The following is a 72,089-nucleotide window of genomic DNA, read 5'->3' as shown; positions in this document are numbered from 1 at the left end:
AATTCCCTGAAATCTCTAGTATGTCAAGCTAGAGCTAGAGATATGATAGAGATTACCAGCTCCTCTATCTGTCTATAATTACTCAGAATTTTTCTCTTCCTTTGGGAACCAGAAGAAACATTAGAATAGCATGTTTTACTTCTTAAACCTGAAAGTTAGAAGTCAAAAAAATTTTTCTTCTCTTTTGCTCTCAGCAGTTGCATCCCTTACACAGGCATGGGGCTTTGAGTAATCAATGTGAAATCAATTCTTCAAATGAGGAGAGAATCCCATATAATTAGTCCTTTGAATCAAAAATTACATTCCTCCCCTGGGCAAAAACTCTTTGTACTCCCTTGTAAAAATTAGCAAGAGCAAGCTTGATTCCTGAAACTATACAGTATAAATACAAAGACTTAAAACACTTAAAAAATAAGATTGATTTTAATTAAATCTCAGGTAACTAACTCATGGTGCCACTGAAAAATAAAATAAATGCTCATTAATAGTATATAAGATAAACATGATTTTACACAGAGTTTCATCTGGAAGGATACTATGGTGACAACATGGTTAACTATATATAGGACATAACACTTGCATATTTCAAGAGTACATGTATATTCATAGTTCACAGCAATCCATTAAAAGTGACAGGTATGACTAACAAAGCAAAAATAGTTGACTACAATAATAACACTATTAATGGGCCTATATATAGAATATACCTTATCTTTAAAAATGAGCACATAAACAAAAATGAATATACCTTGCTATAATGTGAACATAACACAAAACATAGTCAAATATGTAGAACAGAAAAAAAAAGAAACAAGTGAATTGAAGTGTAAATGTATAGCTATAAACACATGAAATTACCTCCAAGAAAATTTCATATGGACAATCTCTAGTGTTGTCACTTTAGATTACCTGTATCATCATAACTCAAGCTAATGGCTAGTTAGATAGAACTAGTTCTCATGTCACTAAATAATATCTCTTTTCTATAGCACATCTAGGAATGGATATAGGCTGACTATCAAGATGATTAAAGACTTGTTTGTCTGCACCTGGTTGCCTATCAGTATATTGCTGTTCTGTGGATTGAATCTGGACCCTCGGAGTCTCTATAGCAGTTGGGATAGGATAAAAATGACCTCTGAGTTCGATTCTCTTTCCCTGTAATAATATACATAAATGTTCTTTAGTGCATTACTCTCAGATCCCAGGTCTGAATCAGAAATTCTTACTTTATTGTTTTTTTTTCCTCTTTCATCACTCCCAGTTCCTCCAAGCAGATATAGTTAAGCACAGATAAATTTAATACATAAATACACACACACAAACATATACATTCAGATCATCTATAGACTTACACACATACATATATCTGTATACACATATACATAGAGTGACATGCAGACATATCTACATATACTCAGACACACATGCACACATACACACATATATACGTGCTTGTTGTACATTTCTTGATTGAATCATTTAAGTTTGACTTTGTTGTAGATCAATGATTATCAGCTATATTTTTTCTAATAAATTCTACTCCTTGTCCTTGTTGTAGTGTTTGTGAATATATTTTCTTTTCTATTCTTGCTAATTCTTTTCCATTAATTCTGCTCTTTAACTTTCCTTACTGTTATTTAACCTCCCTTCACCCATGGATCCTTCCTTTGTCTTCTTCCCTCCCCTTTGCTTATCCTTCCACCCATCCCTCCCCCTTCATTTCTTTATAGATTTTGGAGGGTGCTATACTTTTCATGGCCATGAAGAATATAGCACCCTCCAAAATCTATCTATCTATCCATCTATCTGTCTATCTATCTATCTATCTATCTTTCTATCTATCTAGTGTTGCCTATTTATATATATACATGTAAATATATATGTGTGTATACATATATACATTATATATAAATTATATATATATATATAAAATACACACACACATACATATATATAGTGTTGCCTATTTAATTCATTCCTGATGTGAGTAGATTTTCAGAACTACAAGCCTTCCTCCCCTCTCTAATGCCTCTGTCTATTCTTCCTCTGCATTTAATTTGAATAATATAATTATTATTTTTATCTTTTCCTAGGTGGTTTTGCTTTTTGTAGTCATATCATATTCAACTCTGTCCCAATCTTTCTTTTGAACTATCCAACTGCTGATGTCAATGTTAAACATATAATATACATTTCCCCCATAAAAGACAAGCAGTTTAAGCTTATTTTAATAAAAAAAGAAAAATATGAATATTTTGTACTAGACAATAATAATCTAGTGATTCTAAATTTCTCATAGAAAATTTAATGCCAGTATTTATATAGGACTCTATGATATAGACCATAACAGTATGATAATTTTATATGTTGAATTCAATAATAAAAGAACTATCAACACTTAAATAGTCAAACAATCAACAAATGTAAAGTTTGCAAAATTACGCCAGTGGCACTGGTACTGACTTTAAGGAAAACTCACTGGAGTAAAAAAAATATATATATATATATTAAAAAATTGTATTTTTAATCCATTGAACAAAACAAGCATTTCTGTAACAGAGTAAAATAAAAAAAATATATTGCGCCAAAAATTGCAAATCTACTATGTAGAACTTGTTTTTCCCTCCAAAATATAAAGTTAGGTAAATTTCATTTTTTCTTCATTTCCTGTTTCCCTGCCCAACAAAAGACTACTATTAGATACAAATAGGTGTGGTGTGTGTGTGTGTGTGTGTGTGTGTGTGTGTGTATACACCAGCATATAGTATCTATCTATATCTATATCTACATGTGTGTTTGAATTCTATACAAACTTCCATTTATCTTTCTCTGATAGCATCTTTCTTCATATGTTCTTTATTTTTAGTTTGTGTATTTATAATAATCAAAAGAGTCTTATCCTACCAAGTTACTCTTAAAACAAAATTGCTGTATTAAAACAAGAGGTGCAGCCAGATGGCGCAGTGGATAAAGTGCCAGTCCTGAAGTCAGGAGGACCTGAGTTCAAATCTGACTTTTCAGACACTTAATATTTCTTACCCATGTGACCCTGGACAAATCACTTAACCCCAATTGCCTCAGCCAAAACAAAACAAAACAAAACAATACAAAACAATATTGCTATTATTTATAAAACATTCTCTTTATTCTGTTCACTTCACTTTTCTTCATTTTGTTTGAATCTTTCCATGTCCTGCTACAATCATTTAGTTCATAATTTCTTTTTTTTTTTGAGAATGATGATTTTATTTATTTGTTTTTAGTAACAGTTTTGAGAATACTTCTTACTATTGTAATCTCAGAGCAGCTATATCTGAAATGTGGGAGAGAGTACATATCTTTAAATGAAATTATAAGTCACTTAGGTATTCAAACATTCTCTCTCTTTTTTTAACTTTTTAATATTTATAAACAATAAAAATGTGTACACAAATAAAGGAATGAGGTTTGGATCCAAAGATAAACACAAGTTCAAGAATTAGGAATAATGGTTTCACCAGGGTTAAGACCATATATAAGTTGGTCAACAGTTGCTTCTCTTACATTTAGATACTGAAAGCGCATGCATTTCTTTGGTAGTTTGTAAGGAAGAATTACTTCAACTATACTATGTTTTTGTGATTGATTACTGAGTATTACGGATAAATATATATTTAAAAGGTTAATGTTAATTGTCCTACTGTCATTAGATTAGGCATCTCATCAGAGTAGTATCCTGACAATTGATATTTGGTATAATGCCATATCTACTGAATATATTATTAATGTTCATTTGTTTTATTTTAGTGTTTTTAATTATACCTTTTTATTTTCAAAACATATACATGGATAATTTTTGACATTCATCGTTGAAAAACCCTATGTTTTTATTTTTTCCTTCCCTTCTCCACACTTCCACCAAGTAGCAAATGATCCAATACAGGTTTTACATGTGCAATTCCTCTATCTGTATTTCCACAAATATCATGAGCACAAGAAAAATCAGATCTAAAAGGAAAAAAAAAGAATGAAAATAAAATGCAAGGAAACTACAACAAAAAGAGAGAAAATACTATGTTTCTATCCACCTTCAATTCTCACTATCTTTTCTCTGGGTGCAGATGGATTTTTTTTTTTTTTTTTTTTAAGATTCAGAATTTTTTATTTATTTATTTATTTATTTATTTATTTTAATTTAATAGCCTTTTATTTACAGGATATATACATGGGTAACTTTACAGCATTAACAATTGCCAAACCTCTTGTTCCAATTTTTCACCTCTTACCCCCCCACCCCTCCCTAAATGGCAGGATGACCAGTAGATGTTAAATATATTAAAATATAACTTAGATACATAATAAGTATACATGACAAAAATTATTTTGCTGTACAAAAGAATCAGACTCTGAATTATTGTACAATTAGCTTGTGAAGGAAATCAAAAATGCAGGTGTCATAAATATAGGGATTGGGAATTCAATGTAATGGTTTTTAGTCATCTCCCAGAGTTCTTTTTTCTGGGTATAGCTGGTTCAGTTCATTACTGCTCCATTAGAAATGATTTGGTTGATCTTGTTGCTGAGTATGGCCTGATCCATCAGAACTGGTCATCATCTAGTATTGTTGTTGAAGTATAAATGATCTCCTGGTCCTGCCTATTTCACTCAGCATCAGTTCGTGTAAGTCTCCAGGCCTTTCTAAACATCCTGTTGGTCATTTCTACAGAACAGTAATATTCCATAATTTTCATATACACAATTTATTCAGCCATTCTCAACTGATGGACATCCATTCAGTTTCCAGTTTCTAGCCACTACAAAAGGGCTGCACAAATTCGTGCACCTGGGTCCCTTTCCCTTCTTTATAACTCTTTGGGATATAATCCCAGTAGTAACACTGCTGGATCAAAGGGGTATGACAGTTTGATAACTTTTTGAGGCATAGTTCCAAACTACTCCCAAAATGGTTGGATTGTTCACAACTCCACCAACAATGAATCAATGTCCCAGTTTTCCCACATCCCCCAACAATCATCATTATTTTTCCTGTCATTTAGCCAATCTGACAGGTGTGTAGTGGTATCTTAGAGTTGTCTTAATTTGCATTTCTCTGATTAATAATGACTTGGAGCATCTTTTCATATGACTAGAAATAGTTTCAATTTCTTCATCTGAGAATTGTCTGTTCATATCCTTTGACCATTTTCAATTGGAGAATGGCTTGATTTTTATAAATTAGAGTTAATTCCTATATATTTTGGAAATAGGCCTTTATCAGAAACCTTTGACTATAAAAATATTTTCCCAGTTTATTGCTTCCCTTCTAATCTTGTCTGCATTAGTTTTGTTTGTACAAAAACTTTTCAGTTTGGTATAATCGAAATTTTCTATTTTGTGATCAGTAATGATCTCTAGTTCTGCTTTGGTCATAAACACCTTCCCCTTCCACAGGTCTGAGAGGTAAACCATCCTATGTTCCTCTAATTTATTAATGATTTCATTTTTATGCCTAGGTCTTGAACCCATTTTGACCTTATTCTTGGTGTAGGCGTTAAGTATGGATCAATGCTAGTTTTGATTGTTTTTTCCAGCAATTTTTATCAAACAGTAAGTTCTTATCCAAAAGCTGGGATTTTGGGTTTGTCAAAGACTAGGTTGCTATATTTGTTGACTGTTTTATCCCTTGAACTATATTCCACTATCAACTAATCTATTCTTAGCCAATACCAAATGTTTTGGTAACTGCTGCTCTATAATATAATTTTAGATCTTGGTACAGCTAAGCCACCATCATTTGATTTTTTTTTTTTTAATTCCTTGAAATTTCCTTTTGTTTTTCATATGAACTTTGTTGTTATTTTTTCTAGGTCATTAAAATAGTTTTTGGGAAGTCTGATTGGTATGGCGCTAAGTAATGATTAGTTTGGTAATTTTTCATCTTATTATTTTGCCGCCCTTAAGAGCTTTTTTTTTCAATTGGTTAGATGCTTAATGTGGTGGTGGTCTGTAATTTTGCTCTAAAGTTTTGATTTTCCTTGGGAGATAGGGAAATTCTAATATTTTTTTTTAATCGAGTACTTTAATGATTTCTTTTTAACTCTGTTTTGGTTTTTTAGTATTAAGAATGGTGATTGCTTTTGCTGGGTTTTGTTTTTAACCGCTTTGCTAAAGTTGTGGTTTTCTAATACTTGGGTAGAATTTAGGGGTTCTTTGGTATAATTTCTGGGGCGGTGTTTTTTCTCATTTGCCTATTCTTATTCTTTTCTTTTTCAGCTCTAATAGCTGGGTTCTAATAATTTAAATATAGCGGTGATGGTGGGCAGTTGGTCCCAGATTATGGGAATGGTTGAGTTTTGTCTAATTAAATGATGCTTTTGGTTTTAATTGATGCTGTGTTATTTTTTGAAAAGTTTTTCCTATTCCGGGTTTTTTTAGGTGGTGTTGGTTTTTTTTTTCAATGGCTTCTATTTTGGTGTATATGGTTTTTGTTTTTGGTTTTGCTGGGCCATTATTATTGGGATGTTTTTTTAAATGTTTCTTTAAATCCTATTATCTTGGTTTTATTTGGAGTGTTTTCTTGTTTTTTTTTTTTTTTTTTTAAAGCTGTTTCAAGAGCTAAATTTTCTTTCTGTTTTAGGATCTGGTTTGTTTCAGTCCATGCTGGTATAGAAAGTTGGAGTAGTGACTTTTTTATTTTATTTTCTTGGTTGGAAGTTTTGTTTTCTTTTAAATGTTTGTAATTCAATGGTAAATTTGGTTGGGTTTTTTTAGGAATTGTTTTGCTGTTTATTTTTTTTTGGAAATGGATTTAACTTTTACTTTCTTGTTACTAGTTATTTTTTGGGGTTTTTACTTGGTTTAATTTTTATTGCATTTAAGTTGGCTAATTTTTTTTCTTTTTTTTTTTTTGGTGGAAATTCTCCTTTTCATTTTAAGTTAATTGTTTTCCTCCTTTCTTTTTTTCTAATCGATTTCCAAGCACTATTTTATTGGCTTTTTCATAGCCAACTCTTGTTTTTAATTAGTGTTCAATAGATTTTTTTCTTTCAATATTTTAATTTTCTTTTAATTTTGTTTTTTAGTATTTGATTGGGGTTTTTTAATTTGGTCTTTTTTATTTTTTTGTTTTTCAAGCCCAATTATTAATCTTTTTTTTTTCTGTTTATTTTTGCCTTAAGGATTAAATTTTTATTAATTTTTTGGTGATTCCCACAAATTTTTGGTTGGATGTTATCATTGTCATTACTCTTGTGGAAATTGTAATTGTCTATTTTGCTGCTTTTTAATATTTTTAGAGAGTTATTTGTTTTCAATTACTTTTGGTCTTTTTTTTTTGGTTTGAATGTAGTTTTTATTGCTTAATTAAAAGGGCTTTACTTTTTGCTTTTTGATTTTTTAAGAAGTTTTTGTTAAATATGGTTAATTTTTAATTGGTTATTTTGCTTTGTTTAGAGAGAAGGTTATTTTTTTATTAATTTTTTAAGATAAGTTTCTAATTTTCTTTTGGTGTTTTTTTTTCTTTAATTTTTCTTTCTTATTTGGTTTTTGTGTTTGGTTTTGTCTTTCTGAGAGTTTCTTGGTCTCCTCTATTACATTTTTTTTGTCTTTTCTTTCTTGATTTTAATTTCTTAGGAAGCTATGCCATATTGTTTGCTTTTTTAATATTGATATGCTTCTTGTTTTTTCTGCCTTTAGAATGTAGTTTCCTTTTATTCTTTTTTAATTCAATTTTACTTTTTGCTTGATCTTGGATTCTACCTACTTTTGATTATGAAGCATAATAGATTTTGTAGCCTTTTATTTACTCTTTGTTTCCCTGCTTTAATTGTTTTTAAACTATTGTAGTTCTGATTTGATCAAATTGTATCTGTTCTTTTAGGGGCTTCATTTCAATTTACTTTAAATTCTAAATCTGTATTTCCTGGATCTAAAACCCTATTGCTTTTTCTTGCCTCCCCAAGTCTTTCCTTTAAACCTTATTTGCCCCTTTTTGTAGTCACGATCTTATCCTTTATATTCCCTCCCCTTTGGTCTTTTCTTCTTTTATTTTCTTTTCCTTTCCTCTGTTTAATGAGGCAGAGAAATTTTCTCTAAACAAATGTCAATTATTTTTTTTTGAGTCTAGAGTGTTTACTAATTTTTTCAAATGATTGTTTTCACCTTTTGGGATTTTTTCTTTATTTTATTATTTCCCCCTATTTTCTTTTTGATGATTTTCTGTATTTTTTTTATATAAGTAAATTCTAAGGTTATTTTTTCTACTTGGTTCTATCTGGAGTTTTTTTGTTAGTTGGTTTTCTTAAAAATAATTCATTTGTTATTAATTCATCTTCTTCCGAAGAAACTTTTTAGTTTTCTTGTGCCAAGTTTTGTGCTTTGGAACATTTTAGGCCCTTTCTTTAATGTAAGGGATTTGATTATTGGGCCTGGTATTTTGGTTTGGCTGTTTTTTTTTCTGTAGTTAATTTTGCCCAATTTTTTTTTTTTTTGTTCTTTAGAAGTTTCGGTGATTCTTAGTTTACCGTTCTTTACATGGGTTCTTTATTCTTGTAAAATAGTATTGACTCTTTTGTTTCAAAGGTTTCTAATTTTCTAACATTTAAGTTGATTTTAGCAAAATTCTTTCAGTTTGTATTTTTGGTTTGTTACTGATTCTTGTGCTATGTATAGTTTCAATTTGCAGCTTTTTTTAATTGTTTTTATTTTTGGTCATGGTTTGAATGTTTATTTTTCGTGAATTTTTCCATTCATTTTTTTTTTTAGTAATTATTTTCTTTTAATTCCACAGATCCTACTTTCTAGTGAATTCTTTATTTTTTCCAATTCACAATTCTTACTTTCGGTTTTTTATTTTTTCCAATTCCATTTGACTTCCTGGGAATTTTTAACTTTTCCATTCGTATTTCAGGAAGTTGTTCTTTTGTGGCTTTCTTTCCTTTCCCATTTATCTTTCTAACTTTTTGAGACTTTTTAATGGTCTTTTGAAAATTATGTAAAAGAGGAAGTGATGATTTTGCTGTTGAGGTCTCTTCAGGTTTGCTGACCTGCTCTTTTCTGCATAGAACTGTCAATCGTTCTTTCTATTTTTATTCATGTTTTAAAGCCTTTAGGGTAGGTCTCCTAGGCAAGGGGTTACCACTTCCTTTCTGCAGACAGGGATTTAAAGCATTTGCTCCGAGGGTATGGGAGTGTTGAGTGAGAGTTTTCCTTCCCCAACGGAAGTGGATTCACCTGTGAGTTATCAAACGCTTGAGTAGGCTGAGTGGATTATGTTGCCCTAGGCTAGAAGCTAAGTGGTAAGTGTCACTGCCCCAGGCGAGCCTCTTGTGGGACTGTGGTATTAAGCTGAGCTCAGACCCAGACCGCCTGGAACCTCTGCCCCAGTGTTCTGCCTAATGCAAATCGGCCTGGAAAAGTTTATGGCCCAAGGAAGGCTTCCCACTGTGCAGATTGATCTGGGCTTGTCCTCTGCCGTGCAGGATCACAACTCCCAAGGAAAAACCACGGGGTTGGGGCTGCGCGCCTTTGCTGGATTGTGCTTTCACCCTCGGTTTAGCTCTCCTCGGAACCTAATTTCTTCCCCATGCTTACCTGGCCCTGGAACAACCATTTTGGCGGGACGCAGATTTCTTCGGCCTGTGAGTTGTTCTACTCTTATCTTTACAATTGTAGCAGTCAAGACTATTTTTGAGGCTCGATATAATATTGATAAAGAGGGTAAGAAAGAGCTTTAAATGTACGTTTTCTCTGCCATCTTTCCCGCCCCTGGATTTCTTTATCACAAGACCATTGGAACTGTTCTGAATCACGTCATTGTTGATGAGAGCCAAGTCCATCAGAATTATCACATAATCTTGTTGTGGCCCTGTATAATGATCTCCTGGTTCTGCTCATTTCACTTATCATCAGTTCATGTAAGTCTCTCCAGGACCCTCTCTCTCTGTTTGTTTTTAAAGACATATCTAAGCTCTTAATAAATGTTTGTCAATTGGCTGAGATAAAAAAGTAAAAGACTGAGTTCAGCCATTTGTTTAATTGGTTTTGTTATGTGTCTCATTCTTTCCTTACTTATCGCTCCATGATGGTCAGAGGATAGGAACTGTATTTTGCTTTCTTTGTTTTTTTTAAATATACCTTTTTATTTACAAGATATATGCATGGGTAATTTTTCAGCATTGACACTTGCAAAACCTTTTGTTCCTACTTTTTCGCTCCTTCCCACCACCACCTCCCCCAGATGGCAAGTAGACCAATATATGTTAAATATGTTAAAGTATATGTTAAATGCAATATATGTGTACCTATCTATACAGTTATTTTGCTGCACTTTAAAATAATGTAAAATTAACCTGAGAATGAAATAAAAAATGCAAGTGAACAAAAACAGGATTGGAAATGCTATGTAGTGGTTAACACTCATTTCCCAGACTTCATTTGCTGTGTGTAGCTGGTTCTGTTCATTACTGAACAAATGGAACTGATTTGGTTCATCTCATGGTTGAAGAGGGCCATGTCCATCAGAATTGATCATCATATGGTATTGTTGTTGAAGTATATAATGATCTCCTGGTCCTGCTCATTTCACTCAGCATCAGTTAATGTAAGTCACTGCAGGCCTTTTTGAAATCCTCTTGCTGGTCATTTCTTACAGAACAATAATATTCCATAACATTCATATACCACAATTTATTCAGCCATTCTCCAATTGATGGGCTTCCATTCATTTTCCAGTTTCTAGCCACTACCAAAAGGGCTACCACAAACATTTTGGCACATACAGGTCCCTTTCCCTTCTTTGAAATATTTTTTGGGATATAAGCCCAGTAGTAACACTGCTGGATCAAAAGGTATGCAGTTTGATAACTTTTTGAACGTATTCCAAATTGCTCTCTAGAATGACTGTATGTATTGACAATTCCATCAACAATGCACCAGTGTCCCAGTTTTCCCCCATCCCCTCCAACATTCAGCATTATCTTTTCCTGTCATCTAGCCCCAGATTTCCCTACTCATGATTAGAATGATTGAGAGTAGGGCACATTTAACAGGAATTGTGTCTCCAGAAATGTTTTTAATTAGAGAACTGAGGAGGAATGAGAAAACAGTTGAAAAGTTTTTTATACTTTGTGAAGGTTTTCTGGAGCCAGCCTTAGTTTCAGTTACAATCAATAATTACTCCAAAATGCAGCCAGCTGGTAAAAATACAAACATTTATTTCTCCTTCCAAATTATCCCAGATAGTTCAGAGACCTATCTTTCTGCTTGGCTCCAAGAGATCTTGCAGCTTTGTCCTTGGCTTCTGTCTCTGCTTTCTTCAGCCTCCAGCCAGCACCAAGTTGGAAGATGCAATGAATCTCTTGCCTCGAAGATAGGGCTTGTGGGTTTTCTTCCAGAGTCTCCTGTGGCCCTGAGAGCTTCTTGCTTATATGCTGTGCACTGAGTACACACCCATCATTATATCACTGGGAAACCATTATTTGTTGTAGGATTAAATCAATGCTAAACTAGATTTAACCATTGTTTCTATCAGTTCCACTTAGTACCTTGTTTCAAGTTCTGGCCCAAAATATCTCTTTCTAAGATCAAATCAACTCCAATGTCTTAACACTTTGTAAAGATTCCAACAATACTTCATAGGGAATCATTTGAGGAATTTGTCATCAATTTCAGGTGGATTTGGGGCCAGTTTATGATATAAAATAAATTAAACTTATGACTACTGGCAAAGTCTTTTTATCCTTATGGTTTCTTTATGATTTTCTCTATATGGTAATTTTTATGGTTTCTTTCCTTCTCCCTTAATGGTATAATTGCAACAGATAATATCATAATCTAGTGATTGTGGAGGGAGATTTGATGATTAACAAGGAAAAATGAAGAATGGTGAGAAGTTTAAGGCAGTTGGCCACTGAACATCTGAGAGAAGGAGTAATGATCCTTATGTGCTCTCTTAAATTTGGCACTGGATTATGAAAATGTTAAGTCTTGAGTTTAAGGGAAGATTAGTGATAAAAAGAAGAAAGGAAAAAAACATATCTTTTACCCCTTATAATGTATTTTAAGCCCTATTCTTCCCACCAAGACCAATTAAATATTGATACAAAATAAAACTTTAATATAGTATTATAATAATGCAATTAAATAGTATTTAAAGCTTCACAAAGCACTTTCTTCACAATAGTTCTATTAATTAGATAATGTGGACATGATTCCCCTCTTTTAAATGTGTGCAGAATGAGATACATAGAGAAGAAGAGATTCAACTTAGCCCTGGGAGTTCAGAAGTGATATCCTTTCAAATTGCTCTGATGTTTCCTAAGTCTTATTTTTCTAATTTGTGAACTATCACTGACATTTAGTTGACCATCCCTTCCCTAGTCCAGGTATTCAAAACCTCATTCTTAAACTATTGCAATATCCTTATAACTGTTAAATTTCTCATTGATTGACTACAACTACGACTTATAACTTTAACAACAAAACATAATTTTCTTTCAGTGTTTTTGTGAGAGATAGTCCAAGTATTATGCCCATCTTACAAATAAAGAAACCGAAGCAATGAAAAAGCTGTAATTCACTCATTTTTCAATTCTATATAATTCTTTATGATCCCATTTTTTTTTGGCAAAGATACTGGAGTGGTTTGCCATTTCCTTTTTTTAGCTCATTTTATTTATAGGTGAGGAAATGGAAATAAATAGGATTAACTGACTTGCTCAGTATCACAAGCTACTAAGTGTCTGAGGCCATATTTGAACTCAGGAAGATGAGGCTTCTTAATTTCAAGCCTGCATTTCTATCTACTGTACCACCTAATTGCCTTAAGAAAAGTGAAGCCCAAGGGACGAAGATGAGATGGTGGAAAAGACAGATGCTTCATTCTAAGCTCCTCTTTTACCCTCACTATTAATTACCAAATGCACCCTCAGAAATAGTGCTTGACTGATAAAATCCACACATACTGGGAGTACATCAAATTACCAGCTAAAGATAATCTGGAAGGTCATCAGAAAAGGTTTGTTCTGATTGGTGGGAGGAGGCCGTACAGGCAGGGAGGCAGATCTAGAGGCTAGCACAATAAGTGGACCAGGATGTGGGCAGTCTCCAAGGGTGGAGATTTTTCAGGGAGGACTCCACCACAGGTTGACTGCTCTGCTTTGGTTGCAAAGCAGTAGATCAGCAGAGAAGTTACAAAAAGGTTGAAGTAGTGTGTACTCCAAAACCCGCTATAAAGATCTGACTACACTTACCAACATTGGAAGTGACTCAGCAGAGACCACAGAGCAGCTGTGCAGCTGCATTCTGCAATACGGGATTTTTGCTCAGGGCAGTCACAATTCTGATCACCAGGGGGGCTCTGTCCAGAGAAGACACAAATCTGCACAGCAGGGGGCTCCGCTCAAGGCAATAGAACTTCCCACAATCACTTCCACTGCAGGGCTCTTCCCAAAGAACTTCCTCAGCTCCACAACTCTTATCAGCCCATTTGCAGGAGAGCTACTATATCTATACTGCTCTGCAGAGGCAGCTGGTAACCCCCTTGCCCTAAAGGCAGACCATAAGGGCTTTAAAAAAATGAGTAAGAAGGCCAAGTGAAGCTAACCATTGATAGTTTCTATACAGAAAGAGAGCAGGTTTTCAACCCCAAGGAGAATAATAGCAGACAGTCTACAGAAAAAAAAAAACCCAAAGGGGGATGTAACTTGGCCCCCATCACACAAGGCTCTCCTAGAAGAAATTATAAAAAAAAATTAAAGAGAGAGCTAGATGAAAAATGGGGAAAGGAAAAAGAAGGTATGCAAGAGAATACAGAATAGATATATAACTCACTTAAAGAAAAAATTGATAAAGTGGAAAAAAGAAAACAATTTCATGAAATATGAATTGGAAAAGGTAAAGAACTCCCAGGGAAATAAAATTTGTGAATTGGAAAAGATAATTCCCAGAAAATCAGGATTTGTGAACTGGAAAAGATAAAGAACTCCCAGGAGAGTAGGATTTATGAATTGGAAAAAGAAAATAACTCAGTAAAAAAAATTAGTGAAATGGAAAAAATTCCATAGAGCAAAACAACTCATTTAAAAACTCAATTGGACGTATACCAAAAAAGGTAAAAAAAAAAGCTAATGAAGAAAATAACTCATTAAAATTCAGAACTGAACAAATAGAAATGAATGATTCGTTGAGACATCAAGAATCAGTCAAGCAAAACCAAAAAATGAAAAAAAAATAGAAAAAAATGTCAAATATCTACTTGGAAAAGCAACAGATCTGGAAAATAGATCTAGGAGAGATAATCTGAGGATAATTGGGCTTCCTGAAAACTATGATGAAAAAAAGATCCTAGACACTATTTTATAGGAAATCATCAAAGAGAATTACGCAGATATAATATAATCAGAAGGTAAAATGGAATTAAAAGAATTCATCAAACACCTTCTAAAAGAGACCCTAAAATAAAAACTCCAAGGAATATTATGGCTAAATTTGAGAACTATCAGACTAAGGAAAAAATATTACAAGCATTCAGAAAAAAAAAAAAAAAAAAAAAACAATTCAAATATCGAGGAGCCACAATAAAGATCACTTAGGATCTAGCTGCTTCCACATTAAAGGACTGAAGAGCTTGTAATTTAATATTCTGAAAGGCAAAAGAACTTGGAATACAGCCAAGAATAAACTACCCAACTAAGTTGAGCATTTTCTTCCAGAGAAGAAAATGGACATTTAATGAAACAGGTGAATTCCATTTGTTTCTAATGAATAAACCAGAGCTAAACAAAAAAGTTGACCTCCAATTATAAGACTCAAGAGAAGCAGAAAAAGGTAAAAAGAACTCTTGAGAACTATATTTCTGTTATGGACAGATATAAAGAATGCATGTATAATTTGATTTTACTGATATAATACTAAAAAAAGGAAGTAGAAGTGGAAAGGGGACAGTATCAGAAAAAGAGAAAAGGGGAGATAAAAAAAGGGAAATTACATCCCATGAAAAGGCAAAAGAAACTGATTAAATCTGAGGGAATTTAGGGAGGGGAAGGAATATTGTGTGAGTCTTACTCTCATCAGATTTGCTCAAAGAGAAAAGAATTGACATATTTGGTTTACAGAGAAAGTTCTCTCACTTCATTAAAAAGTGGGAGAGGAAAAAGAGTAATAAAGGAAAGGTATAAGAAAGGGGAAGAGATTCAAAGTAGGTGGGAGGAATTCTAAAGAGGGAGAGCTGTGTAAGGCAATACTGGGCACAGGGGGGGGGCTGTGTAAGGCAATACTGGGCACGGGGGGGGAAGAGAAAGAAAAGCATAATCTGGGGATAATAAGATGGCAGGAAATGGAGAATTAGTCATTTTAACTGTAAATTTCTGCAATTTGGGAGATGAACTCTCCCATACAATGGAGGCGAATAGCAGACTGGAACAAAAGTCAGAACCTATAATATATTGTTTGCAGGAAACACATTTAATGCAGGGAGATACATACAGAGTAAAAGTAAAGGGCTGGAGCAGAATTTATTATGCTTCAGGTGAAGTAAAAAAAAGCAGAGTAGCCATCCTTATCTCAGATCAAGAAAAAACAAAAATTGATCTAATAAAAAGAGATAAGGAAGATACTATATCTTGCTAAAGAGTAGCATAGATAATGAAGCAATATCAATCTAACTTTTATAAAGGAGAAGTTAAGAGAGTTGCAAGAAGAAATAGATAGCAAAACTATAATAGTGGGAGATCTCAACTTTGCACTCTCAGAATTTGACAAATCAACCCACAAAACAATAAGAAAGAAGATAAAGAGGTAAATAGAATATTAGAAAAGTTATATATGATAGATCTTTGGAGAAAACTAAATGGAGACAGAAAGGAGTACACTTTCTTCTCAACAATTCATGGAACCTATACAAAAATTGACCATATATTAGGATATAAAGACCTCAAAATTAAATGCAGAAAGGCAGAAATAGTAAATACATTCTTTTCAGATCACAATGCAATAAAAACTACATTCAACAAAAAGGTAGGGGTAAATAGACCAAAAAGTAATTGGAAACTAAATAATCTCATCCTAAAAAATGAATGGGTGAAACAGCAAATCATAGACACAATTAATACTTTCACCCAAGAAAATGATAACAATGAGACATCATACCAAAATTTGTGGGATGCAGCCAAAGCAGTAAGAAGGGGAAAATTTATATTTTTAGAGGCTTACTTGACTAGCGAAAGAGAGGATCAATGAATTGGGCTTGCAATTTAAAAAGCTAGTAAAAGACCAAATTTAAAAATGCCAATCAAATACTAAACTGGAAATTCTAAAATTAAAAGGAGAAATTGATAGAATTGAAGTAAAAAGCTATTGAATTAATAAACAAAACTAAGAGTTGGTTTTATGAAAAAAAACCATAAAATAGATAAACCTTTTGTAAATCTGATTAGAAAAAGGAAAGAGAAAAATCAAATTGTTAGCCTTAAAAATTAAAAGGGAGAACTTGCCACCAATGAACAGGAAATTAGGGCAATAATTAGGAGCTATTTTACCCAACTTTATGCCAACAAATTTGATAATCTAAGTGAAATGGATGAGTACCTTCAAAATATAGGCTTCCCAGATTAACAGAGGAGGAAGGAAATTGCTTAAATAGTCCCATTTTAGAAAAAGTAATAGAACAAGCTACTAATCAACTCCCTAAGAAAAAATCCCTAGAACCAGATGGATTTACATGTGAATTCTACCAAACATTTAAAGAACAATCAACTCTAATGTTATATAAACTATTTGAAAAAATAGGGAATGGAGCACTCCTACCAAATTCTTTTATGACACCGATATGGTACTGATACCTAAACCAGATAGGTTGAAAACAGAGAAAGAAAATTATAGACCAATCTCCCTAATGAATATTGATGCTAAAATCTTAAATAAAATATTAGCAAAAAGATTACAGAAAATATTCCACAGGATAATACATCATGATCAGTAGGATTTATACCAGGAATGCAGTTCTGGTTCAACATTAGGAAAACTATTAGCATAATTGATTATATCAATAACCATATTAACAAAAAACATATAATCATCTCAATAGATGCAGAAAAAGCATTTGACAAAATCCAACATCCATTCCTGTTAAAACACTTGAGAATATAGGAATAAATGGACTTTTCCTGAAAATAATCAGTAGCATCTATTTAAAACCATCATTAAGCATCATATGTAATGGGGATATACTCAAACCATTCCCAATAAAATCAGCAGTGAAACAAAGTTGCCCACTATCACCATTACTATTCAATATTATATTAGAAATGCTAGCTTTGGCAATAAATGCTGAGAAAGAGATTAAAGGAATAAGAATAGGCAACAAGGAAACCAAATTATCACTCTTTGCTGATGATATGATGGTATACTTAGAGAACCCCAGAGATTCTACTAAAAAGTTATTAGAAATAATCCACAACTTTAGCAAAGTTGCAGGATACAAAATAAACCCACATAAATCATCAGCATTCTAATATATCACTGACATAACCCAACAGTTAGAATTACAAAGAGAAATTCCATTTAAAGTAACTACTAATAATATAAAATATTTGGAAATCTATCTATTAAGGGAAAGCCAGGAACTATATGAACAAAACTACAAAATGCTTTCCACACAAATAAAGTCAGTTCTAACAAATTGGAAAAATATTAAGTGCTTTTGGATAGGTAGAGCAAATATGATAAAGATGACAATACTGCCTAAACTAATCTATTTATTTAGTGCTATTGCAATCAGATTCCCAAAAAACTATTTTAATGACCTAGAAAAAATAACAACAAAATTCATCTCAAAGAACAAAAGGTCAAGAATTTCCAGGGAACTAATGAAAAAAAAGTCAAATGAAAGCCAGATCTAAAATCATATTATAAAGCAACAGTTACCAAAACCATTTGGTATTAGCTAAGAAATAAACTAGTTGATCAGTGGAATAGCTTAGGTTCAAAAGACAAAATATAACTTCAATAATGTAGTGTTTGACAAACCCAGAGATGCTAGCTTTTGAGATAAGAATCCACTGTTTGACAAAAACTGCTGGTAAAATTGGAAATTAGTATGGCAGAAACTATGCATTAACCCACACTTAGCACCATACACCAAGATAAGGCCAAAATGGATTCATGATCTAGGTATAAAGAATGAGATTATAAATCATTTAGAAGAACATAGGGTAGTTTACCTCTCAGATCTGTAGAGGAGGAAGGAGTTTGTGACCAAAGAAGAGCTAGAGATCATTATTGATCACACAATAGAAAATTTTGATTATATCAAATTTGTTGGAGGATGTGGGAAAACTGGGACACTGATACATTGTTGGTGGGATTGTGAATATATCCAGCCATTCTGGAGAGTAATTTGGAACTATGCTCAAAAAGTTATCAAAGTTTGATCCAGCAGTGATGTCATTAGGCTTATATCCCAAAGATATCTTAAAGAAGGGAAAGGGACCTGTATATGCAATAATATTTGTGGCAGTCCTCTTTGTAGGGCCAGAAACTGGAAACTGAGTGGATACCCATCAATTGGAGAATGGCTCAATAAATTGTGGTATATGAATGTTATGGAATGTTATTTTTCTGCAAGAAATGACCAGCAGCATGATTTTAGAAAGGTCTGGAGAGACTTACATGAACTGATGCTGAGTGAAATGAGCAGGACCAGGAGATCATTATATACTTTAATAACAGCACTATATGATGATCAATTCTGATGGGCATGGCTCTCTTCAACAATCAGATGAACCAAATCACCTCCAGTTGTTCAACATTGAGTAGAACCAGTTACACCCAGTGAAAGAATTCTGGGAAATGAGTGTGAACCTCTACATAGCATTCCCAATCCATCTATTTTTGTCAGCCTGCATTTTTGATTTCCTTCACAGGTTAATTGTACATTATTTTAAAGTCTGATTCTTATTGTGGAGAAAAATAACTATATGTCTGTATATATGTATATATATATACATACATATATTCTATTTAACATATACTGTAACATATTTCACACATATTGGTCTTCCTGCTATCTGGAGGATGGGTGTGGCGAAGAAGGGGAAAAATTGCAACAAAAGGTTTTGTAATTGTCAGTGCTCAACACATGCATGTATCTTGTAAATAAAAATCTATAATCAAAAAAAAAAAGAAAAGTGAAGCCCAGTAAAGAGGCAAACCAGGCTATGAAACCAGGATAATGAGCTTTCCATTATATCATGTTCCCTCTGACTTATTATGCATTTTGTCCCTAGATATCATCCTACAGAAGATTTCTGATTATTTCACTTCTGTTGACCATTCTTCTATAGTTTTATTTGCCTATAGGATCAAATTTAAACTTCTAATTAATCCTCATCCTGTCCTTTAAGGCTTTCCACAACCTGGAGTAACATCTGTTTAAAATCCCCTTCCCTATATTCTTTGATTTCACAAGTGTAGGTAGAAAAGGAAGTCAGGGCTAGATAACAATTATGTGAAAACATTTAGACATTTTAACCTGATTCAAAAGTGTAGGAGACAAAAGCAAATCCTCTCCTGGAAGTAACAAAGGTAGTATCCAAAATGTGAAAGGTAGTAATTACATTATATTCTGTCCAAATCAAACTTTATCTGGAAAACTGTAGTTCATTTTTGGAATAACCTAGATAATTTGTAGCACAGGTAAAAGAGAATAATCATGATAAAGATAGAAAATGTCATATAAGAATTAACTTAGGAAATTAAGGAAGTTTAGCTTGGGAAAGAAAAAGCATAATAATTGTCCTATTGTCCAAAAGATGTCACTTGGAAGAGAAATTGGAACTGTTTTGTTTAGACTCAAAGGGCATAACAAGGAGTAATGACTAGAAGTTTCTAAGAGACAGATTAAGGTTTGATGAAAGAAAAGAATGAGAGAATTGGCTCCCTTGGAAGGTACCAGTTTTCAAGTGGAGCCTAGTTCACCATTTATTTGGGATAGAATAGAAAGAATTCTTGTTAAAGTGGGAATTAAACAAAAATTCCTTCCAATCCTGAGATTCTTTGATTGCACAGTGATTATTTCTGTCTCTGTGACTTTCATTTGTTCATGATGTTTCATAGATAGTATCATTATCCTTACTGTGGCATCTTATCCTGATAAAGATTATCCATTAGATATCCATATTTAATGGAACTTCTTAGATTTTGGCTGGACATTATCATTCTGCCTTTTGCTCCTTGTTGGCCAATACTAAACCCTTGTTATTATTTCATCTAATTTTTTGATTTTCTTTTTTTTGTGGATAGGTAGAGAGAAATGAGGGGAATTCAACAACATTTTGTACCATCATAATAAATCCCTTACCTTGAAGGAAAAGAGACATGTGGCATATGGGAAAAAGAGTTGGATTTGGGAGCTAGAAAACCTGGGCTAAAGCCCTACTTCTGCTAAATATTATTTGTGTAACCTAGTCCCTGAACCTCAGTTTCCTAACCTGTAAAATGAGGGAGTGAAATTGAATGGTATCTAAATTCTTTTTGGATTCTAAATCCTATGATCTTGTAAAAATAATCTTATACTGAGGTGGTGTGTTTTACTAACGCATTAATTAATACTCACACAATCTTCAAATTATTTATATCCTGTACTCCATCATATCAGAGTCTAGTGATAGACTTTAATTCATGAATTATTGACAGCAAAGCCAGTGTTGACTCCTTTCAGACTATCACAGTCTATCTTATGAAGATAGTGGAGTTTTTTAATATGTGGTTTGACAATTCTATGATCTACTAGAACTATTCAGTATTGGGGTATTTGGGGAAGCAGCAAAACCTCATTTGACTAAAGAAAATTAGAGGGAAAATTCAATGTGAATTAGTAAAGCATTTGATTTTTGGACTGTTTAGAAATAAATGCACTTTTGTTATTTTCAAATCCAGGTAAAATTGCATTTTCACTAACCATATAAGGCAGAGCTTCTTAAACTTTTTCCAGTTGTGACCCCTTTTCTACCAAGAAAGTTTTACATGATCCTATCTTGAATCTGTACCAAGGTATTTCTAGTAGTGTTTGTGCATGTGCAGTGCAAAGTACTCATTTTGTGTATTCAGAGCCAAGGGTTCAGTGAAGTGCCATGATGCAACACAAGCAAGCATTGTCAGAAATATTTCCAATTTATAATGCATTTAATTTCGAATCAATTTTTTGGTCATTGTATTCACAAAGCTTTTACTGCTGCCAAATTTTTAATGACTTTTCCCTACATTTAGTTATATGGCCCCATAATAGGGTATCAGTTTTATATCAGAGTAGAAATTTGGTTATTTTTAAATGAAAAAAGTTTGGCTATAATAGAGGAACTAGGGCTGGACTTTTTTAAATAAATAAAGCAAATGGCTTGGTCTGTATTATATTTGTAAACATTAACATTCTTGTAGGATTTTATTTTCTGCATGGGAGAATTTTTGAGGGTTCCCTTTGTTTGTGGAACTAATGATTGTTCAGTTGCTGTGAGTAAGGGTCAGCTAAAAGTAGTGTCATAGTTCTGGAAAATTCTTTAAATTTTATTCATATATATATATATATATATATATATATATATACATATATATAATTTTTCATATTATAGGTGTATATTACTATATATGCATATATGTATACACACAAACACACATACACACACACACACACACACACACACACCTCTGTACAAATATCATAATCACCAGGACTAGAGAAGAAAGAGAAATCCTCTCTCATTTAAGAGGTAAGGAATGATTTCCTGTTAAAAGCTGGATGTATCTTCTAATGGTTGTTTTGTCTTCTACCAGGAGACACATTCTGTAGAGTTATATCTTGTCTCAAAACATCCTGTGAGCACAGATTCTTAATTTAGGGTAAACAAACTGGTTATAAAATTATTTGATAACTATTTCAACCAAATTAGTTTTCTCTACAATCTGATGTTATTTTATTTTAAATATTATATAAGTTATTCCAATAAGACGTCCATAAGCTTAATCAGACAAAGGAATACACTATATAGGAAAGATTAAGAACCTCTTTTGGACCTAAAGAATATTTCCTGCTTTTTAAATGTTCACTAGTAGTACAGTTGATGTTTTTCTCTAGCCAGTAGATAGCCATCTTCTAATTTCATCAAATTTGACTGAAAAATTTTTTCATATCCTATAAAAGAATAAGTGAATATAGAGAATTCTTTGCATTTTATGTAGGTGTATCCTAGTAGCATCCTTGTCTCTGTGACCTGCTGTTTACCTTCTGATAATATTATCAACTGGACTAGGGAAGAATCAGTTGATCAAGGATGTCCTAATAAAATTCTCCTCACAGTTAAGCATTTACTGTCATTGGTAAATTGCTTGAGATCCTTTTGGCACACTTTCCCTCCAATCATTTCAATTTTGGATAACTTCCTAATGGCTCACTGATATTTAGCACTATCCATTTAAGAATCTTTCCCCTATGCCTTGTACTAAAAAATAAAAAAATCCAGACCAGAAAAGTTATAGTCATCCATGACAGTCTACTTACCTTAGCTGATGACCCTGGTGAGTATATTCATTCTCAAATAGTTATAAAGTTAAAAAAATTACAATTTATAAAATTCTCAGAAGTTACTGTTAATTTGGTGATCACAAAGACCTGCCTTAACCAAAACATATTAAAGAATAAAATGGAAATCAAATTCCTCTCTTCAGAAGGAACCTCTGGTCTTAATACAGCTCCCAGAGAAAAGAGAGTAGCTAGTGTTAATCTGATGTCTTTATTAACACTTGAAAATCAAAATGTCCTGCATGAAAATTCCTTTTGGCTGCTATAATCCTTAATGTATGTGAAAAATGTCTGCAATGGATGCAGGAACACATAGAGAATTCAAACAGGCAACATGACAAAAAAAAAATCAATGGATCTTTGTAACATAGGACAAATGAAATTTCTCCAATGGATTTCTGTATTCACAAAACCTTTCAAATGCTTTCTTATACCTCACTAGGATAAATATCTTAACTAAAAAGAAATAAAACAACCCAGAAAAACCCCAGATAGATGTGAGGTTCTCAGAAGAAGTGTAATCACTTGGTATTGATTATTCATGTTTTTTAAGACATTGGGTAAACTTTCTCCTATGAACTTAAAAGTTTATAAGGAGTTGAGCCAACCTGTTCAGATTCCTGCTGCAATAAGAAAAATAATTTAGGTAGTCTCAAAAGAAAAAAATTTTAAAAGTGACATAGAAGTGTCCCTGAGGTGTGTTCTGAGTACACTGCTAAGACACCAGTATTCTAAGGTTATTATGTGTATATGAATATTAAGCCATAATACTCATATCAGCCTCCATACTCACACTGAATAATATGCAGTAACAATAATACTATAGATACCCCCAAAAAAGTATTCAGTCACAAAAATGCCACAAAATTACTGCAAAGAAATTGGTCTTATATTCAACATATATAGGACTGCTTGCCATCTGGGGGGGGAGGGTGGGAGGGAAAAATCGGAACAGAAGTGAGTGCAAGGGATAATGTTGTAAAAAATTACCCTGGCATGGGTTCTGTCAATAAAAAGTTATTTAAAAAAAGAAATTGGTCTTAGAAATGAAACATTCTGGAAAGTTAACTAATTATAATACAAAACAAAAGAAAATACTAACTTTCCTCCATTGGGTCACTGAAATTGTATCTGTCACATACATTTATCCTAGATAAAGCCTCCATAGCACAAACCTTCAGTGATACTACCCACTGATTCAAGGTACTCTTTGCATCCAAATGATTACAAACATATCATCAGAGCCATGACTTATATATTTACCTTTAATAGCCAGAGGACATAGTTCAAATTAAAAGTGTTTATTGAGATGATATTTTAAGAATATCCCCTGTTCAAATACACATATTATCAGCAGGAAGAATGACATTCATACAGTACCCCAGCAGAAAGGCACATACTTATGGTGAGTCAATAAGAATTTATTTAGTACTTATTATTTTCCACGAAGTATGCTAAGTGCTGGGATAACAACAGGATTCAGAATCTCTGGCTTCCCAGATCTCATATTTTAATAGAAGAAGAAGAAATAATAGAAGAAGAGTAAATAGCCAGATATATATAAGATATATGCAGAATAGGCTTACAGTAAAGTCATGGGTAAGTACTAGAGTATTCCCAGGAAACTCAAATTTCAGGCACTACAGGGCTCACTGTCCTTTACTTTCATATATGATTGCCTTAGAACTCCATTGTCTCTGTTAAGTGCCCTTCAAATTCTAAAATTTTATCAATTTTCTTTGTTTTCATCAATTGATCAGAAGTGGTTTGATAAATGCATCCTCATGAGCTCATGAGTCTCTTCATGCTTCTCTTTTTTTCATTCATTAATTTTGAAGAACCATGACATCATAACTTTTGAATTGGAAGAGATCTTAGAAGTCCTTAAGTTCAATTCTCTTATTTAACAGAATTGGAAATTGAAGCTCTGGAAGGTACTGGGTCACATGAATAGTAAACAGAGGCATTCATGTACTACAATTTGTTTATCCATTTTTCAATTAATGTGCATCTACTTTGTCTCCAATTCTTTATTACATCAAATTATTTGTTACTATAAATCTTTTGATATATATGAGACTTTTCTTTTATCATTGACCTCCTTGAAGGAGGATCTATGGATCTAATGGATATGAATATTTTAGTTATTTTTCTTAGTATAATTTTAAAATGATATCCAGAATAGTTAGATCAATTCACAACTTTAACAGTGTATGAGTGTGATTCTTGCTATGACTGTATTTATACCTTTGATTGTAGTAACATGTCGAGCCCTGACCTTGTGTTTTTCTATGTACATCTCTGCATCTTCTGCTGGACCTGCTGTCATACACCCCCATCCATTTTCTCTGTTTTTCATCTCATTGGTCCCCATTTGACAAATACAGAATCAGCAAAATATCAATATACTTAATGAAAACATCAAGATTTTTGGTAAATGCATCGATAAGTAAGGACATCATGAATACTTATGTCCCAGAGAACATTTTGTGTAATCTAATTCATTAACTTCCTAATGGTGCTGTGATAGCTAGTACATTAAGGGAAATATAGACAATTTCCCAAGACACAGAAATCTCTCTTACATAGTTCTCACCCTGCTACATTTGCTCATGTCACTGACACAAAAGCATTAACTTCAATTGTGGACTTTAAGATGGATTTTACTTGTACATACAGTGACACAAGCTAAAAATTAACAAGGTGTTACCAAGTAAAGGCTCTATCAGAATTTGTTGTAATTTATTGTATAACAGACAAGCATTATTTATAGTTAGCCCATTAATTATTTCTATAGAGTTGAGGGGAAAGAGGAAGCTTGTGATATTGTTATTAAAAAATAAACTTGAAAACACTATTCTTATTTGGCTAAAGATTAACTCTGAAATGTTTTTATTAGGTGTGAAGGGACAATTAGCAAATAACCTTTCCATTGCATTCTAATATACCACAGTAGTGGTATATTAGCTCCATACATCTGGTCCCCAGATTACTATTTTAGACTTTTTGCATGTTTCTCCCACTCTCCATTCAAACTGGCTTCCTCAGTCAGAATACTTCATCTTCTGTCTCTGCCCTTTCACAGTTGCTGTCCCCTATGCCTGCATTGCATTTCCTCCTTATTTTCATCTTATAAGGTCCCTCTCTTTAAGATTTAGTTCAAGTACTACCTTCTCTACATAGAACCTTATTCTACCAACTGTTGTGCTTTCTCCCAACTCCCTCCCAAACTTACTTGTATTTAATTACTTCATATATATGCATATATATGCATTTATTCAAAACATGTTTATTAACTTTATTTTTATTTTTTTATATATATATATATATATATTATAAGCTCATTGCAAGTGGAAATTATTTGATTCTTTGAACTTACTTGCCTAGTGTGTAACACAGTACCTGGAAAATAGTAGGGACTCAATAAATACTAATCAATTCATCTGAAAAATCTATATTCCTCAAACATTTCAGCAACACTTGGATTTAAGATTTTCAGGAGGCCCTTGTGGTACTATGATAACTATAGCAGAAATTTCTATAATGCTTTATTATTACAACATCTCCCATGATATTCCTATGAAAAAGCACACTTAAGTGGGCATTAATATACCTACTTTACATATAGAGAAACTGAGGCACAAAGCTACTTAGTGATATGCCCAAAGTCATATTGCTAATAAGTGGCAGGGTAAGGATTCAAATTTAAATTTTCAGATTCTGTTCCTTCTCTGTCCAAGACTGTGATGGATTTACATGGGGTAAAAGAAAGCAATGTTTTCTTTATCAAGGCTATGAAATTTATGAGTAGGCTAATGTCATACACATAGGAGATTGAATGAACAAATTGTGTTGTCTTTCAGCTTATACCATCTTTGGAATAGGCTCTTCCCTTATCTTCAGCCTGGGATTTATGTCTTTCTTTCTCATAGACTTTTAGAGCTAGACCTTTAAAGATCATTTAGTACACAAATGCCTAAGAACCTGAAGGGTCTGTGATTGTGTCAGTGTAGGGAATTAGTGGTGTGTGAATTCTCTCCCTACAGGATACTTCTGCAAAATGGCATAGGTAAGATGATTATTCATCTATGGGTTCTTAAAAAAATTTTTAGGGAGTCACCTAAGGCAAAAAGAACTTGAATTACTTATCCAAAGTCAGAAAAAGGATTTGAATGGAAGTTTCACTGTGTACATCCAGAACCCATTTAGAATAATCTCATTTTATAAAAATGGAAATTGTGTTCCACTGAAGTAATCGTCTTCAGCCATCATAGAGTGTTTAAGTTTAGTGTGGGGCAAACATACTTGTATTACTATTGAGAGAAACCACAGATAATAAATCATGGAGGTAGAAATTGGCCTGAGACCCTCATAACTTGAAGACAAGAGCTATTTTCAACATGCCAACTTAAGATACTGTGGAAGAGTGGTGTCAGAATCAAATAGAAAAGAGGGCATTAAACTGCAGATAAGAATCCTTGCAGACAGCATATTAAGTTGGAAAACCACATATTATGTTCTAACCATGTCTATATACTAAGGTATTTTTATTTATTTTGTTATATTTTTTCTAGTTTGTGTCTGTTTCCCACTAGAGTCAGGAATCTGTGACACTGCTTTTTCTTGTTTTTTCTCCCTTTTCAATTCTTGTTTACCATACTAATTTTTGGAATTTTCTTGTTTTAATACAAAAAAAAACCTTTTAAAAATGAATGAATGGTACAGAGCCAAGATGGCAGAGAGGATACACTTTTTTTCCTGACCTTTTCCCACTACTCTCTGACTAACTAGCAAATCCAGCCTCTGAATTAGCTCTGGACTGGCAGAACCCACAAATATTGGGAGTGTAAAAATTGCCAGCAGAAGATAATTTTGAAGACCTCTTTTTCAAGTGGGCATGGAGGGAGGTGGACTAAATGCAAGCAGGCTGAACACAGATGTCAGTGCAGGCAGCATAGAGTTCTGGATGGTGCATGCTGGAGAATCTAGGGGAAGGAATCGACAACAGTGTTGGCCACTCTGTCCTGGATGCAATCCAATGCAGATCAGCAGAGAAGTTACAAAACACCCAACACAAACACCAAAGGTAAAGAGTGAACCCCGCAATGCGAGAATCTCATGGGACATAGCCATACCCATCCAGCACTGGAACTCAATAAACTCTGACCCAGCACAGCCAGACCACTTGTAGAGAAAGCTGGGACAATCTCTCTTGCCCTAAAAGCAGATCTCAACTTTAAAAAAAATAGTAAAAATGCAAAAAGAAGTCTGACCATAGATAGTTTTTATAGTGAAAGAGAAGAACAGATTTCAAACCCTGAGGAGACTAAAAGCAGATTGTCTCCAGATGAAACCCCAAAGGGGGATATAAATTGGTTCCCATCACATAAGGCTCTCCTAGAAGAAATTAAAAAGGATCTTAAAAGAGAGCTGGAAGAAAAATGGGGAATGGAAATGAGAACAAAGAAATTATCTGAAGAAAATTAATTATAAAATAGACTTAGTGATAAATTTGACAATATGGAAAAAGAAGGGGCAGCTAGGTAGTGCAGTGAATAGAGCATCAGCCCTGAAGTCAGGAGGACCTGAGTTCAAATCTGACCTCAGATACTTAACACTTCCTAGCTGTGTGATGCTGGGCAAGTCACTTAATTCCAATTGCCTCAGGAAAAGAAAAATGTAAAAAGAAAACAACTCCCTAAAAAATAGAGTTTCTGAAATGGAAAAACAAAACAATCCACTGAAAATCAGAATTTGTGAAATGAAAAAAGAAAATAACTCTTGAAAAACAGAATTCGTGAAATGGAAAAAAAATCCATAGAACTAAAAAATTCATTTAAAAATTCAATTGGGCAAATACAAAAAGAACTTAAAAAGTAAATGACAAAAAATTCACTAAAAATCAGAACTGAACAAATGGAAATGAATGACTCAATGAGACATCAATAATTGGTCAAGCAAAACCAAAAAAAGAAAAAGAAAAAAATAGAAGAAAATAACCTACTTGGGAAAACAAGTGAGTTGGAAAACAGATAGAGGAGAGACAATTTAAGGATTATTGGACTTCCTGAAAACTATGTTGAAAAAAAGATCTAGACATTTTTTTCAGGAAATCATCAAAGAGAGCTGCCCTGATATTCAAAAATCAGAAGGTAAAAGAGCCATTGAATGAATTCACCAAACACCTCCTGAAAGAAACCCCAAAATGAAAACTCCAAGAAATAGTGGCTAAAATTCAGAACTGTTGGACCAAAAAAAAATATTGCAAGCACCCATAAAGAAACAATTCAAATACTGAGGAGCCACAATAAGGATTACCCAGGATCTAGCAGCTTCAACTTTAAAGGATCAAAGGGACTGGAATCTGCTATTCCAAAAGACAAAGCAACTTGGAATGCAGCAAAAAATAAACTATCCACTAAACTGAACATTTTCCTTCATGGAAGAAGATGAACATTCAATGAAACAGGTGAATTATTTCTGATGAAAAAAAAAAAAAAAACAGAGCTAAACAAAACATTTGACCTCTAAATGTAGAATACAAGAGAAGCAAAAAAAAGGTAAAAAGAAAAGAACTCTTAAGAACTGTATATCTATTATGAATATATAGAGAGAGTGCATGTATAATTTGATTTTACTGTTATAATATAAAAAAAAAACTAGAGGTGGAAAGGGGATTGTACCAGAAAGGGGAAAATGGAGGCCTCATGAAGAGGCAAAGAAAACCTATTATAATCAAGGGAAAGAAGGGAGGTGGATGAACATTGTGTGAATCTTATTCTCATCAGATTTAGCTCAAAAAGAAAATATTAGACATATTTGGTTTCACAGAGAAACTTTTCTTACCTTATAGGAAAGTAAAAGGGGAAAGGAAAAGGGAAAGGATAGGCTAATAGAAGGAAAAGTAGAAATAGTAGGGAAAAGTTATGATAAGGTCAAAATGGATTCATGACCTAGAATCTATAAAGAATGATATTATAAACAAATTAGAACATAGGATAGTTACCTTTCGGATCTTTTGAGGAAGAAGGGATTTGTGACCAAAGAAGAAATGGAAATCATTATTGATAACAAAATAGGTAATGTTGATTATATTAAGTTAAAAATTTGTGTACAAACAAAACTAATTCAGAAAAGATTAGAAAGAAAAATAAACTGGAAAAATATTTTTATATTCAAAGGCTGTGATAAAGGCCTCATTTCTAAAATATATAGAGAATTAACTCAAATTTATAAGAATTCAAGCTATACTCCATTTGATGATTGGTCAAAGGGTATGAACAGACAATTTATAGATGATTAGAAACTAAAACTATTTCTAGTCATATGAAATGATGCTCTAAATTACTATTGATCAGAGAAATGCAAATTAAGACAACTCTGAGATGCTACTACACACCTCTCAGATTGGCTAAGATAACAGGAAAAAGATAATGACAAATGTTGGGGGGGATATGGGAAAACTGGGACACTGATACATTGTTGGTGGAACTGTGAAAGGGTCCAACCATTCTGGAGAGCAATTTAGAACTATGCCCAAAAAGTTATCAAACTGTGCATTATCTTTTGATGCAGCAGTGCTACTACTGGGCTTATATCCCAAAGATATCTTAAAGAAGGGAAAGGGACCTATATGGGCAAAAATGTTTGTGGCAGCCCTGTTTGTAGTGGCAAGAAACTGGAAACTGAGTGGATGCCCATCAGTTGGAGAATGGCTGAGTAAACTGTGGTATATGAATGATATAGAATATTATTTTTCTGTAAGAAACGATCAGCAGGATGATTTCAGAGAGGCCTGGAGAGACTTATGTGAACTGATGCTAAGTGAAATGAACAGAACCAAGAGATCATTATAGTCAACAAGACTATATGATAATCAGTTCTGATGGATGTGGCTCTCTTAACAATGAGATGATTCAGGACAGTTCCAATGATCTTGTGATAAAGAGAGTCATCTACATCCAGAGAGAGGATTGTGGGAACTGTGTGGTTCACAACAGGTTTTTTTTTTTTCACTCTTTTTGTTGTAATGCCTCTTTCTCTCTCTTTTTTCTTTTACTGGTTTGATTTTATTTTTCTTGTGTGGCACGATAATTGTATAAATATGTATGCATGTATTGGATATAACATATATTTCTATCATGCTACTACATGGCAGTAGATGACTACTTGCCATCTAGGGGAGGGGTTTTCTAGAGCAGGAAAATTGGAACAAAAGCAAGGGCTAATGTTGAAGAATTGTCCATGCATATGTTTTGAAAAATAAAAACCTTTAATAAAAAAATGAAAGAATCAAGAAACAAATCCCCAGACTAGCACATCCTACTACAGCATTGGCATTTCTTCTTTTACTCTTTGAGCAATAATAGGGACAGTCAGTGTGTACTCCTGGTTTCCAGAAGAGACTCAGAACCTATCCATATTTGCACTAATCTTACTCTATGACCTCCTTTTATAGTTTGGCTACTTGCACGTATATTGGCAATGGCATTATGGATTCTCCAGTATATGCCCCAATACACAAAATTCCATCTTTAATGGATACGTTATTGCATACTCTAATAATATATGTGATGGAATTCATGGTGAAGAGGATAAGGTATGCTAGATTTAGTCAGCCAGTATCGTTTAAATTCTAGCTTTTCTGTCAGCATCTGATATCTTGTACTGGTCTCTTAATCTCTTTGCGTCTCAGTTTCCTCATGTTTAAAAAGAGGATGTTAGATTAAGATCTCTGCCAGATTTAAATCTACAATGCTCTGATTACATCTAGATGAGCACTATTCTCATCAGTGACATTCAGACATATGTTTTGTTCTCCCTATTTCTATTTTAGAACCTTCAGGTTTAAGAGATTTTTTTTTTGTTTTTATCTTTTTAATTTTTAGCTGTGATCAAATGTCAAGCCATAAAATGGCACACTTCTGAGTGACTTTTACAACCTTCACTATCATGCCAAAGACTATTAGGAACTTTATAAATGTTGTATGATGATGATGATGATGGTTTCCCAAGAGAGCAATTGACTCTCAAAGGCAAATGTATTCCAGCATCTGAGGGGCACCAAGTCTATTTTTTTCCTCAATAGTATCCAAGTAAAGGACAAACATAAAATTAGATGTGCTTTTAGGCCCATATGTCTTGTAATTACCTATAGGCAATAGATCTTTTCCTTTCACTATATGTTATACTATCACATTGATTCTTAATTATGTCCTGCTTTTATTCTGGTAAAAATTAACAGTGATATACATTATCTGGGTCATCTAGCTTCTGTGGCTGGCATATTTAGTACCATTATAAAAGTAATAGATACCTTGTTGGTAGATATCCAAACAATTACTTGTTCAAAACATTGTTTTCCATCAGAAGAATTTTGCCTCACAATTAAGTATTGTTTGGGATAGAACTCTAGAAATTCATCTAATTGTGGACACCTAAAGATTTCTCAAATTGTGGAAATGTAGCTCATGGAAAAATATTTGACCTGATTGTTAAGGTCTACAGTTGTTAGAAAGATAAAAAGGATACATAAGTGACTAAGGAAAATTCTGGTGGTAGTGGTGGTAGTTGTACACAAGCATGGCAATTACTTCAGCTTTCTCAAGTCTTATTTTATCCTTGGGCTGTGATTTATTTCATTCATATTACCTGTCCCAACTACAGCAAGTCAAAATGGTTCAGAAGAGGGAAGGTTTGGGGGTGAAAATGAAGCTACCATTCAGTCTCAAGATCCTAAAGGCAAATGATTTGGGAAAATATATTTCTACTGATAGTCACTGTGATTCTTGAGTTTCTACTGATGTGCTTCCCATTTACACAATTTAATTAGGAATCCATTGATTATTAGATATGAAATATTTATTAAATGAGAAAATTAAAGCAAGAATAAACATAACATTTACTACATAAAAGACAAAAATAAGAACAATAATTAAAAAAATATGTTGCCCATAAACCTGGATCAATCTCTCCCTCCAGTGCACAGTACCTCTGCACAGAAACCTCAGAAGTCAATTTATAGGCAAATATCGTTACATGGGAAACTCATGATTCTGAATCACAGGCCTGGACATGTGTGGTTTCTTTTAAGATTCCTTAACAAGTGCTCTTCATTTGAGCTTCTTCACCATCTTCCTAGTTCAAACTGCTTTCATTCTGCTAAAGCAGGAAGAGAACTGAAACACTCCTCAGATAATGTTCTTTAAACAATATAGACAAACCCAGGCAGCTCTTCAAATAGTAGGAATCTGCTTTCTCCAAGCCCCTAGCAGTTGCAAAACTACTCCAATCAAAACAGCTTGCAAAGTCAACTTAGTTTTCTTCAGATATTTCTACAACTACTAAATTCAGTTATTTTCAGTCATGTTCAACTCTTCATGATCCCATTTGGAGTTTTCTTGGCAAAGATACTGCAGTGGTTAGCCATTTCCTTCTCAAGAACACTTTATGGAGGTGGGGGGACTGAGTCAGGTAGGTTTAAATGACTTATCCAGAGTCACAAAGCTAATAAGTGTCTGAGGATGTCGACTAGGTGAGGTCACATAACCCTTCTTTGCCTCAGTTTCCTCATCTGTACAATGAACTGGAGTAGAAAATGACAAACTGCTCCAGTATCTTTGCCAAGAATACTCCCAAATAGGGTCACAAAAACCAGAGACAAGTGGAACTTCTGAGAGACAACAAGTTGTTATATTTGGGTGCCCAGTGTCTTGCACAATTCCTTTCCTGTAACAGGAGCTTTAAAAATATGTGTTAATGTTTTGGTTGATTGATTGCTAGCATTACATTATTGAGTGTATTATTCCTGTATTGGACTGACTTGGCTTTCTTTCCTTTGATTGCTTTCCTTTCCAGATGGCCTGGATTTGTACCTAGAATTTCTGTAAGTCCTTTTAATTGAATAAGTATATTCAGTTATGTTCTCCTGCTTAGTTTCCTGAAGCCATGCATGTTAAAATATCTTTGAACAGCATTGCTGTTGTGAATTGTGATTACAAAAAATGGTGATTAGAGTACTGAGGAAAAAACACCCTTTTCATTACTAGTCAAATAAATATTTGTTCAGTCCATGATAGGACTTGACATGGGATTTCTCTTCTTCACTATGCTTTTCTCCCCTAAAACTCAATCAGCACCTCTTCTGCCATTTGACAAGGGGCACTGAATAACATGAATTTATATATGCATTCTAAGCATGTAAGTTCAAAAATGTGTTTCCTTATACCTGACAGGTGTTCAGAGGCAGGATATTTGAGACTTTCCATCGAGCACTGCATTTTGTCATTTTTCAGTAATTCATCAGTTCTTTGACTTCCTTTAAGTCCCAACAATTCTATCTCCTATAGCTAACTTTCCCCAGCTCCTCTTAATTCTGAACCTTCTCTCTCTTAATCTTTTCCTTCTTGTCCTTTATAAAATGTGTTTGCACATATTTGTTTGCTTGTGCTGTCTCCCCCCCTGATTTGTGAGTTCCTTGAGGACAAGGACTGTCTTTTGTATCCTTAGCTCTTAGCATAGGGCCTGGCACATTATCGATGCATAATAAATACTTATTGACTGATTGAGTAATTGAAAACAGCCCCAGAGAGGAAAAGGGTATGAAGGTAAATATACACAAAAATATGTGCAATAGCACATATATTTGCATGCATATTTGTGAATACTTAAATACATCTATATAAAGATGTATAGGCACACATACACAATAAAATACCACAATGCCCACATATAAGTGATATGTTTGTATGTGCTTTATATCCCAAATAAGATTGTCATTTTATAACCCCTGTTGGCAGCATTGTGAAATGTACTTTCTCCTTCCTTCCCAGAAGGTATAATGTTGAATCTCTCCTGGGTTCTGCTTGTTTTTTTTTTTTTTTCCTCTCCTCATATCACTTTCCTTCATGCTTCCCTTTACTCTGGTGATTTAATGAGCCTCATTATGTTACAACAATTACATTGTCTTCTAAATTAGATGTAATGTAATAATCCTCAAGTCCACATGTTTTCTTCTGCTATTCTGTTATTTCTGAGTTTGTAACAGATAAAAGGTTATAGAATATAATCAAAATAGCTCAGAGCTCCCAGTTAAAAAAATTCTTAAATTGTCTAACCTTACCTGGCCATCCTCAGCAATGAGATCAACTAAATCATTTCCAATGGAGCAATAATGAACTGAACCAACTACGCCCAGAGAAAGAACTCTGAGTGATGACTAAAAACCATTACATTGAATTCCCAATCCCTATATTTATGCACACCTGCATTTTTGATTTCCTTCACAAGCTAATTGTACAATATTTCAGAGTCTGATTATTTTTGTACAGCAAAATAACGGTTTGGTCATGTATATTTATTGTGTATATAATTTATATTTTAATATATTTAACATCTACTGGTCATCCTGCCATCTAGGGGAGGGGGTGGGGGGGTAAGAGGTGAAAAATTGGAACAAGAGGTTGGGCAATTGTTAATGCTGTAAAGTTACCCATACATATAATCTGTAAATGCTGTATACTTATTGTGTATCTAATTTATATTTTAATATATTTAACATCTACTGGTCATCCTGCCATCTGGGGGAGTGAGTGGGGGGTAAGAGGTGAAAAATTGGAACAAGAGGTTTGGCAATTGTTAATGCTGTAAAGTTACCCATGCATATAAACTGTAAATAAAAGTCTATTAAATTAAAAAAAAAATAAAAAAATTTTCTAACCTTAACTCTTGGCCTTAATTTGTATGACTTAATGGATGTATATATTTTATAGCTTGCCATTGTGCATGCACACGCACACACACACACACACACACACGCACATGAGCATATATAGACAAAATCAGAGAATGGTAAACTTTTAGGGAAAAGAAGTGAGCATAGTGTTTATAGTACATATTACCCCTCTGGCTCAAGGAGAAGAATAGGAGAAAGAATAAATCTTTTTAAGACTTCTCAGAGCTCTTAAACAGGTGATAATAACTGTTAACTTCAATCTTCAGTCTGTTTCAAGATGCCCACCAGGGAGCTGATGACTTACTTGCATTTCTCTTTTCTCTGCTACAATACAGTTTTTTTTTTTTTTTTCCCAATTTCAACTTTAGCCTGTTGTCCCTATGTTGTCAGTTTTTTCCAATTCGGCTCATTAAGTATCAGACCAGGCAGGAGATGCATGTTTCCTTGCTGCATTTGTTAATACTCACCTCACATAATCTCTGCTTCTACTTATTCTACTTATTCAGGGACTGTTTGTCTTTAAAATTTTCTAGGTGTGAACTTAAAATTTACCTTTCAGTTTAAAGATTTCAGTAGTCCAAAATCAATCACAAGATTCAGAGAAAATGGTTATTCCATTGAACTATAAATCCCAAAATGATTGATACTTCTCAAACCCTTTTTACCTTTGCTTAAGGGTTTTTTTCCCCATAAATTAAATCTAGAAGAGCCTTCAAGTAACTTTCTTAATAATATTTTTAGAGGACTATTTTTCAACATATGAGATGTATTTCAATGAAGCTATTATTTCATCAGTGTAGATATTCACTCCTGGGATAGAGATTGTAATCTATCTACTCTTACTATCTGTCCTCCTGTAAATCTTCTACAAAGAATCATGTAGGTCTCTTGTCATTATGCATATATTAGTAAAGATCATAGATCATCTATCTTTTAGCTTTCTCTTTTATTATATGACTGACCCAATTCTTTTTTTGATTAAGAATGACACCTGTTTTGTTGCAGTTTTAGTACAATTTAGAATTGTTTCTCTGAAATACAAGTGAGTGACTTCTTTTCTCAAAATAATTTTAAACAAAATATGAACTTTCATAGTCAAAAATAGGGATCTAATTTATACCATCAAAATTATCCTCTAGTTTTCTCTATTTATAACTCCTTACTCCTTCCTGATAGCCTTCATTTGTGATACTCCATTAAAGCTAACCCTGCTTTTAAAAAATCACCTGCTGACTGGGATGTTGGTGGAAGTTATTTTTTAAAAAATTATTTCTTTTTTATTTTGAACTGAATAAGCATTAATTAGGCTTGGTACAGTGGATAGAAAGATGGGCCTGGAGTAAAGAAGTCAAACCTGGTCTCAGATGCTTATTATCTGTGTGATCAGTAAGCAAGTCATTAAATCTGTATCTCAATTTCCTTAAGGGTAAAATTGAGATAATAATAGCACTTACCTCAGAGGGATATTATATGAATCAACTGAGCCAATATTTATAAAGCTCCTAAGCACAGTTTGTGGTACATAATTAATAATAATAATGTTAAATATTTAACAAATGCTTGTTTCCTTCCCTTCTTTAGGAACAAATATGAACATTCCAGTAGTTAAAGATCAATGAAATTAGGAAGATGAATATTCATGAATTTAAATCTGACTTTTAAGACATTTATGAGCTGTGTAATCCTGAGCAAGTGACATAACCATTTGCTTCAGTTTCCACATTTGTAAAATGAACTGGAAAAGGAAATGGCAAATCACTTTGGTATCTTTACCAAAAAAACCACAAATGGGATCAAGAAGAATAGAACATGATTGAAAAACAACTGAATTTCTGTTATGTATGAAAGTAAGTTTAAAGGTAATACAGTAAACCACTAAAAGTTTTAAGATTCCATAGGAATTGTGTATCAAAATGTGAACTTGTTACACTGAAATTATTTTTAAGGCATAATTTAGATTTAATGATAGAAACTTCCCTATTGAACTTTTAATTGTATTTTATACTTTATTATTATTTTCTTTCTTTCTTTTTACATTTATTACTACATATTAATTTACCTTCACTGAGGCCATATTTTTAAAAAGTCAATACATTAACTATAAATATATATGTGTATGTATACACACAGTTTCTATATATACATTTGTGCACATATATTTATAATATATTCATAAAATGTAACATATGATGTCTATGTAAATATATGAGCATATATGATTATATGATATATGCTATATATGATTACATGTAACATATTTACATATTTTTAGTTAACTGAAAAGACTTAATAAAGTCCTTGATAAAATCATACAACCTAATAAATATCATTCTATATTTCTAGTCCAGGGCAGGTGAAAAGTACAGGGAATAGAGTGCCCAGAAGACTCATATTCTGACCCCAGATACTTAGTAGCTAGGCAAGTCATTTTACCTTGTTTGCCTCAGTTTCCTAATTTGTAAAAATGAGCTGAAGAAGGAAATGGCAAAGACCTTTAGAATCTTTACCAAGAAAACCCCCAAAATGAGTCACAAAGATTTGAAATATCTAAACAACAGCAAAAGTTCTATTGCATCACATTGAGATAATTATTGCTAGTTCTATGACTTTTGCAAATCATTTCATTTATTTAATGAGAAGGTTGGATTGGATGATTTCTAATATTTTTGGAGACCTGAGATTAAGTCTATGATGCTAATCAGGTAAATTCCTATCCTACCCTACTCCTGAGCCTAATCCTAATGTTGACAGATTTTGAATGAATAATAAAAAATAAGGATTTGTTCCTTTGGACAAAAGAAAGCCCTTATACAGAGAAAAACAGAAGCATAATCAAAGTAATAGGTTGGGAAGACAAATTCAGTAAGTAGAAGTTCAATGGGAAAAAAGGCATCAAAAAGGCAGTAATTCAAAAGGAAAACAAAAATCTATCAAAGACAGATTGCCACTCTAACTGCATAGTAGCTACAGCATTTTTTAGACATTATTCCTTGGTTTCATAAAAGCAGAGGAGGTGATAAACTTCAACTATTCTCCACTACAACACTATACACACATACACACACACACACACACATCCATATATATACACATACACACACATCATTTGGGGACTGAAGGTGACATCAAGACTTTTCTCTAGCTGTCTCCTTCAAAGTAACTTAAATAGCACACAAAAAGGTTCTAACTGAAAAGACACTGAAACATACTTGGCCCCTTCAACTTTGCTGGACATTCTGGAGAGTTCTCAAAGAACAAGAATTTTAAAAAGAGTATTGAATTCTGATAACTATGAGGAAGAAAATTCTGAGTTCAAGAACATAAGCTTTACAAACTACCTCGAGGGAATCCCAGCTGTATTATTTGGGGATTTTTCACCTCTTTCTTTAGCCCCAGTGCCCCTCACTGAACTATCAATCTATTTCTTACATTTTACTCAGTTATGAACTTCTTAGAATTACAAGAAGGTAATTCATGATATATAGTAAGGCTTCCAGGAAGCTTTTTCACTTGAAGCCACAGGGTAAGTGAATCAGCCTTTTGCCTTCTCAAAGGAACTACTTATCTTCAATCTTTCAATTAAAGGTCAAAAAAATGAAAGACAGTCTGGTTGTCTATTATAGGTTTTGTTTCCATTGTAGAAGAATCTGTACTTTACCTAGTTGTCTCCCAAACTAGTTTAAGATTCTCTGGCTATTTTTCCCCTTTCTGATTAAAAAAGGTGAGATATCTTCCCAGGAAGTCTTTAAATCTTTGTAAAATAAAAGGAACATGGTGAATAATTCTAGTTTTAAAGTTATTTTTAAAGGCCTCTTCCTTTGTTGGAGTGGCATTCAAACCTTAATAGAAAGGTGATTAAATTATACAAAAAAGGTATTTAATAAGTGCTTATTGAAAGATCAGTGTTAAACATCATTGAATCTTGAATGAATTAAAGTCAAACCAAACTTACTTTTAAAGGGTAAACTATATCTGTGGGCAAAGTAGAGTTCTAAAAGATAATGGAAAAAAAATAGTGTAGACAGTTAAGTCAAAAAACGTTTACTAAGCACCTTTATATATCAGACATTGGTATAAATTAACACTCAGATACTAAAAGCTTAATGGTAAAATTTGTGATCTTTGCTCTTTTAGTAATTTTCTAAAAGTTCGAGTTTTTATTTTTCTATAAATATTATATGAAGAAAGAGGAATTTTAAAACTATCTCCTAAGTGACCTATCACAAGTCAAAAACCCTTAGCCCTCTTAAGGAATCTTTTCCAGTGTCCGAAACTCCTTGAACTCAAAATGTTTGTACTGCCAATCTGCACTATTCACATCATAACTAGGGCATAATGGGAGAAATATGATTTTCTATTTTTAAATCAGAAAGGATAAAGTGTAAACTTTAGCAAAGATTATTTGGGATTTCCTATCAACATACCTGAGAATCTACCTTGGTTCAAAGAATATAAAGTTTGGTCACCCTATTTTCTATTTTTTAACATTTAGGGTTTTGTTCCTCTCAATTATATATAAGTAAAATTTTAACAATTTTTTCTTTTTTTTTTTTTTAATTTAATAGCCTTTTATTTACAGGATATATACATGGGTAACTTTACAGCATTAACAATTGCCAAACCTCTTGTTCCAATTTTTCACCTCTTACCCCCCCCACCCCCTCCCCTAAATGGCAGGATGACCAGTAGATGTTAAATATATTAAAATATAACTTAGATACATAATAAGTATACATGACCAAAACATTATTTTGCTGTACAAAAAGAATCAGACTCTGAATTATTGTACAATTAGCTTGTGAAGGAAATCAAAAATGCAGGTGTGCATAAATATAGGGATTGGGAATTCAATGTAATGGTTTTTAGTCATCTCCCAGAGTTCTTTTTCTGGGTATAGCTAGTTCAGTTCATTACTGCAACATTAGAAATGATTTGGTTGATCTCGTTGCTGAGGATGGCCTGATCCATCAGAACTGGTCATCATCTAGTATTGTTGTTGAAGTATATAATGATCTCCTGGTCCTGCTCATTTCACTCAGCATCAGTTCCTGTAAGTCTCTCCAGGCCTTTCTGAAATCATCCTGTTGGTCATTTCTTACAGAACAGTAATATTCCATAATTTTCATATACCACAATTTATTCAGCCATTCTCCAACTGATGGACATCCATTCAGTTTCCAGTTTCTAGCCACTACAAAAAGGGCTGCCACAAACATTCGTGCACATACAGGTCCCTTTCCCTTCTTTATAATCTCTTTGGGATATAATCCCAGTAGTAACACTGCTGGATCAAAGGGTATGCACAGTTTGATAACTTTTTGAGCATAGTTCCAAACTACTCTCCAAAATGGTTGGATTCGTTCACAACTCCACCAACAATGCATCAATGTCCCAGTTTTCCCGCATCCCCTCCAACAATCATCATTATTTTTCCTGTCATCTTAGCCAATCTGACAGGTGTGTAGTGGTATCTCAGAGTTGTCTTAATTTGCATTTCTCTGATTAATAATGACTTGGAGCATCTTTTCATATGACTAGAAATAGTTTCAATTTCTTCATCTGAGAATTGTCTGTTCATATCCTTTGACCATTTTTCAATTGGAGAATGGCTTGATTTTTATAAATTAGAGTTAATTCTCTATATATTTTGGAAATGAGGCCTTTATCAGAACCTTTGACTGTAAAAATATTTTCCCAGTTTATTGCTTCCCTTCTAATCTTGTCTGCATTAGTTTTGTTTGTACAAAAACTTTTCAGTTTGGTATAATCGAAATTTTCTATTTTGTGATCAGTAATGATCTCTAGTTCTGCTTTGGTCATAAAGACCTTCCCCTTCCACAGGTCTGAGAGGTAAACTATCCTATGTTCCTCTAATTTATTAATAATTTCATTCTTTATGCCTAGGTCATGAACCCATTTTGACCTTATCTTGGTGTACGGCGTTAAGTATGGATCAATGCCTAGTTTCTGCCATATTAGTTTCCAATTTTCCCAGCAATTTTTATCAAACAGTAAGTTCTTATCCCAAAAGCTGGGATCTTTGGGTTTGTCAAAGACTAGGTTGCTATATTTGTTGACTGTTTTATCCCTTGAACCTAATCTATTCCACTGATCAACTAATCTATTCCTTAGCCAATACCAAATAGTTTTGGTAACTGCTGCTGTATAATATAATTTTAGATCTGGTACAGCTAAGCCACCATCATTTGATTTTTTTTTCATTAATTCCCTTGAAATTCTTGACCTTTTGTTTTTCCATATGAACTTTGTTGTTATTTTTTCTAGGTCATTAAAATAGTTTTTTGGGAGTCTGATTGGTATAGCGCTAAATAAATAGATTAGTTTAGGTAATATTGTCATCTTTATTATATTTGCTCGCCCTATCCAAGAGCATTTAATATTTTTCCAATTGGTTAGATCAGACTTAATTTGTGTGAAAAGTGGTCTGTAATTTTGCTCATAAAGTTTCTGATTTTCCCTTGGCAGATAGATTCCTAAATATTTTATATTATCAGTAGTTACTTTAAATGGAATTTCTCTTTGTAACTCTGACTGTTGGATTTTGTTAGTGATATATAAGAATGCTGATGACTTATGTGGGTTTATTTTATAACCAGCAACTTTGCTAAAGTTGTGGATTATTTCTAATAACTTTTTAGCAGAATCTCTGGGGTTCTCTAAGTATACCATCATGTCATCGGCAAAGAGTGATAATTTGGCTTCCTCATTGCCTATTCTTATTCCTTTAATCTCTTTCTCAGCTCTTATTGCTATAGCTAGCGTTTCTAATACAATATTAAATAGTAACGGTGATAGTGGGCAACCTTGTTTCACTCCAGATCTTATTGGGAATGGTTGCAGTTTGTCTCCATTACATATGATGCTTACTGATGGTTTTAAATAGATGCTGCTGATTATTTTAAGGAAAAGTCCATTTATTCCTATACTCTCAAGTGTTTTTAATAGGAATGGATGTTGGATTTTATCAAATGCTTTTTCTGCATCTATTGAGATGATCATATGGTTTTTGTTAATTTGGTTATTAACATGGCCAATTATATTGATAGTTTTCCTAATATTGAACCAGCCCTGAATTCCTGGTATAAATCCTACTTGATCATAGTGTATTATCTTGGAGATGATTTTCTGTAGTCTTTTTGCTAATATCTTATTTAAGATTTTAGCATCAATATTCATTAGGGAGATTGGTCTATAATTTTCTTTCTCTGTTTTCAGCCTACCTGGTTTAGGTATCAGTACCATGTCTGTGTCATAGAAGGAATTTGGTAGGACTCCTTCATTCCCTATTTAATTTTTTCTTAAAAATTTTAGTTCCATATTATTTCTATAACTCCTTTCTCCTTTCCTATATTTTAAAAGGTAAGAAATTTGAAAAAAAGTATACACATGAAAAGAAAACATTTTCATGTTATTATCCATAATGCAATAAAAATCAGGCAAAATAAAAAAGAATAATATAATACAGTATAACAAAATAAAATATAAATACATAATAATGAATAATTCAAGAATTAATATAGTTATTTTTTAAAAAGTATGTTTCAATCTTCATTCAGACTGTATCACTTCTTTTTCTTGAGATTTGTTTTTATCATGAGGCCTTGTCTTAAATTACTGTACTTTTTTTTTTTCTTGAGGCAATTGGGGTTAGGTGACTTGCCCAGGATCACACAGCTAGGAAGTGTTAAGTATCTGAGAACAGATTTGAACTCAGGTCCTCCTGACTTCAGAGCTGATGCTCTATCCACTATGCCACCTAGCTACCCAGATCACTGAATTTTTGAGAATAAGTGAGTTATTCACAGTTGATCCTCATGTAACATTGCTGTTATTCTGTACAATGTTCTCTTGGTCCTTGTCATTTCACTTTGCATTGGTTCATGTAAATCTTTCATGAAAACATTCTGATCATCATTTCTTACAGTACAATAGTAAGGTATAGAGTGTATTCAGAGAAGAGGAATAAAGGCTTTTGAGCCCTTTCTAGGGCTGCCTTATAGCTTTGGTGTGTACCTGATTTACCTAAATCTGCCTGTAGTTTCAAGAAGCTAGAATATGCACAGTGACCTCCCCTAGAAAACAGTTTCTGCAGACAGACTAAACCAGGTTTAGAATAACCAAGGAGCCTCAAAGCACTCAGTGAGTTAGGGGGGTTTAATCCCAAGCTGTGAAGATTTCTCTGGTATAAAGATGAGAACAACTTGATTCAGTGGTCATGAAGGTAGCTGAAGCAGGTGCAGTGGTGGAGAGCTGACAGCTTGGTGGGACATCCAAGACATTAAGCTTATTTATTCATTGCATCTTGACCATCTTGACTCTGTCCTGCCCCTGGGCAGTGATGGCTCTGGAAGAAAAAGTGAGATTTATGACCTCATGCAACTCTGTCTCACTCAAATCCAATTTATGTATGAATCAAAGGACATCACCTATGCCATTTTCTCACTTACCTACCTCAAAGTTCTTGGATGATGGACAAGTGATGAAACACTTAGCAGTGGGACCTGTAGTCACAAACCTGAAAGGAGGTGGCTCAGGCGAGTAGTTCATCTTCTCCCTGGAAGCAGCAGGGGTAATGGCAGTGTTGGAGTAGCCTTTTAAGGAATACATAGCTTATCTTCTGGTGTGAGAAAGGGACTAGAAAAGGTGCCCTAAAATTTTTAGCTAAGCCTAACCCTGATGTCAGATTTTGAATGAATAATAAAAAACAAAGATTTGTTTCTTTGGACAAAGGAAAGCCCTTATAAAACTGAGAAAGACAGAACCACACAAAGTATGACTTGATTACTGTGAGAAGTTCTTCTCTGCTGTCGGAACACAAAAAATGTACAAAACTTCTGCAAAGGCAAGAAAACTCTGGGAAGATAGGGAAGTAGCTCAGAAAATTCCAAGCTCTCCAGATCTTCTCCACAAGCAAGACAAAATACCCCCTCAGGTCCAGCATAGATTGATAAAAATATACAAGACTTGGGGGAGAATAGGGGTTATCCTGGAACAACTGGAGAAGATCTGAACAAGAGATCAGGACAGAGGTTTGACACATGTGTAAAATACCTCTAGGTGAGTTTCACTGAAACAACAAGCAGAGAACCCTGGAGGTATCTGAGCTAGGAGGTAACTTTGGTCCCCACAACACAAATATTTACCTTCTACAGTGTGAGGAGTTGGTGTCTGAGTGGGGAAAGATTGAAGGAACCTCTCCTGATAAGAGATTCCAGGCTCAACTGTGCTGTTAAGATGTGACCCTCTTTAACACTTTTTTTCTAATCTTGTCTGCATTGGTTTTGTTTGTATAAAAATTTTTAACTTAATATAATCAAAATTATCCATTTTGCATTCCATAATGTATTCTAGTTCTTCTTTTGCCACAAATTCCTTCCTTCTTCAAAGATCTGACAGGTAGACTATCCTTTGTTCTTCTAATTTGCTTATAATATGTGTAAATCATGGATCCATTTTAATCTTATTTTAGTATAGGGGATTAGGTATGGGTCAACGCTAATTTCTGTCATAGTAATTTTCAATTTTCCCAACATTTTTTTTGTCAAATAGTGAATTTTTAGTCCAGAAGCTGTGGTCTTTGGGTTTATCAATCACTAGATTATTATAGTCATTGACTATTGTCCTTATAAACCTAACCTGTCCCATTGATTAACTCCTCTATTTCTTAGCCAGTACTAAATGGTTTTGATGACCACTTTTTTATAATATAGTTTTAGGTCTATAACTAAATAGTTAGGCCACTTTCATTTGCATTTTTTCATTAATTCCCTTGTAATTCTTTACCTTTTGTTCTTCCAGATGAATTGCATTGTTATTTTTTCTATATCTGTAAAATAGTTTCTTGGGAATTTGATTGGTATAGCACTGAATAAGTAGATTCATTTAGGTAGCATTATCATTTTTATTTTTTTATCTCAGCTTACCCATGAGCACTTGATATTTTTCCCAAATGATTAGATCTGATTTTATTGTGTGGAAAGTGTTTCATATAGTTCCAAATATTTTATATTGCCTACTATTATTTTAAATGGAATTTTATAAATCACATGATTATGTTATGAAGGAAATATGTGGTACAGAATGCTGGACTGATCATAGACTTATCCTCTCCAAGCTAAATATTGACATTCAACAAAAGTAGTACATCCCAGGCAAAAAGTGTACCAGAAGAATGAATGTCCACAAATTAGAATGATTCTCTGAGTGGGAACAATTTGTTGTTAACTTGGAGGGAAAACTGACCAGACATATAGTTGATTGCAGTAGAGCAGGCATTGCATTTGCTCATCTGGGTCAGAGCACTTATAAAAATTAAGACTGGTTTGATTAAAATGAAGGAACCCTCACAAGCTGCTAGATATAAAAACAACAACCAAAAAAACTAGAACTGCACAGAGTGTACAAACAGGATAGGTAATCAAGCTCTAAAAAGGCTGCATTAAATTCCAAATTTTTAATTTGGAATTAAATTAAATTACTTAAATATATATTTAAATTTAAATATTAAATAAAATTAAAATAAATTTTTATTAAATTAAAATAAAATAAAATTATTATTTAAATTAAATTAATTTTTTATTAAATTAAAATAAAAATAAAGCTTAGAGAGATTCTTAGCTCAGTAAGAAGGCAGTTGACATTGAATTTTATACTCATAGTAAGAATCCAAAATTCCTTATAATACTCTCAGGGCTATTTAGGAGCCAAAAACTTATAATGTATCAACTACTCAGTGCTGACAGAATCACATTGATTAGGGATGAGCATATGATCCAAAAAAGATGAGCTGAACACATATACTGTTCTCATGGACTATTATGTCTTGTAAACATAACCTGTTCCATAGACTTACTATTCTATGTCTTAGTCAGTACCCAATGGTTTTGATAACTCCTGCTGTATAATACAGTTTTAATTTTGGTACAGCTACGCCACTTTCATTTGCATTTTTTCATTAATTCCCTTTTATATTGCTATCTTCATAACATAATAGATTCTGATCCAGCCTTTTACCTTTACTCTGTATATATCACTCTGACTTAAATGTGTTTCTTGTAAACAACATATTGTAGGGTCTGGCTTTTATTCCAGTCTGCTATTCAATTCTGTTTTATGGGAAAGTTCATCCCATTCACATTCACAGATAAAATGAGTAATTCTGTAATTTTATTTTCCCCAAGTAATATTTTTCTCTTTCCTCCTTTCCATTCTCACCAATGTTTCCTTTCTGAGCAACACTCCCTCAATCTGCCCTCCCCTTTTGTAGCCCATCCCACTTTCTCATCCCTCTCCTCTTCTACTTTTGTTCTCCATCTATTACGTCCCCCTTTCCTTTCCCCTTTCTCCTCCTATTTTCCCATAAGGTGAAAGAAGTTTCTATATTAAACTAAGTAAGTCTGATATTTTCTCTTTTATTAAAACAAGATGACATTAAGGTTCACACAATGCTCATTCCCCTCCCTTCTTTCCCATAATTGTAATAGTTTTTTTTTGGCACATCATGTGATATAATTTGCTTCATTTTATGTCTCCTTTCTCTTCTTCCAGTGCAATATCTTTTACACCTCTAGTTTCTATTTTATCACAGCAAAGTCAAAATATACCCCTAACAAAGATACATTTCTCAAGACTTAAACACGACATCTTCCCATATTGGACATAAACATTGTAATCTTTAAAATACAGAATTTTTCTTCCCTTTTTACCTTTTTATGCTTCTTTTGAGTTCCAGATTTAAAGATCAAACTTTGGGAGCAGAGCCAAGATGGAGGAGAGGAAACATATCTTTATTTGAGCTCTGCCTGATATCCCTCAGATCAATACCAAATCAAGCCTCTGAACTGGTTTTGGAATTACTGAACCCACAAATATTTGGAGTGTAACAAGTTTCCAGCAGAAGATATTTTGGAAGAACTTCTGAAAAGGTCTGTTTCAATTGGACATGGAGAGAGAGGCCAAGTGCAGGTGAGATCAGGTACCCAGGGTAGTGTGGTGTCCTGTGAGTTGGGGAATATAACCTAACCAGAGGAATCTATAGCAGTGTTGGCTATTCTGTCCTGGTTGCAAGCCATTAGATCAGCAGAGTAGGTATAATAAATCCAACACAAATACAAAAGGCAAATAGTGAACCCCTAAATCCCAGAATAACTTAGGACTTGGCCATACCCACCCAGTGCTGGAAAATAGTCATCACCAACCCAGTGCAGCCACTTTTACCTGGAGAAGAAGTTTGGACAATCTCCCCTTTTTTACTAAAAGCAGACCTTGACCTTTAAAAGCAAGCAGCATATTTGGGGGCAGCTAGTTGGTATAATGGACAGAGCACTGGCCCTGAAGTCAGGAGGACCTGAGTTCAAATCTGATCTCAGACACTTAACACTTCCTACCTGTTTGACCCTGGGGAAGGCACTTAAGTCAAATTGCAACAACATCAAAAAAAAAAGAGCAAAAAAGCAAAAGAACTCTGACCATAGATAATTCTTATGGAGAAAGAGAATAACAGGTTTCAAACCCTGAGGACATTAAATGCAGATCATCTTCATATGAAGCCCCAAAATGTGATAGGAATTGGCCCCTATCACATAAGGCTCTCTTGGAAGAATTCAAAAATGTCATTAAAAGAGAGTTAGAAGAAAAATGGGGAAAAGAAATGAGAACTTTGCAAGAGGGTTTAGAAAAGGAAACACAGAAATTATCTAAAGAAAACTCCTTAAAAATAGACTTAGTGAGGGTGGAGTCAAGATGGTGGAAAGGGGACATGTTTTTCCCTGAGCTCTCCCCACAACCCTCACACTAAAAACAAATCTAGCCTCTAAACTAGTTTTGAAATGACAGAACCCACAAATATTGGGAGTGTAACAAATTACCAGCAGAAGATAATTTTTAAGATTTCCAGAAAAAGTCTGTTTCATTTGGGCATGAAGGGAGGCAGGTCAAGTGCAAGCAGGCAGAGCACAGATTGAAACTATTTCTAGTCATATGCCAAGGTACTCTAAATCACTATTGATCAGAGAAATGCAAATTAAGACAACTTTGAGATACTACTATGCACTTTTCATATTGACTAAGAAAACAGGAAAAGATGATGACAAATGTTGTAGGGGATGTGGGAAAACTGGGACACACACATACATTGTTGGTGCAGTTGTGAAGTGACTTAACCATTGTGGAGAGCAATTTGGAACTATACCCAAAGGGCTATCAAACTGATGCATATTCTGCAATCCAGCCGTGTTTCTATTGGGCTTATATCCCAAAGAGATCATAAAGGAGGGAAAAGGACCCACATGTGCAAAAATGTTTGTGACAGCCCTTTTTGTGGTGGCAAGATCTTGGAAACCGAGTGGATGCCCATAGATGGAGAATGGCTGATTAAGTTATGGTATATGAATGTTTTAGAATATTATTATTGTATAAAAATGATCAGCAGGATGATTTCAGAGAAGCCTTGAGAGAATTACAAGAACTGACACTAAGTGAAATGAGCAGAACCAGGAGATCATTGTACATGGCAACAAGAAGATTATATGATGATCAATTCTGATCGACATGGCTTTTTTCCAACAATGAGATGATTGAGGCTTGTTCAAATGATCTTGTGATAAAGAGAGCCATCTACCCAGAATGAGGACTGTGGGAATTGAATGGACCACAACATAGTATTTTTATTCTTTTTGTTGTTGTTTGTTTGCATTTTATTTTCTTTCTCATTTTTCCTTTTTTGATCTGATTTTTTTATGCAACAAGACAATTATATAAATATGTATGCATATGTTAGAGTTAACATATATTTTACCATGTTTAACATATTTGATTACTTGTCATCTATGAGAGTAGATGGGGGAATGGAGGAAAAGTTGGAACACGAGATTTTGCAAGGGTAATTGCTGAAAAATTATCCATGCCTATGTTTTGACAACAAAAAGCTTTAATAAAAAATAATTTGGGGGATGGGGAATGTTGTATAAATTTATTGTTCTGTAAATTTTCACATTTCTGCTTGTTCAACTTTAATTTCCTCCATAAAATCAATTTAACATTTCTAAAAAAAAAAAAAAAAAAAAAGATCAAACTTTCTGTTTAGCTCTGGTCTTTTCAACAAAAATAAATAAAAATTTCTTATTTTATTGAATATCCATCATTTCCCCTAAAAGGTAGTTGATTCATGAATGTAATCAATATTTCTTTGCATATCATATTTGGGGGCCTTCAATTCTTTAAAGTAGATTCTGTGTAATCCTGATTGTGACTCCTCAATATTTGCATTGCTTCTTTCTAATTGATTGCAGTATTTTCTTCTTGATCTGATAATTCTGGAAATTAAGTATAATATTCCTTGGAGTTTTCATGTGTTTTCTTTTAGGAGGTGAGCGGTGGTTTCTTTCAATGTTTATTTTATCCTCTGGTTCTAGAACATCAGGGGAGTTTTCCATGATGATTTCTTGAAAAATGTTGTCTGGACTCTTTTTTCTTGTAATTTTCAAGTAGTCAATTATTTTCAGATATTCTCTCCTAGAAATATTTTCCATGTCAGTTGTTTTTCCACTGGGGCATTTTACATTTTCTTCTGTTTTTTTCTTTTTCTTTTGGTTTTGTTTGACTTATTCATGAAATCGAGTCTTTCACTTCCATTTGTCCAATTCTAATTTTTGGTCAAGTATTTTCTTTAGTTAGCTTTTTTTTATCTCTTTGTCCTTTTGCATTTGGCCAATTGAACTTTTAAATGAGCTGTTTTTTCTTTGAATTTTTTTTTTATTTCAGAAATACTGTTTTTCAAGAAGTTATCTTCGTTTTCCATTTCACTAAAACTATTCTTTAAGAAGTGATTTTCTTCAGACAGTTTCTGTTTCCTTTTTCAGAGCTCTCATTTCCTTTCCCCATTTTTCTTCTATCTTTCTTTTAAGATTCTTTTTGAATTCTTCCAAGAGAACCTTGGATGGAGATGAAGAGTCATTTATATCATTCTTTGAGGTTTCATCTGAAAGCTTCACAATTTGAGGTTTCTTCTTTTCTGTCTCCATAAAAGCTATTTTTGCTTTTTTGTTCATTTTTAAACGTTGAGATCTGTTCTTACGGCAAAGCTTCCTCTATAAGAGACAGTGGCTTCACGCTGCCCTGGAGCCAGTGCTACTAGCTACCTTGGGTATGCTGGGTGGATGTAGCAAAGTCCTGCACTATGTTGGGATTTAGGAACTCACCATTTGCCTTCTGTAATTTCATTGGAGGTTTCATGGCTAGTCTGCTTATTCATTGCTGTATTTTGGCTATGGACCCCCTCCCCCCCCGGGTCTCCCTAAGCTACATTGTGCTGTGCTTGGCCTGCACTGGCCTGCAAACATCATCCTACCTTGCCTACTCCCTGCCATGTCCATTTGAGACAGATCTTTCCTAAAGTTCTTCCACAATATCTCTTGATGGAAATTTTGTTACATTCCAAATATTTGTGGGTTCTGTCACTCCTAAACCTGTTCAGGGGCTTGCTCTGGTATTGATCTGAGGGAAGCCAAGAAGAGCTCAGGCACAGACCTGTCTACTCTCTGCCATCTTGGCTCCTCCCTCTCTCTCAATTCTCCATAGTGTTCTCAATAAATCATTGTCATCTATCAATGCTGAAATTGTTGACTATTTACCTCAGATTGAAGTCAATCCACCCATAATTAAAGTACCAGTTGAAGAAGAGATTTGGAAGGCTATCAGGTTCCTTTTTGTGTGCCAAAGCACCTGGTTCTGATTCTAATCCAGCTGAACTTTATAAGATTGTCAATTGTTCAAACCACAGCTGGCTGAAATTTTCTGAGTTATATGGCAAGAGGTGATTGTCCCCTAGTCATTCAAATCACCTTCATTGTCCATCTCTATAAACATAAAGGGGATTTTTCTGTAAAAAATTAAGTGGGTTCTCTGTCTTAGTCATTGCTGGCAATATTTTTACCAGAGTCCTCCTTAAAGGCTGATCCTTTACCTGGAAGGTGGTCATCTACCTGAGGAACAGTAATGGCTTCAGAAAAAGCCAAAGGATGGTCAATCTGGTGTTTTCTGTCTGAGATCTCCAAGAGAAATGCTAGGAGCAGATGAACAATCTGCACATAATGTTTGTAGATCTGACCAAGGCCATTGATATTGCCAGTCACTAAGGCCTTTGGAAAATTATGTCAAAATTTGGTTGCCCAGAAAAGTTCATTGGTATTGTACATCATTTTCATTACTGCATGCTTTTCCAGGTTCTGAATAATGAATGATGCTCTTAAACTTTTCCAGTCACAAAACTTTTCCAGCTACAAAATTAAAACAAAGTTCTGTGTTTGTTCCCATGCTTTTTAGCATGATGTTCTTAGGCATATTATCCAATTCCTTCAATAAGATTGAACACAGCATCAATGTCAACTAATGTACTGATGGCAAATTCTTCAACTTAGAAAAGGCTACAAAGCAAGACTAAAGTGGAGGAAGTGTTCATGTGAATTTTGTTTGCAGACGATTGCCTTCAATGCAGCCTCTAAAGCCGAGAAGCAACAAAATGTGGATCGATTATCTGCTGCTTGTACTAATTTTCGACTAACAATTCACACCAAGAAAACACAGGCACTCCAATAGCCAGCACCAGACCACCTATATGTGGAATGATTGGCTACAGAATTTTGAAACATTGAGAATACGGTAAATAAATGTACTTACTTTGGAAGTATACTTTTCAGGGATGTACCCATTAAAGATGAGGTACACACACACACACACACACACACACACACAAACACACACACACACACACACACACACACACACACACATTGCTAGAGCTAGCTCGGTGTTTGTGGCAGGATCCAAAAGAAAGTATGGGAGAGAAGATGTATTAGACTGATTACCAAATTGAAGTCTACAGAGACTGTGCTGATCTCATTGTGAAACCTGGACAGTATACCAGCACTATGCCAGAAATGGAATTACTTCCTTTTGAATTATCTTATGAAGAATCCAAAGATCACTTGGAAGACAGTGAGGTCATTTCTTGAACTAAACTGTCAAGCATTCAAACTACTGCAGAGAGTGTAACTCTGATGGGCTGGCTATGTTGGTCAAATGCCAAATACATATTTGCCAAAAAAGACTATTTTATGGAGAATTCACACAGAGCAAGTGCCCCCATGATGGTTCGAAAGAGTAAACATAAGAATACTCTCAAAGTCTCTCTTAGGAACTTTGGGATCGATTGTGTGACAATAGGAAACCAGTGGTACAGTACCATTCAGCATGGTGTGCCCCCATCAGAGTAGGTGCTGTGCTCTCTGAACAAAGCAGAAGTGAAGGAGCTCGAAATGTGAGGAGTACAAATTTAGAGAATTCACCCCAATGTCCACATCTGCTGTTTATGCCCAAACTGTGGTGGAGCATTCTAAGTTCCTATTTGTCTGATCAGTCACAGTTAGACATAACATAATGATGTCATTCTGGTTCTCTTTAAGAAGGAAGGATAACAACCAACCAGTTATCTTGTTTAGTTATTCCTCAGTTGATGAGTATTCCCTCAATTTTCATTTTTTTTGCCACTACAAAAATAGTTGTATAAATATTTTGGTACATATACTTTTCCCCCCTTTTTCTTTGATCTCTTTGGATTATAGACCTAGTAAATGTATTGTCAAGTTAAAGAGTATACATAGTTTTATAGTCTTTTTGATTTAGCTCCAAATTGCTTTATAGAATGGTTGGATAATTTCACAACTCCTCCAGCAGCACATTAATGTTCCTATTTTTCCACATCCCTTTCAACATTTGTTATTTTTCATTTCTGTCATATTAGTCGATCTGATAGTTGTGAAGTGGTACCTCAAAAGTTGTTTTAGTTTGCATTTCTCTAATCAATAATGATTTAGAGTATCAAATATTACTATAAATGGATTTGATTACTTTATCTAAAGACTGCATCTTTTGATCAAATAACAATTGAGATATGACTTGTATTGTTATAAATTTGACTCAGTTTTCCATATATTTGAGAAATGAGCTCTTTATCAGGAAAACTAACTCTCCCATTCACCTCCTAGTTTCCTGCTTTTTTTCTATCTTGGCTCATCAGATTTGTTTATGCAAAATCTTTCCTTTTAAATTTGATTCAATCATAATCATCCATTTTATATGTTGTAATGCTCTCTGTCTCTTATTTGGTCATATGAATAAGATGAATAAAAACTTCTTGCCAATCTTATTTCCCAGAATGCTTTGTCCCAATTCCTTAGCAATTAAGAGGCATTGGTCATAGACATGACCTTTTCAAAATGCACTGAGACTGCTGGAGGAAATAGACTACAGAAGCATATATTTAAAAATCCATAAAAAATCTGTATATACTAAGAAAAAGATGTCTTCAGGAAAAAGACCGGTATGCAAAGAGGGAAAAAGGATTCTTAAAGAAAGTAAAAATGGATAGGATAGATAGAAGGTAGACTTTTGTATTCATATATCTATATCTTACCTATAATCTATTTCTTGTAAGAATATATCAAAAGATACTTATCTATCTCTAAGGAAGAAGAACAAAAGCTAGAATCTGAATTGGACTGATAGAAAAGAGCAAACATAGGGCACTGAATTGAATTGTAGTTTTATTCTTAGGGAAGCACTAACCAAATTAGAAAAGAACCTCAGCTATAGATCAGCTCCCTCAGTAGCATTAAGGTTGGTTGGGGTGAGCCAATTAATGACTCTAATGGAATACTAGTGAGAGATCTCATTGGCATATTTACAATCATTAGAATATTATCACTGGATACTGGAAAAGCACTGTACTCCAATTGACAGACATTTATAAATAGTAGCACACAGAAATTTGTAGACAGTACTGTATTATTATCCATATCAGTCAGAGGCAATCTTAAGATAAACCAGAAAAATAGACATTTGTCTTTATGTTTTGAAGGGTGTGGAAAGACTTGTCTATACAAAAATATAATCCTAAACTACTGGGCTTGAAAGGTTTAGGGTTTCAAAGGAATTTTATGTTACAAGAAAGATTGAAAAGAGGGAATCACTTTCCTGAGTGAAACAGAGAAGGCTTCCCAGAAAAAAAGCTGCATCTTAAGGAAGCAAAGGATTTTCATAGGCAGATATGAAGAAGAATAAATTCCAGGCATGATTCTAGATGCCTCTATATTTCTTTGCAATATTCCTATATTATTTTTTCCCATATACAGAATGAATTCTTTCCCTTTCATAAGTTTCTTAGAGTGTTTTTGTAGAGTTCAGAGCTCAGCTTAGATGTGACCTCCCATAAATCTTTCCTTATCCTCTTGCCTGCCAATACCTTCTCCTCCAAATATATCCTTTCCTGATAGAATATAAGCTTCTCAATGGGAAATGATTAGTTCTTATTTTTGTCTTTGTATTCCCTAGCAAAATGTTTGTCATTCTTAAGATACTTAATAAGTTCATGTTAATCTTTCTGGGCTCAGTATCATCATCTCTAAAATGGAGGTTGAGTGTTGAATTAGCTTAGAGGTATCTAACACTTCTTTTAGGATACATATAACCTACTCTCAAGTTTGATCCTAACCAAATTAAAATGAAATTGGAAAACATTTCATAAAATAAATAAAACATAGATGATTTAATATGTCTTTTCTTAAGTCAAAATGTACCACAAGGGATTCTTATAAATGGTTTAGTGGCCTATTCTTGCCTACCTGCATTTTTTTTAGGTTGCCCTCATCAATCAAGTGAATATTAAATTTAAGCTTGAAGGGACCTTATTAATGTTGTTCAGTCATTTTAGTCATGTCCAACTCTTGGTGACCCACTTTGGAGTTTTCTTGACAAAGGTACTGGAGTAGTTTGCCATTTCTTCCTCTAGCTCATTTTACAGATGAGGAATTTTGCCCAGGGTCACTTAACTAGTAAGTATCTGAGGTCTTCTGATCTCTGACTTCAAGCCTTACACTTTTTCGCTTGTATCACCCAGCTGCACTCAAAGGGACCTTTTGGGACATCTAATCCAGTGGTGTCAAACTCAAATAAAAATAGTGGCCATTAAGCCATATGTGTCCCAGGATGCCTTTACTTTTAGCAAAATTTTGCCTATGCCAAAAGACTAAAAGGACACATGGGGGCAAGAAGCAGGAGGAAGAGGAAAATTTAAATGAGCAGGTTGTTTTCGCTAAAACAATAACAACAAAAACAACATAATAACAGGAAAACAAAATGTGGGGTATTGCAAACTCAAGGATGGAGTACCCACCAAGAACTGCATTTCTCCCTTGAGCAAACTTAGATTTTTTTCTGGGTGACCTAAGACACATCACATCCCAGCAATCCAGGAATTGATTTCTAGAACTGATCACAAAGGGTGTTGAGTGTCTTTTGGTGAGGTTGACTTGGAATAAATTCTCCTGTATTTTCTATGTGAGAGTACCCTCTCACATACAAATATAAGATATTTGCCTTCACTATTCCTCACAAAAATAGCCAGATGTCAGCCAACAAGAAGTTATTAAATGATTCCTTTGTGTCAGGAACTATGCAAAAAGCACTATGCTATGCAAAGCACTAGGGATACAAAAAAATAAGCAAATAAATAAAACAAGCAAACAAAAGCAACTGTCCCTACTCTCAAAGACTGTACATTCACATGAGGGAGATAGCAAGCAAACAATCATTTACATACGATGTAATCTTGGAGAGAAGGAACTGGAAGTCTGGGGGAGGATAGGAGAAGACTTTATAACAGTTAGAATTTGAATTGTCTTAAAGGAAATTGGGAATTCTGGAGATAGCTATCTTGCTCACATCAATTATATTTGCTATGTTTTTGTTTCATTGGATAGAAAAAGAGAGAACCTCGAAGACAGGAAGATTTAACAAGAGGGAAGCTGCCAACATGTGTTGGCTGAGGACCATATGCAAAGAAGAAAGAGATTATATTGATTTATTTTAATAATTTCCTGGGGCAGGAAATATGGAAGTTTTGTTCGTGATTCTTCCCAGAGCACAGACAGGAGAGGGCAGAGTCTGCAAAGAGTGACACATAAGGAATTTAAGAAAATGATATGTCTTGCCTTCTCTGTGCTGTGAACGTACGTGTGTGTGTGTGTGTGTGTGTGTGTAAGTGAAAGTGTGTGTGTGAATGGAGGGTTTATATGAGTCAATTGCTTTCATTTGTGAGATGTGTGAAATCAGCGAAATAAATGCAAACACATACACTCACATACAGATCGTATAATGGAGAAAATACTGGATTTGAAGTCATAGGTATAAGACATCTCTGAGTCCACCCTAGGCCAACCCCTAACATTCTATTGATAACAAATCCATTGTCTCTAAGTGATTTACCCAGTCACACAGGTGTATATGCCAAAGGTAGCATGTGAGCATGGATCTTTTGAATCCAAATCCCTTTGGCTTCAGATTTCTTTTCAATGATTTTCTACTGCCTTTGAGTTCATTTGCTGTGTGACCTTGGACAAGCCACTTAGCTTCAGTTTCTTTATCTATCAAATAAAGCTAAGAAAAAAAAATACTTGACTCCCTTCTTTATGTGGTTGTGATTACTGCATGCTTTATCCATGAAAATTATTACTTTTATCATTCATAAAATTAAATGCTATCAGATAGGTCATATATTTTAAGGCTAATGAAAGATTTTTTTTCTTTTAAATATAATGGGTTAATAAGATAAAATTGGACATAAAACTATGAAGATGGACTTTGTTTTCTTGGTCAGCAACTAGTTTGTACTAAGTATATATTTATAGCTTAGCCTTTACCTCAGCATCATTGATCAGCAAGAAAATGTGAAAATTAGGGATTTTGCAGCAAAAAAGGAGGAGCTTTTTTACAATAACTTACAGGAAATATCAACATCCCAGTGCTCCTCATCTATCAGATACATTTGCTATTGGTAATTGAACCAGAATTTAAATGTCTTTAAATTATCTAACACCATAGCAAGCATAAGAAATAGGGAATGAGCAAAATGCAATGTATTTACCATTTTTTGGAGGAATATCTAAATCAAAATGAGTAGTAATTTACTCAGAATGTTTATACCTAGGGATCTGGATTTGGAGCATATTTTCATATGGCTAGAAATAGTTTTAATTTTTTCGTTTGGAAAAAATTGTCTGGTCATATCCTTTGACCATTTATCAATTAGAGAATGGCTTGATTTCTTATAAATTAGAGTCAATTCTCTATATATTTTGGAAATGAGGCCTTTATCAGAACCTTTGACTGTAAAAATATTTTCCCAGTTTATTGTTTCCCTTCTAATCTTGCCTGCATTAGTTTTGTTTGTACAAAAACTTTTCAATTTGATATAATCAAAATTTTCTATTTTGTAGTCAATAGTGATCTCTAGTTCTTCTTTGGTCCTAAATTCCTTCCTCTTCCACAGGTCTGAGAGGTAAACTATCCTATGCTCTTCCAATTTATTTATAATCTCCTTCTTTATGCCTAGATCATGAACCCATTTTGACCTTATCTTGGTGTATGGTGTTAAGTGTGGGTCAATGCCTAGTTTCTGCCATACTAATTTCCAATTTTCCCTGCAATTTTTGTCAAATAATGCATTCTTAACCCAAAAACTGGGGTCTTTGGGTTTGTCAAACACTAGATAATTAAAGTTATTGGCTGTTTTGTCCTTTGAACCTAACCTATTTCATTGATCAACTAGTCTATTTCTTAGCTAATACCAGATGGTTTTAGTAACCACTGCTTTATAATATAATTTTAGATCTGGTACAGCTAGGCCACCTTCATTTGATTTTTTTCATTAATTCCCTTGAAATTCTTGACCTTCACTGTGACAATTCTCTACCCAACTTCATTTTACTTGGGTATAAGAACTCCTAACTATGACTCTAACAATGCTGTTAGAATATTTTTGAGGGGTTACTATGGAGGGACCAGAGATATGTTTTCCTTGGTATGAGGATATCCCCATGAAAAAATACTCTCACTCATTACAAATCAGCACCTAATCTGCAGTTTAGAGTCTAAAGTTGCCCAGGCCACAGAGAGATCAAATGATTTGAACAGGGTCATAAAATCAACATAGATCAGAGACTAGAATGGAATTAAAGTTTTCCTGACTATGAGGCCAGTTCCCTACCGATTATATTATGTTGCATCTTATATTGTGAGAAAACACAACTTACATTTGTGTCCAATTTTTTACTTTAAAAAGTGTATTCTTATTGGTTCCTTCCAATGGCTTTGAGAAGCAAGAAAGGTATATATGTTCCTAATTCTATCAATGAAGAAACTTAGTTCAGAATGATTAATTATGTAAATATAAACATATGGTTTGTTAGCAGAGTAGAAAGGTTTCCTAGAATCCTCATCCAGCATCACTGAAGAACCTTATTTTTTCATAGAACCAAAATCTTAGAGTCATAAGGAACCCAATGGATCATCTCTTCCCACAAATCTTGATCTGTAGATGAGGTAGATGAGGCACAGAAAAATCTAATGAATTGGAATTATAATCCAGATTTCCTAATTCCTCCATTCCTATCTCCATTTCCCATCTCCATCATATCCTTCTGCTTTATTCTGTATTTATGCAAGTTAATGTGATTTAATTTGTTTAGCTACTATAAGTTAAGAAGTAGCATGATAAAGTGGAAATGAATCAATCAACAAGCATTAATTAAGTACTTATTATATTCCAGGTGCTATGTGAAACATTGGAGAGAAGAAAAAGAAGAAGATCTCCTGCCAGCAAAGAGATTATGTTCTAATAGGAAAAGAGGATAAGACCATAAATGGGTTCATGCAAGTTATATACAAAGTATATGGAAGATCACTTTCCAAGAGGTGAATTTCAAGTTAAAGGACCTGTATTCATGTCCTACTTGTAATCCTTACTATCTATTTGATTTTTAAAAAGTCCTTTAGTTTCTTTTGGTCTAAATTTCTTCATATGATTAGACCAGGGAGTCTCTAAGATATCATCCAAAACTAGAGATGTAATTTAATAAGGAAAAGTTATATCAATCTAGCATATCATTTTAACTTAAAGAAGACTAGAAAGTTTTTGTGTGATGTTCTTTCTTTGAATAGATAATATGTAGGATGTCACATGAAGCAATTAACTTCTCATAAGTTATTCTTGAAAGCAAAGTTGAATGACTATAGAACCTTTTGCTGCCCTATGGGATGACACTCACTCTGTTGGACTCAGTAAGCTGAGAAGAAGCAGGTGCTTTGATAATATAAGTAATTAGTTTTCATGGGAATTTGGGAAACCTCTCAAGTTTAAATTGTAAGGACTACCTTTGGGATAGTGCTTTCAAAAGCATGAGTGATTAGATGAGAGGAGGGGAAAAATTACTGGAACTGCATCTTGAAGAAAATGAGACATTCTTTGAGGTGGAAGTGTGCAGAGAGGGCATTCTACACACTGTAACTGATCAGTTTAAAGATATGAGGATGGGATTTGGAATGTTATGTTTGAGAGAAAGAATTTTATGACTATTCTTGTGCAGCACTACATTGTCTTCTTAAATATTATTACATATTCTGGGGGAAATGATATATATCTTATTAGTCAAACATTTGTGCTAGAGAACATCATCTGCTTCCATAGCCTTGTAGAGAGAAAAACTTATCAATCAATCAACAAGCATCAAATAAAATCTTATTATACACCCAGCACAGAATTTACAAAGAGAAAGTGAAATGTTTCCTGCTCTCAGGTGTCAAATTTGGGATTGCAACCTTCCTTACTCCCATTTTAATACTCTTTTCCTTATATCTTGCCATATATATACAAGATAACTGGGGGGGGGGGGGTTGAGTAGGATGAGAAGGCATCAGCACCTGGAGTAATCAGGATGGATTCATATTGGAGGCTGTCACTTGATCTGACTGCTTCTTGAAGGAAACCAAGAATCCCAAGAGTCATATGTGAGGAATAAGTCTATTCCAGGCTTAAAAGACAACTAGTACAAAAAAGCAAGGATACAGGAGATGGGATTTCATATGTGAGGAATAGTAATAAGGCCAGTGTAGCTAGATTATAAGGTCTGTAGAAAAGAGTACATATGATAACAATGGAAAAGTAGGTTAAATGTGAAACAGAAAAGCTATATTTGAATTCAGAGATGTTTAAGGAGATTATTTTACTACAATTTATTTGCACTGGAGTTTATTTAGTAGGGAAGGAACATGGCAAGACCTGAATTTGAAGAAAATCACTTTGACAGTTGTTTGGAGAATGAATTATGATAGCTAGAGGTAGAGAGACCATTTAGGAGACTATTTTTGTAGTTCAAGTGAGAGGTGATAAAGACCTGAACCAAGAAGATATCTCTGTGAATAGAGAAGGGGATAAGACATGAGAGATATTACAGAGGCAAAAATGACAATATCTGGCTGCTAATTGGATACACGGGGTAAGAGAGAGATCAGGGAAACGATGTCAAGCTATGAACTTTAATGGTCCCTTATTGCTTTATAGGATAAAATATGAACTCCCCAGTTCTACCAGATTTTTATTCTACAATTTGGCTCAACTTAACTTTCTAATAATATTTCATGTCATAACCCTTCACACACTTTCTATTCAAATCAACTCAGTCTCCTAACTGTTCCCCAAACAGGACATTATCTGTTGAACCATCATACAAGTGTCCCTGCTGTTTAGAATATAATTCCTACCTTACCACTGCTTTTCATCTGTCAGATCTCACCTTCTACATGAGACAGCTCCTGATTCACCTTCTCTCCTTACCTCCAGTGACTTTACCTCACTTCTTGAAATTGTTTTGTCTTATTTTGAACTTAGTTTTTATTGTACAAAGGAATAATTGTATATATTTGCATATTTTAAATAGAAGTCAAGCTCCTTGAAGGTGGAAGATAATTTGTCTTTGTTTTTATTGTTTTTATTCTGCTCAAGATATCTTATACATAATAGACACTTGATAAATGTCTGTTAAACTGAATTGAATCAAATTATATTGAATTGGTAAAATTTGTTGGTTGGGTTCTTATTATGCTAACCCATCTTCTACCCCTCTCTATTTTCTTGACCATTCAGGGCTCTCTGATGGTGCAAAACCACCAAAAAGTTCATATTGAAATAATGTAAAAGGATAGCCTCTAGTAACAGCATGAATGAAAATGAAAGAAGCAGTGGCTACTGGGACCATTAAAAGGTGAATAGCAACCAAGCTCATCCTTAATGTGCCTGGTTCCAGTACCTTGTGATTCTTTTTAGGGGACATTCGTTAAGAGGATTTTTGCTTGTGTATGTGTGTGCTTGCCTGAAACGAGTAGAATACAGAATAGTGGTGATTAAGAAAACCAGAAGCCGGACACTGCATCTTCAGCTTTTCTTCAGTAATAACAGCACACACACATTGTGTGGGCTCCTTGTCAGCCTCCCAGAGAATTCTTGTCAACTAGGAACGAGGGCGTAGTCGTCAAACAAGTCAGTCTTCTCTCAGTGGAAAAAAGGAGCCCGAAGCCCATTATAACAAAGGCTGGGTAGCAAAGCAAGATCTTTTAATTTACTGGGAAATGAGGAGTGAGCTGAGCCTTGCTTAGTTATTCTGTCCAGGCCTGTCATTTTTTTCTCCCTCCTCTGAGAGTGTATTTATGCTGCAGGTGGCATTGTTCCTGAATAAAGGAACCACGTAGGCCTAACAAGCTTTGGTGACTCACCCACCTAAAAACACATCTGTAAAATCCTTTGATCACAGATTTTCAGCACGAGCATTCGGCTTAAGGACCCAAATCAGAGTTATTCATACAGAGAAGGGGAAAACTTACCCCAGGTTTTAATGAATTACTATGTTTGTTCAACAGTTGTCAGGGCTTCAGAAATCTTTCTATGGGTAGCACCGAACATTATATGGTTTATGAGTGACAGTTAAATCTAAACAGAGAGAAAAATCTCTGCCGGCACTTTGATATATAGCACTTTGAAATATACCTTGGAAATCTCACTGTGTTCAGCAGAGCCACTGAATACATATGTAAGTGACATTTAAAGCTAAAGATTTTGCAATAGAAAGTGCATTGGACTTAGAGGCAGAAAATCAGGTTTGAAACTGGGCCCTGTGACTTATTAGCTACATGATCTCAGGCACGGTATTTCATTTCTTTGAATCTCAGTTTTCCTTTCTATAAAGTGGGAATTATAATCTTATATTACTTTGAGTATAGACAATGCTTCCCAATCCTCTTCTTCCCCAAATTGTGGTTTATAATAAATTTGAACACATAATAAAATCCATCTAACTTATCTATCCATACATTTTTGCCTCTCTATAAAAATACAAGTAACATAGTACATTGGAAAGAACAGTAGATATGAGGTCAGAAGAGATGAATTCAAGCCCTGTGTCTTGAACTTGTTATTTGTATAATCCAGACACAAGTCACTCTGCCTCAATGGGTCTCAATTTCCACAGCAAAATATATAAATTTATTAACCACTAAAATAATCTAGGTAATAGGCAACCTCTAAAATAACCTAGACAATAAGTAACCTTTAAGATGTTATATAATAGATAACCTTTAAGGTAATATGAATAATAGGAAACCTCTAAGATAATATAAATAATAGACTTTAGACTAGATAACCTCTAAAATCCCTTCTGACTCTAAATCTGTAAAGTAATTTTATAGACTCAGGCTCTATTCAAGGTGTATCTACATTTGGACCAATAGTCTGAATACCTACCATATAGGATTGCTTTGGGGGTTTTGTTTTTGTTTTTATTAACAGATCAGAGATGTGATACAGTCAAAAGCACTAATTCTGGAGTAAGAGGACCTGGGTCCAAATCTTACCTCTGACATCCTGGAGCTGTTTCCTTAACTCACTGTCTCACTTTTTAAAAGTTTAATTTTGCCCTCAGGTCTTAGTTTCTTCACAAATAAATAAGAATTTGGACTTTATGTACTCTTTTTCTCTCCCTTTTTCTTTTCCTTTTTCCCTCCCTCCCTTCCTCTCTCTCTCTCTCTCTCTCTCTCTCTCTCTCTCTCTCTTTCTGTCTCTATCTTGCTCTCTGTCTCTGTCTTTCTGTCTCTCTCTGTCTCTGTCTCTTTGTCTTGTCTCTTGTCATTCTCTGTGAGTCTCTCTTTATTTCTGTCTGTTTCTGTCTCTCTGTCTCTGCCTCTCTGTCTCTGCTTATGGTCTATTTCTCTGTGTCTCTCTTTGTGTCTCTCTCCATCTGTCTCTGTTTCTCTCTCTGTCTCTGTCTGTCTCTATCCCTCTCTCCCTCTGTCTGTCTCAGTCTATGGTCTTTCCCTGTGTGTCTCTCTTTGTTTCTGTCTGTCTGTCTCTGTGTTTCTCTATCGCTGTTTATGGTATCTTTCTCTGTGTCTCTGTCTGTGTCTCTCTCCATCTCTGTCTCTGTTTCTCTCAGTCTCTCTGTCCTGTCTCTGTTTCTGGTCAGTCTCTCTCTCTCTCTCTCTCTCTCTCTCTCTCTCTTTCCTTCTCTCCCTCTCTCTCTCTTTCTGTCTCTGTTTCTCTGTCTCTGCCTCTGCCTCTGTCTCTGTCTCTGTCTCTGTTTTTCTCTATCTCTGTTTCTGGTCTCTTTCTCTGTGTCTCTATCTCTCTCTCTGTCTCTCTGTCTCTGCCTCTGTGTCTCTGTTTCTGGTCTTTCTCTGTCTGTCTGTCTGTCTCTTTCTTTAACTCTGTCTTTCTCTCTGTCTTGCTTTCTGTCTTTCTTCAACAGTTTGTTTTTGTTTCTTTGTTCTTTTTCTAGCTTTTTTAGTTATGAGCCAAATTCATTGATCTTTTCTTTTTCTTTTTGTAGGTATCTAGAGCTATAAAAATTCCCCTAAAAACTGGATCTCATAAATTTTGGTATGTCATCTCATTATTATCAATCTTTGGATGACATTATAAATTGTTTCTATGATTTATTGCTTAATGCACTCATTCTTTAGGATTAGATTATTTAATTTCCAATTAAGTTTTGGTCTATTTTTCCATGTCCCTTTATTACATGTAGTTTTTATTGCATCTGAAAAAGATTCATTTATTATTTCTGCCTTTCTACATTTGATTATGAGGTTTTCATGCTCCAATACTTGGCCAGTTTTTGTGTAAGTGCCATATGCCACTGAGAAAAAGTACATTCCTTCTAACCTCATTCAAATTTCTCCAACTTTTCTAAAATTCTATTGATCTCCCTATTTTCTTTCTTGTTTATTTTGTACTTAGATTTATCTAGTTTTGATAGAGGGAGTTTGAGATACCCCACTAGTATAATTTTGCCATCTGTTTTTCCTATAACTTACCTTTTCTTTTAGGAATTTGGATGCTATATTACTTGGTGTGAAATTATTTAGTATTATTATTATTTCATTGTCTATGGTACCTTATAGCAATGTAATTTCCTTCCTTATCTCTTTTAGTTAAATCTATTTTTGCTTTTCCTTGATCTGGGATCAGTATCACAACACCTGCTTTTTTTTTTTTTAACTTCAGCTAAATATATATTCTGTTTCAGCCTTATATCTTTACTGTATATGTATCACTTTTCCTCAAATATGTTTCTTGCAAACAATATTGTATGATTCTGGCTTTTAATCCACTTTGCTATCTGCTTCTATTTTATAGGAGAGTCCATCACATTCACATTTACAGTTACGATTACTAATTCTGTATTTCTTCCCATCCTATTTTTCCCAAGTTATACTTTTCTCTTCTTTTACCATTTCCCTTCTTACCAGTGTTTTGCTTCTGACCATCACCTCCCTCAATCTGCCCTCCCATTTTTCAATCCCCCTTTTTTTCCTTTACCCTTCTACTTTTGTCCTCCATTCTATTCTATTAGACTCTCCCCTTTCTTTCCTTTTACCCCTTTTACCTTCTACTTCCCTATATGGTAAGACAAATTTCTATACCAAATTAAGTATGTATGTTATTCTCTCTTTGAGCCAAATCTGATGAGATTAAGGTTCAAACAAGGCTCATCATTCTATCCCTAATTTCTCTTTATATTGGCATGTTAAATTCATCTTATACCTAGCACCCTCCAAATATACTTCTTCTAACTGTTGTGTCAAAGACAAAGTTTTCAAGAGTTACACGTATCACCTTCCCATGTAGGGATGTAAACATTTCAATCTTTAAAATCGTGTTATTTTTTCCTTTAATTTACTTTTTCATGATTTTCTTGAGTTTTATATTTGGAGATCAAATTTTCTTTTCATCTCTTGTCTTTTCATCAGAAATGATTGAAACCTCTTATTTCATTGAATATCCATCTTTTCCCCTGAAAAAAAAATACTTAATTTTGCTGGATAGTTTGATTCTGGTTCAAGCCTTTTCACCTTCCAGAATATCATATTTCAGGACCTTTGATACTTTAATGTGGAAGTTGCTATGTCTTGGTTAATCCTGATTGTGTCTCCTCCATATTTGAATTATTTCTTTCTGGTTACTTCCAGTATATGCTACTTGGCCCGATAATTCTAGAATTTGGCAACTATATTCTTTGGAATTTTAATTTTGGGGTCTCTTTCAGGAGGTGATTGATATTATCCCCTGCCCAATGTAGACAGACCTTTCCTGAAGCCTTTCCAAGATATCTTAAGCTGGAAAATTATTATACTCTGAATATTTATGGGTTCTGTCATCCCAAAATTTGTTTAGAGACTTGATCTAGTGTTGATTCTGAGGGAACCTGGGCAGAACTCAGTCAGAACTCAGTCCTGTCTACTCTCCACCATCTTGACTCCGATTTCTTCTTGTTTGAATTGGAAAGAGACTGATTGTCCAATATAACACAATAAGAGCCAGGCTTGAAACCAGATCTACTCAGTCAGAGTCCAATATTATTCATACACTACCTCCCATTACAACTTGACTTTAAGCTGTATATATGCTGAAGTAACTGTGAATGTTTTTTATTGTTTCATAGGTTTGGACTTGCAAGACAGAAAAACTACACCTGCTTTTATGTAACAAGGTACGAGGGAGAAGTGGTACTCCAGCAATGGCTTCACGGGGGTTTCTCTTAGGCAGGATAGGCTGCTTATGTAGGAAATTCATGGAAAATAAAGCATGCTTTTCCAATCATTTGAAGATGTCAGATAGTCCAGAGCAGAGGTTACAAGCAGGATTTAAAATTTTTCCTGTACTTGCTCAGGTGCTGGGCAATCATATGAGTTTAGTTGGGAGTTTGTTTAGCAGATGGAAGAGTCATAATATCAACTTGTTTAGGCATAAATTTGTTTGTGGTTGCATTATATAAGCCCCACAATTGGCTATCATGGCCTTGGTGTAAAGGGCAGCTTTCTTTTTTCTCCTAAATTGTTGTTTAGACATTACCATCATCTTTCTTGGCTATATCAGCCTCCCAGGGGGCTCAGGGCTCATTTTGGAAAGTAACCTTAGGGGATCTTAGTTTTGTTCTTATCAGGCTTATTATTGTTTTCTATTCTATTTGACTTGACAAAAATAATAAAATCAAGAATATAAAAAACCCATATATCCCCATATGCCACTGATTTTACTATATTTTTCCAATTAGAGCATTTTGCTCCATATGATTTAATTTCCATTCTTTCTTTAGATATGTCTTTTGAAAGCAAGTTTATTTAAAGCTTCATTTGCATAGAATATACTACCTACTATCTCTCTATAATTTAGTTAAGTCTCTTCAATATGAAACATCCTAGAAACAGAAAATTAGCAATAAAAGTCTCTAATTAGTATTAAAAAGCCAATAACTAATTAATAATTAATTAAAAGTCTGGAAATCCATACATAAAATTCCTGTACTTTACTCAAACTACCATTAGTACCTCTTTTATTAATTTTTCAATACGATCCTCTTTGCTTTTATTTGAAGCTAAATTTTAGCTAATTTACTTGCAATTATTCTAGATTCATAGTAGAATGGGCTAAGGGTCTATGATGGCCCCATATAGAAAGTAGCTTTGACTCACAGTACCAAAGTAAATAAATGATTCTGTTCTACATGGACAACAATCATTAAAGTTTCTTCTAGACCACTTCTGAAAAATAAAACAAAACAAAAACAAAAAATAAAACTGCTTAAAATTTCCACAGGAATGCTACACTGGCTGCTAATGTTAGTCACAGGAATTGGAATTGTTGTCTCTACTGCACCTACAACTTTTGCCATCATTTCCACATAGAGTGAGTGAGCATATACCATGTATAAATTTCAACATTCAATTTCCTAGGATTTCTCACCCACCATCTTGGTTGACAAAATCAAATGTCTTAATGAAGTGTGAAGAAGAAAAAAAAAAACACATACTAGTCCTGATTCATTTCTCTGAAATTCTGCTTCTGCCTCAGGGAGAATCTCATGCTTGCTATTCCACAAATGACAATAAAAACCACACCGACTTCCATGGACATCATTTACACAGCTGACATGTATGACTAATCTGTTCTGTATGCTTGGAGAATAGCCAACAACAGTTGGTATAGACTAGACAAAGACCTTACATTTTGCAGAAATATTACCATAAAATTTGTACAAATTCAGTTTTTAACAATTAGAGAGGAGCAACTAGAAATGGCATAGTATGAAAAAATTCTGGGGTTGCTATCAAGAGATTATAAATAAATTGGAAGAGCATAGGATAGTTTACCTCTCAGACCTGTGGAAGAGGAAAGAATTTAGGACCAAAGAAGAACTAGAGATCACTATTGACTACAAAATAGAAAATTTTGATTATATCAAATTGAAAAGTTTTTGTACAAACAAAACTAATGCAGGCAAGATTAGAAACACATTTCAGATTCTTAGAAGCTACATCATGAGAAACAACTGACAACTTTCAGAGCCCGAGTTTCTTCATCTGTAGAATGAGAATATAATACTTGAACAATTTGACTCAACAATTTTCTGTAAGAAATATTTGAATGCTCAAGTGGATTTTTGAGCTCATTAATGTGAGTAATTGCAGACCAGAAATGAAGTTCACAACTCATCAATGGCCATGATCAATCTATTTCCATTTTATCTCATCAATTCACCACAGAGAGTCCTTTCATTTCTATTATGTTATATCCTGCTTGTAATATATTATAACCTACTCATATCCATCTTGAATTGTTTAATCACCTTCTTAATAATATATTTCTTAGGGAATGAGCAAAATGCAATGTATTTACCATTTTTTGGAGGAATATCTAAATCAAAATAAGTAGTAATTTACTCAGAATGTTTATACCTAGGGGTTTGGATTTGGAGCATATTTTCATATGGCTAGAAAAAGTTTTAATTTTTTCATTTGGAAAAAATTGTCTGGTCATATCCTTTGACCATTTATCAATTAGAGAATGGCTTGATTTCTTATAAATTAGAGTCAATTCTCTATATATTTTGGAAATGAGGCCTTTATCAGAACCTTTGACTGTAAAAATATTTCCCCAGTTTATTGTTTCCCTTCTAATCTAATCTATTGATTTATTTCAGATTCTTAGAAGCTACATCATGAGAAACAACTGACAACTTTCAGAGCCCGAGTTTCTTCATCTGTAGAATGAGAATATAATACTTGAACAATTTGAAAATTTAAAAATTTTAATTTTAATTTTAATTTTATTTTATTTTATTTAATTTTATTTTTTTTAATTTTAATTTTAAATTAAAAATTTAATTTAAAAAGGCAGCAGAATGATGCAACAGGTAGAGAAATGATTGTGGAGTAACAGGAACTGAATTTAAATCTCAGCTTGACATTATGAGAAAAATGTTGGTATTAAGAAGAGGTACATTTATTTCTTGGAGATCATGAAATTATTAAAAAAAAACTTGATAAATTTTCAGATAGCTCAGTCTCCTCCTCCTTTAACTCTGGACTCAAGTTATTGTTTATATACAGTGTATAAATGTGCTCATAGTTTGACTATCTACCTTCATATCAATGTCTGGAAAATAGACATTTTTCATCCATTTGTTTATTTGTTCCCCACTTTTGGCTTAGTTGTGATGTTGAGCTTAGAGATTTGTGATTTAGTTGACTTAAATATCTAAACTAAACTCTTTTGAATGGTTGATTTCTTTTAGGAGATAATTCAGAGCTTGATATAATAAACTTAAGGACATCCACAATCAGGAGCAGTTTGGAAGATCTTACCAGACTTTGGGAATCTCTCTCAAACTTGAGATGTATACTGGTCCAATTCTATAATAGTAGTGATCACTATTCCCTTTGTGCCTTGTTTGATAATAATGATTTTAAGAGAAACAGAGCTATCTCAGAAATAAATTTCAAGAACACTTTTGCAATTTTTATGTATAAATGGAAGATACTTGTTCACAAAGAAGCCCTTAAGATATTTTGCTCCATTGAGTCAAATGATTTTAGGTCAATTTAAGATTTTTTTTGTTTTTATATTGCCTCAATTCCATAATATATCTTTTCACTCTCTCTCACAATCACGTTCTTGTAACAAGAGAAGAAAAAATTAAGCAAAAATTAACCAACAAAGCAGCCAACATCTACATTGTTCTGCTATTCCACTCACATATTCCTCTATTTCTGCAAAGAAGAGAAATTGAATCCAATCTTTTTGTGGCACAGCATTTGTTACAGTTATATTATTTTTGATTTTGGTTTCTCATGGTTATTCTTCAATTATATTGCAGTCATGGCATATATTGTTTTTGTTGATCCTGCTTACTTTTTTACATCATTTCATATGTCTTCACATGCACCTTTAAAATATTCAGTATTATCCTTTCTTGCAGTATCGTCAGGTTCCATTAAATTCAAGAACCTTATTTTATTTAGTGATCCCTCAATTAATAGAAATCTGAGATGATTCCAATTCTTAGTTATTAGAAAAATAATGCAATAAGTATTTGGTGTACATAGTACCTTCATCATCATCATCATCATCAAGCTCATTGGGGCACATAATTAAATATGCTTTCTCTGAGTAGAAGGAAATGAATTCCATAATTATTTTCTTAACAAATTTCCAGAATGTTTTCCAGATGATTGGGTCAACTCACAACAAAATAGAAAAACATATTAATGCTTTTTTATACTCCCTCAAACACTTATTATTCCAATCTATTTTTATCAGTTTCAATTTTTGGGGTGTGAGTTAAAACTTTAGAATTGTTTTCATTATCATTCTTGTATTACTGGTTGAAATAATCTTTCTTTTCCTTATTAATAATGACAATTCTTTTAAGAATTATTTGTTTAGATCAACAGGATGATTTTAAAGAGACCTGGAGAGACTTACATGAACTGATGCTAAGTGAAGTGAATAAAACCAAGAAGACATTTTACACAACAATAGCAAGACTATACGATGATCAATTCTGATGGACATGGCTCTTTTCAACACTAACATCATTCAGACCAGTTCCTTCGGTCTTGTGATGAAGATAAATAAACCATTACACACAGAGAGAGAACTGTGGGAACTGAGTGTGGATCACGATGTAGTATTTTCACTTTTTTGTTGTTGTTTTCTTGCATTTTTTCTTTCATTTTTTTTTCCTTTTTTGGTTTGATTTTTCTTTTGCAGCATGATAATTACGGAAATATGTAAAGAAGAATTGCACATGTTTAACATATTGAATTACTTGACATCTAAGGGAGGGGGTGGTCTAGTCTTCACTAAACTATCAAACTAATTTTTCTAAAGGATAGATATAGTTTTATCAATTCCCTATTCAATAAAAGCCCTATGACTTTTAGGATCAAATGTAAAATCCTCCTTTTGACATTTAAAGATCTTTAGAACCTTTAGAGCCTCTCTTACATCCCAGTCTTCTTATATCTTATGTCCCCCTCCCCAAGCGTTCTTTAATACAGTGACTCTGACTCTTTGTTAATCCTCCCATGACACTGAGTCCTGACTAAGGGCAATTTCATTGATTGTCTCCCATTCTTGGATTACTTTCCTTTCTAATCTTCATTTCATGATTTGCTTAGCTTCCTGTACATCAGCTAAAATCCTATTTTCTATGAGACGCCTTTCCTGAACAATCTTAAAGGTTCCTTGTACTAATTATCTCCATTTTGTACTGCACATAGCTTGTCTGTATATGACTATTTCCATGTTGTCTTCTCTGACTGTGAGTAACTTGAGGGCAGAGACTGTCATTTTTTTCTTTCTTTGTATCTCCAGTGCTTAGCAGTATTATATAAAACTTGTTTTTTCTCCTGTCACTCTTTCATATTAGAAGATGGTCAAGGACATCATGATATTGGAGTCAAGGTACAATGTGTTTGACTGTGGCTGATCCCTCAAATATGAGTTCAGAAGGTTCTACCACAGATCAGGCATAAATAATCTGAACATTTGGGATGAAGATGGCTTTAGATTTTTGCATATTACATTGCCTTTGTGCTACTGTGAGTCTGCTTTATTCATAGAGCAGAGTACCTTCTTCATCGCAGGCATGAAAATTGATACTAAAGTTCTTCAGAGGGACCTTGAGAATGTCCTTCTTCTGACCTCCATGTGAGCACTTGTCTTGGGTAAATGCTGTGTAAAATAGTATTTTAGATAAACTCATTCAAGCTACATGGCCAGACCAATGAAATTATGGTTTTTGCAATAGAGGTTGAATGTTTGGCAAATCAACTCAAGCACAAATGCTTACTGGTTCACTAGTAAAATAAAATTGATATAAAAAAAAATCTTTGCAGATTTTTTTTCCTGTTGGTTCTCTTCCAGCTTCATCTTTAACTACCTTTGCAATGACTTTTCCTAATTCAATTTCTTCCTAATCCTTTTAAAGAACTGACTTGAACCCCTATTGCTTGTTTTCTGAAATAATATTGCTCATAGTTTTCATTCAGTTCATTCAGGCA

Source organism: Sarcophilus harrisii, chromosome 2, assembly GCF_902635505.1.
Source record: "Sarcophilus harrisii chromosome 2, mSarHar1.11, whole genome shotgun sequence".
Lineage (NCBI taxonomy): Eukaryota > Metazoa > Chordata > Mammalia > Dasyuromorphia > Dasyuridae > Sarcophilus > Sarcophilus harrisii.
This window is presented reverse-complemented; position numbering follows the sequence as displayed.